Below are 72,089 nucleotides of genomic sequence, written 5' to 3'. Positions count from 1 at the left end.
CCAAAAAAGTCCATGCTTTTAAATTTGTAATTTTATCCTCTTTGAAGGAGATTGGGTGAAATGATGAAGTTCAGGAAGTATGCTAACGAAGAAACAGAGAAGACTTGTAGATGCACTGTAAAAATGAGGAAAGGGGAAGAAACAAGGAAGGGACATTCGGTGATGGCAGACCAAGATATTTAAATTATTTCTCCCACTAAAGACAAGTAGGAAAGCTAGACACAACAGTAAACTATGCCGGGAGTTATTTAAAGGCTAGGGATATATTGATGAATTTCCCAACTAAGATGCAGAAAAAGAAAGAAAGAGTGGAAGAGCTTGGTATTGAAACTACTTGTACCCTGAGGAATTTGCAGATATAAGTATAAGACCTGGTTGAAAAATTACTAGTGCTTTCAACAACCCTTTGGAATGGGGAAGAGTGAGATATGGTGAGAGATGGAGGAAACAATAAAATCTTTTCTCATACAGACTGCCCTCTGGCTTTGAGTAACCCAATAGCTCCTCAAATCCTAGTCATTAAAGTTGGATTAAGACAACCACAGATTGCTAGTGTTATGATACAGGGACTCAAATTATTTCTAAATTTTCTACAATTAAGAAAATCTACCTTGTTAGCCCAATAAGCTCCCTTCCCATAGCTTAGCATGTTCCTTTCCTAGGCAACACTAGGCCCAGTTAGTAAAGGCTGTAAATAGCCTCCATCATCTCCCCAACACCCCACCCCCCTGCCCCAATCATGCTGTTTTACCTTGGGATGGCACTCCTCTGAGGCATATAAGGCAATTTATAAGGCAGCAAGATCCCCTTAGAGTGACCTTCAGGTCTGGGCAGCTGCAAGATCCCTATCTACTACTTGGCAGCAGATCCTAGTCTGCCATGATGAAGCCCCTGAACCACACATCCACACCAGGATCTTTGCCTCCTAAACCTTGTAGGTTACAAAAGATCACCAGACACAATAGCCAGCACTTCTTCTCTCTTGTGAGAAGGGTTCTTGCCAGTCCCTTTACAGGCAGTTATCCTTTTCTTTATTCTTTGTACCTGGATGTTTGTGTGGTTTTTCTGGCAAAGTCTAATTTACCTTGTCTGGCATATAAAAGGAGCTGACATCACCGAAGGATTCAATAGACATTTACCCACAGAAACACTGAAATATTCTTTTTATGTTCCAAAATATCAAAGACGAAAGAGCTAGTATAAAATTGGAAATAATTAGAAAAAGGTAAATTTTTTTTGGGGGGAGGGGAGGCTGTTCCTGGGACTTGAACTCAGGGCCTGAGCCCTGTCCCCAAGCCGCTCTGTGCTCAAGACTGGCACTCTACCACTTGAGCCACTGCACTACTTCCAGCTTTTGCTGAGTAGTTTATTGTAGGTCAGAGTCTCACAGACTTTCCTGCTTGGGCTGGCTTTCGTGATTGTCAGATCTCAGACTTTTGAGTAGATAGGACTATAGGCATGAGCCACTGGAATCTGGCCCATTGTAAGATTATTTTAATGAAGAGAATCAAATAGATATTCTAGAACAAGAAAAAAGGAACCTGAAGCTAAGTGGTAGAAGCAAAGTTGGAAACAAGTTCAACTTTCAGAACAAAATCCTGAAAGCCTTCAAAACTGCTTTCAAAGTCCAGCAGCTTTCAAAACTGGAAAAATTGTGACTTTCTTAAGCTCCAAATTTAGCTTATTAGAGTTGAGCCATTTTAAACTACCTTTTAGTCATTCACTGAAAACATTACATCACCTTATAAAAGACAGCATGGCCAAATACATAACTTACGTACAGAATTTTAAGCCATTGAAATAACAGTATCATGATAGTTCAATGGAAATTTGTCAACCCCCTGAGAAATGTTGGCCTAATAAAATTTGAATGAAATTGCAGGAGAATATTAGCTTCAATGACACATGATTTTCATATTTCTAATTATTTTTACTACATGATTTGTAGAATTAATTTATTGATTTAATATTGTCTGGCACAATTAAGGTAATCTCTTTTGACTACTCCTTATAAAGATCATCAGTCCTTCTTGACTTTAATAATTATGATGTTTTGCTTTTTCTTTGCTTTAATGTTAACATTTAGCCAAAATACGTGACTAGGGTTCTCATTTTTTTTCAGTTTGTGTATTTTTCTGGACTTCCCAGTTGTCACTCATAAACAAAAATAATGTAAATTCCTCAAATAGGAAACATTTTAATGCAGAACTATTTGAAGGTCATATTTTAAGATTTTACATGAGTATGATTTCATGGGAATATATGCAATTGGCTAAGTGGAATACCACTGTACTTGAGACCAGACTTAGAGTGGATTATTTTCCCGAAGTTATTTACATGGCAGACACTTATGCAGTCCTTTGCGGTGCAGGATTGCTTTGCTCTGATTTTGATGATATTGTCCATGGGTCAGCCATTTCATGAATTGCTTCAACCAAGTCATTGTCTTTCTTTGTAGCTACCTGTAGTGAGAGATAGATGTGTGACGATAAAGGCCTGACCATTTGGGGCCAATGGAAGACAACTTTAAGGGACAGGTTAAGCTCTGGAGCTCTACATGTGCTAAGATGAATCTTGTGTTGGGTTTACTTTATTATTTGAGTTCTGCCCCTACCCTCAGCAGTTTCCACCATTCATTTCTACAAGTAATGATCTAAAGTTGCTATTCATAATCATCTTCCACACTAATAATAACAATCTTCATTTTTTTCCTGGAATAGGGAATGGAAACATTATGTCCATCTGTCCATCCATCCATCCATATCTTTATATTATTATTTTTTATTAAACCATCTGGCTGGAACTGGCACTGTGGCTCAAGTAGAGTGCTAGCCTTGAGCTGAAGAGCTGAGGGACAGCGCCCAGGCCCAGAGTTCAAGCCCCATGACTGACCAAAAACAAAAACAAAATAAACATCCTGGCAATTCAGAATATTCGTTATTGTTCTTTTCAATAATTTTTTAAAATGTTGTAACATCTACACTACCCTTAGGCACTCACTTTTTATGTTTGAATAACTTCCTTTTTTGGTTTATATTGAGTTAATTTTTTCTATTTTTTACTTAAAAATTATCTTTAAGTGTTTATACAAAGGAGTTGCCATTTAGCAAAGCAATTTATGAATAGAATCTTGATCTATGTGACCCCCAACCCACTCTTTCTCTCACTCTCCTTAATTTTGTAGGATATTCATTGTAACGTGCAATAATTAGACATGCTAGACTACTATGTGATCAATATCCTAAAGAGCAGCTGTTAATTAACTTAATTATGAAAACATTAGCATTTGTTTTCATCAAATTATCTGCAGGGGGCAGCAAAGAGCAATCTTATTGTAAACATGATCAGAGACAGCACAGTGTTCAAGTAACAGAACAATTGTGAAATTGTAAGGGAGTGCAGTGGAAGGAAAAGTGAGTGAACATGAAATGATTACTCATAGATTAGCTATTGAACACAAGAGAATGACGTAGCAGGCAGGAATGGAAAATATTAATAGGTAAGAGATTTTGGAGTGAGATTTCTTGGGCTTGAATCTTGTTTTTATCACTTATTGTAAGGTTCTTTGGAAAATTTACTTTTACTTTGTGGGTGACAAAGGTAAAATATAAAATGAAGATAAAAATGATACATATTGCAGGGAGCTTGTAGCTCATGCCTGTAATCCTAGCTACTCAGGAGGCCGAGAATTGAGGACATTGATTGAAGCTGACCTGGGCAGGAAAGTCCCTGAGACTCTTATCTCCAACTACACCAAAATGCCTAAAGTGGAGCTGTGGCTTAAGTGATAGCGTGCTAACTTGCCTTAAGCAAAAGTTTCAGGGACAGTTTGTAGGCCCTGAATTCCAAGCCCAGGACTGGTGTCTGTGCATGCATGCATGGGCATGCACATACTTGATATGTGCATGGGCACACACACACACACACACACACACACACACACACACACACACACACACTGATATTTACTGTGTAAGATTGTTGAGGATTAAATGAAGCAATATTTATACAGTGCTTAGAGCAGGATTCAGGACTTCATATATTACTTTGTTACTATTGAGAGCTAGAAATGATACTTAGCAACCAATCAAATATTGATAATTCCTCTGATTGTACTTGCTTATTTGATATTGTACACATTTTATTTTCAAATACATTGTAATCCTAAATATTTTTCTTGTACCACCTGTGACGTTTTAATGAAAAATAATCATTAACTCTCATGTAGTAAGCATTTTCTCTAGCTCTCTAGGATGATTTTTATGTAAATGACTAGATCAAATGTATGTTGGAAAAGAGAAATTTAAGGCAAGTATCAATGTAACAATAAGATGAAAATAAAAAAAAACATGCATTTTGTTTGGCTCTTTTAAGTATATTTTCAGTACATGCAGTATTTTAAATGATTGGATATGGAAAAAGGTCCAGAATTTCAAGCGAATCTTGTGAACTTAGATCAATGATGATGGTAGGGAGGCAAATTGGAAAATTAGAAATTGCCAGGAAAGTAGTCATTTTACTTATTTTTTATAGTACTTCTGCAGTTATTTGTTATTTGTTAGACTTGAATCTCTAAGCATTGTGCAGGGGGCAGGTAAAAAAAGAAAACCAGAGTAGAGTACTAGTTTTGCCTGTATTCCCAGTACATGGAAGGTGAAGATAAGATTGCAATTTTTATTTATTTATTTATTATCTTTAAGGTGTTGTTCAAAGAAGTTCCTATTCTACAAAACAGTATATGAGTACAAAGTGTCTGACAACATTGTCACCCATCTCTCTTAACCCATCCCTTCCCTCACTTTTTTCCTTTAATTGAGATTAGGTGATTACATAAATTTCACATATTACACAGTATTGTGGACTAGTGATACTTCGTTAGAGTCACAAACACATTTTTCCTTTCACAAGGCTAATTGTCATTATCGTGGTCTATGCAGTGTGTGAATTCTATGAGCTTTGACATTACAAGTTATTTTTTCCACATCAGGTGATGTTTACATTTCTTTCCTTTGGCTTAGTGTGGGCTGTTCCCACTTATTCTGTTCCTCCTCCTGGCTTCCCTCTGTTGTGTGCATATATCTACCATATATATGGTCTAGAACATGGAGTCATTTAGCAATGATATGACAAAATGGTGGCTGTCCTTTGTTTCTTGAGTCCTGTGACTTTGCAATATCTTCTTATATTTTGGCTTTAGCATCCACATATCAGGGAGACCATGTGCCATTTGTCTCCTTGTTCTTGGCTTACCTCACTCAAAATAATCGGCTCTAGTTTCATCCATTTCCCTTTCTAATGGCTGCATAATATTCCATTGTAAATAGGTATCACAATTTTTGGATCCACTCGTCTGTAGTGGGGCATCTGGGTTGTTTCCAAATCTTAGCTATTGTGAACAGTGCTGCAATAAACATGGAGGTGCATGTGTCTTTGAATACTGTTTCCTGTTGTTCAGGGTAGATGCCTACGAGTGGTATGGCTGGGTCCTAGGGGAGGTCTATATTTAGCTTTCTGACATATCTCCAGACTGCTTTCCAAAGTAGTTGTATTAGTATACATCCCCATCAGTAATGCAGTAGGGTTCCTTTCTCCACATCCCTCCAGCATTTGTCATTGGCTGACTTTAGGATGTGGGCCATTCTGACTGGGATAAGGTGGTATCTCAGTGTTGTTTTTATTTGCATTTCGTTTACAGTAAGGGATGATCAATACTTCCTCATGTGTTTCTTTGCCATTTTTATCTCTTCTTCTGAGAAGTCTCTCTTTAGCTCCCTTGCCCATTTCAAGAATGGTTAAACTGTTAGATTTGTAAGGAGTTAGTTTCTTGAGTTCCCTGTATATAATGGATGTTAGACCCTTGTCTGATACTTTGCTGGTAAATATCTTTCTCAATTATTTGGCTTTCTTTCTAGTTTGGTAGCTATATCATTGTCTGTGCAGAAACTTTTTATTTTAAGGTAGTCCCATTTGTCTAGTCTTTCTCCAATTTGTTGTGACCCTGGGACTGTGTTCAGGAAGTTCCTGCCTGTGCCTATAAGTTCAATTGTCTCTCTTACTCTGTCCTCTAGTAGTTTCAGAGTATCAGGTTTGATGTTAAGGTCTTTAATCCATTTTGAGTTGATGTTAGTGCATGGTGATAGGCTAGGGTACACTTTCATTTTCTGTATGTGGCCACCCAGTTTTCCCACCACCAGTAGTAGAAGAGGTTATGATTCTTCTACTGTATGTCTTTGTCTCCTTTGTCAAATATCAACTGACTGTACATATGTGGCTTTATTTCTGGGTCCTCTAGTCTGTTCCATTGATCTTCGGGTCTCTTTTTGTACCAGTACCAAGTTGTCTTTGTTATTATGGCCTTATAGAAGAGCTTGAAATTTGGTATTGTGATCCCTCCTGCTTGTTTCTTTTGCCTAGAGTTGTTTTGGCTATTCTAGGTCTTTTGTTGTTCCATATGAATTTTTGGACTGTTTTCTCTATTTCAGTAAAGTAGGTCAATGGAATTTTAATGGGAATTGCCTTGAATGTGTGTATCAATTTTAGCAGTATGGCCATTTTCACTATATTAATTCTGCCTATCCAGTTACATGGAAGGCCTTTCTGTTTCTTGATATCCTCTATGATTCCTTTTTTTAGGCTTTTATAGTTTTCATGAAATAGACCCTTTACATCTTTGTTTGGTTAATTCCTAGATATTTTTTTTGAGGTTATTGTGCTTGGAGTGGTTTCTTTGATTTACCTTTCTGCTTGTACATTGTTGGTATACAGAAAGGCGATTGATTTTTGTGGGTTAATTTTGTTTTCTGCTACTTTGTTGAACTGGTTTATAAGCTCTAAGAGTTTGGAGATGGAGCCTTTGGGATCTTTAAGGTATAAAATCATGTCATCTGCAAAAAGAGATAGTTTAACTTCTTCCCTGTGGGGATCCCTTTAATGTCTTTTTCCTGCCTTTTTGCTCTGGCTAAGGATTCCAGAACTATATTGAAGAGGAGTGGGGAGAGTGGGCATCCTTGCCTTGTTCCCGTTTTTAGTTTTTCCCCTATAAGTATGGTATTGGCTGTTGGTCTGTCATATAAGGCTTTTAGTGTTTTTTGGAATGTTCCTTCTATTCCTATTTTTTCCAGAGCTTTTAACATGAATGAGTGTTGTATTTTATCAAAAGCCTTTTCTGCATCAGTGGAGATAATCATATGGTTCTTGATCTTGGATCTGTTGATGTGAGGTATTACATTTATTGACTTATGTATGTTAAACCATCCCTGCATCTCTGGAATGAAGCCTACTTGGTCATAAGGTATGATTTTTTTGGACATGTTTCTGGATTCTGTTGGCTAGAATTTTATTGAGGAGCTTTGCATCTATGTTCATCAAAGAGATTGGTTAGTTCTCTTTTTTTGTTGGGCTTTGCCTGGTTTGGGGATGAGTATGATATTGGCTTCATAGAATGAGTTTGGTATTACTCCCTCTGTTTCTGTTTCTCTAAAGAGCTTGAGGATATGGGTACTAGTTCCTCTTTAAAGGTCTTATAGAATTCCGTAGTGAATCCATCTGGTCCTGGGCTTTTCCTTGTTGAAAGGTTTCTGATTGCTTCCTCTATCTCATTGTAGGTTATTGGCATATTTAATCGTTTTATTTTTTTCTTGGTTCAGTTTTGGCAATTTGTATTTCTCTAGGAATTCATCCATTTCTGCTAGGTTTTCCTTCCTGTGTGAGTATAGAGTCTGGAAATATTTCTTTATGATTGTTTGGTTGTCTTGGATGTTTGTTGTAATTTTTCCTGTGGCATCTTTGATCTTATTGATGGGTCTCTTCTCTTCTTTTTTTTAGTTAATCTTGCCGGTGGTCCAATGATTTTGATGATTTTTTTCAAAAAAACAGCTTTTTATTTTATTAATTTTATGTATAGTTTTCTTAGTCTCTGTTTCATTAATTTCAGCTCTTATTTTGGTTATCTCACTCCACCTAGGTTCAACTTTTTCTTTAATTCAGACACTTCTTTGCCAGTTCTTTGGTTGGTGGACCTGTCCTTTGGTGAGAGTGGAGTATTAATGTCTCCTAGTATTATTGTATTTGGATCCATCATTTCCTGTAACTCTAAGAGTATTTGCTTAATATATTTGAGTGCACTGATGTTTGGGGCGTATAGATTGACAATGGTGATGTCCTCTTCTTAGATTGTTCCCTATATTATTATATAGTGACCTTTGTCTTTTCATAGTGGATTTTAGTGTAAAGTTTATTTTATCAGATATCATAATGGCAACTCCTGCCTTCTTGCTGCACAGTAGATCTTCCTTCATCCTTTCAGTTGGAGTTTGCTTTTATCTTTGACTGTGAGGTGAGTCTCTCGAAGACAGAAAATTGGTAGATCTTGTTTGCTGATCCAATCAGCAGTTCTTTTTCTTTTGATTGGTGAATTGAGTTCATTAATATTTATGATTACTATAGAGAAGTATATTGTGTTTTCTGTCATTTTCTACTTTCCTAAGTTTTTCTTCTTTCCTTTCCTCCTGTGTTTACTAAGTTAGTCTCCTAACGATAGCTATCTGGTCTGGATCCCATTCTTGAATGCTTTCTTCGGTTTGTATTCCCACTCAATATTCTTTGTAATGCTGGTTCATTGTTTATGAATTCATTTATTTTTTCTTTTCTATTTAAAATTTTAGTTTCTCCCTTGAATGTGAATGCTAGCCTTGCTTGATATACCAATCTGGGCTGGCAGTTGTTGGTTCTCAGGGCTCAGCTCGGATTGTACTTTCCCAGGCTTTCCTTGCATTCAGTGTCTGTGTGGAGAGATCTGCAGTGATCCTATTTTTTTTTTCCCATTGTAGTATATGCTTTTGCTGCATGCAAGATTGTTTCTTTATTGCTGAAGTCTAGCATTTTTACCATAATATGCCTTGCAGTGTTCCTCCTGGGATCTTGCTTGTTAGGTGTTCTGTAGGCCTCTGTTATGTAGGTAAGATTTTCTCTTTTAAGACTGGGGAAGTTTTCAGTGATGATCTTACTGAATATGTGTTGCATTGCATTCTTTTATTCTGGTATTCCTCACCTTCATCCACCCCAATTAGACAAAGGTTAAATTCCTCACCTTCATCCACCCCAATTAGACAAAGGTTAAATTTCTTGGCACTGTCTGCTTGTTCTTGGGCTTCCCTTTGGCATGTTTTGAGTGTTTTTCAATATCTGTAACTTTTTTTCCCAGTGCCTGCATTTTGTTTTCAGTATCTGATATTCGATTTTCCATTTCATTTATTCTATTAACTGTGGCTTCCCTTGTGGTTTGCATGGAGGAAACAATTTTGCATGGAGGAGATTGAGCCACTTATATTTTCTATGTCATTCCATAGAATACTAATCTCATCTTTTAGCGAGGTGTGTATATATTTTTGTGTATATTTCTTGTTTGAAGGCCTGGATCTCTTTTGATAGCTCATTCGTTTGTTCTTTAAATTTCTGATCTATTTCTCATTTTAAAGTCATTGCCTCTATCATCTCTTGGATGTAGCGTTTGTCTTCCATTTCTTTTTCACTTCCACTGGCATTCTCCCCTGTGTAGTTGCTGGCCTTTGAATCTGGTTTACTCTCTTGGCTGTTGAGGAATTTTGTAATTTTTCGCTGTGATTTTCACATGTGGATTCAGGGATTGTTGGAGACCAATTCCAGGCCCTGATTGTTTTGGTCACTAGGTGGCTACCTTTGACTGGTTCTGGATTTGTTCCTGGATTAATTGATGTAGCTTGCTCTCAGTTTCTGGGCTGGTTGAGAGTATTTTACCTGGTCCAAGGTGCTGTTGTGGGAGGGGCCGCTTTCCAGCTGCTGGTCTGACTCATGTAGAGCTTACTCCTGTTAAGTTTGTGGTGGGCAGAACACTCCACCCTCTGCTGGAGTGTGTACTCAGATCCTGACCAGTCAGGGACAGGCATTTGAGATGGTTTATCCTGGTACTGGTTGGGAGCTGTCCAGCGGTGCTGTGGCAGATGGCTGTTTTTGTGCACTGTAGGTTGCTGTTCAACACCATATTCCATGATCATTGAGATGATTGTGGGCTATGCTGGGTGGTGGTGCAGGCTGGGTCTGGGTTTCACAGTCTTTACCACTGTTTATGCTGTCCTGTTTGGTGTTGTTGGTCTGGGGTTCCTCACAGCTGCCACCCTGCTCTGGGCTGAACTGCTTCCATGGGCCACCCCAGGCTGGGTTGGGCTGCTCATGCAGGCCAGTGCTGGGAGGCACTGTGCCCCGCAGCGAGTCTGGGGTCGCCCTGGACTGGGCCCCGGCACTTACGAGGGCCGGTGCAGAAAGGCTATGCACTGCATTGCAAGTCTGGGGTCATTTGCTACTACCACTGCAGCCACTGCAGCCCCGAATTGGGTTGGGCTGCTTCTGAGGGCCGGGGAGAGAGATGCAGGGCTGGGAGTCTAGGGTTGCTTGCTGCTGCTGCTGCTGCCACTTCCCCACCTCGGCTGCCACTGCCATCCCAGGCTGGGCTGGGGTGCTTATGCAGGCCAGTGCAGGAAGGCGCTGTGCCCTGCAGGGAGACTGGGGTCACCCCGGGCTGGACCCGACGCTTACTAGGGCTGGTACAGAAAGTTGCTGCACCGCGCTGCAAGTCTGGTACCACCGCAATTACCACGGCCGCAGACAGGTGCTGTGTCGTGCTGAGAGCCTGGGCTGGGCTGTTCTCCCAGGCCGATGTGGAGAGGCCCATGTGCTGCGCATCTGGGGTGGTTCATCACCACCACCACCACTGTTGCCACTGCCGCTGCCGCCCAGAGCTGGGCTGGGCTGTCCCGGCCGAGGTGCTGGGCCGTGGAGGGTCTTCCTGCGGGTTCTGCGTTCCAAGTTTTCTGTTTGTATTCTCCCGGTGGGCACTGGCTCTTGGGAGTCTTCCGGGAGCCTCGGGACGCTTGCGGCTCTGTGGTCCCTGGTGGGTCCTGGGCCGGGCAGCTGGAGGCTCAGCGCGGAGCCCCACGCTGGAGCGGCCTGGCTGCAGCCCCGCCCGCAGCAAGGATGGGGGAAGCGTGGTGTAGGTTCTGGAGTTTTTCCTTTTTCTTTCTTTTCACTTCCTGTTTCTCTCTGAGTAATCGCCCTTTTATCCTTTTATCGTTGTCGGTCTTTTGAAGAAACAGAGTGTTCAAACCAGAACTCTATTTGGTTGGAGAGCCGCGGTGTTTCCCTACTGTTCCGTGGCCATGTTAGGATTGCAATTTTGAGGCTAGCATGAGCTGTGTAGAGACCCTGTGCCACACCACCAAGCGTGGGGGATGTAGCTCAGTTGCTCAAAGCTTGCTTAGCATGTGCAAGGCCCTGAGTTCTGTTATCAGCGGTATACAACACACATACACATAGAAACAAACACATACAGACCATACTGTTACACATTGTTCTCTCACTTTTTTTTTTTTTTGGTTGGTTGGTTGTGGGGCCTGAACTCTGGGCCTGGGTGCTGTCCCTCAGCTCTTCAGCTCAAGGCTAGCGCTCTACCATTTGAGCCACAGCACCACTTCCAGCTTTTTCTGCTTATGTGGTGCTGAGGAATTGAACCCAGGGCCTCATGCATGCAAGGCAAGCGCTCTACCACTGAGCCACCTTCCCAGCCCCTGTCTCTCGCTTTTAGGAAACTAGTATATTGTTCTTGAATGATAGGATAAATTGAAGGGATCGGGACTATTGAGCTGCTACTTTATTTCCATGATTATTTGTTTGTGTGTGTTTGTGTGTGTGAGGAGGATATGTGTGCTTGGTGCATACACACCTGCACATGCATGCATGTGTATGCACTTGTATAAATGAAAGGTTAAATCAGGCTAGATATCTAATCTAGAGAACTAAACAAAAGTAAAGATACCAAGGCAAGCAGGTATTTAGCCTCCCCCCCCCCTTTTTGTAAGAATACATACTTAGAGAATTCATCTGTGGCAGGAGGAACAGGTAGGTACTGGATCCCTAGGCAGTGAAGGCGGAAATCTAGCACTGGTGCTAGGAACAAGGGACCCAGGGAACATGGAGTGAGCAATACAAGGTCATAGTGTCATTGTTTTAAGAATCCATGTTAGCATGAAATGAGGAAGGATCTCAAGGGGAGAGTGCAATGTCTTCATCTTAAATGGTTTCAGTTTATGGATAAGTGTAAATCTGACATAGGAAATCTGGACAAAAAAGTCTATTTTAATAACATTTGTAGGAAGATAGTCCATTTTGAGCAAACCAATAGTGCCAATTTGGGGGCATTATGCCATAAAGGGTCTCTAATTAATAAGCTTACTTTTTGTTTTGGTCAATCTCAACATTAACCTGCATCATATTTTTTTTCCTGGTTTGGTTTGCTGTAGCTGTTGTTTATTAAAAAATAAAAAAGACTTGGAAGAATGGTGGAATAAAAGATTTGAGTTTCTGCTTCAGCAATATTTTTTTTCTTGATTCTTTCCCACTCTTCTGTGTTATTGCTTAGGTTACTGTGCTTAAAGAAAACCCACAAGCAGAATTTGGGATCTTTAGATGTACAGAGGTGCCATCTACCCAGCCATGTTAATTTGTCTCCTACTATACTGCTATGACTATTCTAACAAATTCTTGATCCCTTTATTATTTTAAATTTTTGTTCTCTGTCTGAAGTAAAAGGAGTTGGGAGACTGGGGGAGTAAGATTTGAGAGTGGTAGAGCTAAGAGATAAAGAGAAAAATCTTGGGGGAATCTGTTGTTAACTCTATGTTTTTTTTTGACACCACTCACTTGATTCTTACACTGCTGGCTACAGAGAGTGGTCTGATCTCATGTGTTGAAGTGTGTGGCTACGAATGTTGTTGCCTGAAATTTCCAACAGAGGAGTTGAGTTGTAAGAGCACAAGGTTACCATACATAGAACAATTGTTCTTGCTTTGAGATTCTGGCATTGCCTTTCTCAGATTTAGATTTTGATATGTCATCGAGGTTTTAAAATAAGTGATCATCAAGAGATAAACCTCATGTCAATATAAGAAGTGGAGAAAAGTTATCTTGACACTGATCAAGATGAAATGTACTCATAAACTGATACATTGAACTAAAACACCTCTGTACAACTACTTAAAGATAATGAAAAAAAAAACAAACAAGAGGAAAGTAGTTATTAACTGAAGAAAAGTAATCAACATCACTGGACTACTTGAGTAGTATATTAGATCTGCCTGTTATCAAATCCATAGTATTAATGATTTTGTGTGGTAGAAAACCTGAGTGCTATGATTTAAGTGACATTTCTTCACTGATTTTTCTGAGGCTGGCTTACTTTGGACAGAAGAGATTACTCTAGTACCCTCATTTATGTAGCTCATATCCTCAAGCCTTCCATGCCTTTTAGGGTCTGTAAGGGTCTAATTTTACTGTCTGAATCAAACTGATTATACTGAAGGAAAGACTGAGAAGAGGAAGAGGAAATATGTATAGTTTAATTTTTGGCAAGAGGGAAGATGGAACTGCTAACTTAGGGGAAAAAAGTGCATGTTGTTTAATCTTTTTTTTTCCTGTTTGAAATGTTTTCTTCCCTTTCTTGGAGAGTTTTGTCTTGGGGTAGAAAATTCTTAACACATATTTTTTCTCTTTTTCCTCTCAAATGTCTTCTAAGTGCACTTTAAGTAGTAATAACTGGCAGTTACTGACATGCACACACACACACACACAAATGGATTTTGCAAATGTAATTAAAGGTCTTTAGTAGAGACCTTATCCTGGATTATCCAAGACCAAAATGATCACAAAGGTTTCTTGGATTTAGGCATTTAGGAATGTCCCAATCACAGCAGTGATTCAGCAATGGAGTAAAGGCTGGCCTGATGGAGCAGTAAGCCAAGAAATGCAGACATCATGTAGTAGTTCAAAAAGAAGAGGAAAGATTCTTTCCATGAATTTCCAGCCCTGTCTACACCTTTATTGTAATTCTGTGATACCAATTTCAAACTTTCAACTTCTACAACAGAAAGACACTGTGTTGTGATAAGCCACTGTTTGCTTTTTTTAGAAGTGGCAATGGAAAATTCATACATGAATGATGATTATTGAGTTGCGTGCAGACTCCATTCTAGACAGCAGTCTCATCAAAGGATTATCAAGGGGAGATGCTCTCTCGCAGACTTCACTACTGAGACTGTAGACCTCTTCAACCTGGAGGAAGCCTCTAAGAGTTACTGGGAAATTTACAGGCAGGGACTAGCGAGTACTTTTTCATGAAGGTTTAGACAAATCCGTTTATCTTGGGCCTGCTTCAGTGCCTTACTGGAGCTTATCTGTGAGCTGCAGAAGTGAGAGGAGAGCCAATGAGCTGAAAGCTCTCTCAGACAATCTGCTTCCTCTGTCTTTGCTTCAGTGCTTCATACAGGAAATCTAGTGCTGTGTCAAGTTCCAGAGAAGAGTCTCTTCTCTCCCAAGTTACTCATCAGGTGCAAATATCTCATGAGGATAAGAAAGTGCTGAGGGAAAGGAGTGGTCTGCTGTGGCTGGGCTAAGAGGATCCAGAGCCACAAAGGCAACCAACCAGAGGGAGCTTCGCCATGCTACATGCTGCTTTTCTGTCTATGAGGAGGAAAAGTACAGAGTGAAGGGCAGAAACCAAGAAAACAGCAATGCTCAGTCGTCAGCGAATTTTGGACCTAGTGCTACTCCTGGTGTTAACCCTTTCAGTGGCTGGTGAGTCTGAATTCCCTTTGAGAGAAAGCTAGGTCAGAGACCTGATGGAAGATCTTGAAGCTTGGGACAATGCAAGCCAGTTGCAATCCTAGAGATAGAGGGACTACCTCCAGATTTGTATTACTGAATCACCCTTGCTTTCTGTCTTTTCCTATTTATTTTATGGTGATTATATGCATTTCTACAGTTCTTATCCTCTCTCTTCCCATCCCCCCCTTTTTTGGAGGAGGAAAGAAAAATAAGGCATATACTAGTAGCAATCAAAGCCACTTAGGTTTTCATTGTGTCTTCCTTCTTGCTTAAAAAAAATTATCCTATATTACCTGGATCTACATTGTTAATAGTATACATTGTTAATGTTTATTTCAACTACTTTCTATGACAAAGATTAAAAAATACAATATGCATACAGTTGTACTGGAATGTCTGTATTTATCTTAAAGATATATGGGCTATAGGAGACACTTTCTGAATTACAGGATTAATTAATTACTGGGCTCCGCAAGGAGTGGGAGAGAATTTGGGGCTACTGTGGGGGTGTCCTTGTTTCACTATCAAGGGTTGGTAGGAGCTGGTGTGGGAGGGAGTTTTCAGGTTTCACTTTTAGTAGATGGAGCAGCTGTAAGGGGACAGTATAGGTGGTTTTAAAATTTACAAATGATGATTAAAAGGAAAAAAGGGTGCTTTCTCTTCATCTGAATAACTTTAAAACCTTTGTTGTCTGTTTTCCAGCAAAAAAAGGTCACATGCTGTTCTTACTAGGGAGCAGGCCTTAAATAACCATTCTCTACTAATGTACCTTTCTGTCAAGAATTATCAAAAACATTTCTTCTTTGATCTTTGCAGCAACCAAGTACAGTAGGCATGGAAGATATTTCTCCATATCACAAATATAGAAACTAAGACTTAGAGAGGTGAAATGATTTGACCAAGATTAGATACAAGTTAGTGGATAGGAGAATATGCTTAGTGATAGTATATATCAGCAATCATCATGAACCATTTGAGGGGGCAGTTTTACTCAATATTTTAAAAAATTAAATTATCTTAAAGTGATTGTAGAAAGAATTTTAAACTCAGCATGTCAATTTCTGAGTACAATGCATGTTGGCCAATTGGTATTCCTCAATTTTTAACCCTTATGTTTTTCACTAAGGAGCATGCATCCCATAACACTACTGAAAAAAGCTGAGCTAATATTTAGTTATGAAAAGTTAGATGTAAAATTTAGTTACACTTAATGGACTATTACTTAAACAGAACACGTGATCTGAATCTTTCCATAATTGTGATTTTGTTGTAGTAAAGTCTTCTAGAAATCTGTGAAGAACCCAGTTAGGCAAAGGAAGCTAGGTAGGCAAGGAGCTGTCAATGACAACTTGAACTATTACTTTTACAAAAGGGAAAAAAATAAGATGAAAGAAGTAGATCATTTCAATCTTAAAGAAAAGATAGGTCTAGCCACTGGTGGTTCACGCCTATAATCCTAGTTACTCAGGATGCTGAGATCTGAGGATTGAGTTTCAAAGCCAGCCCTGGCAGGAAAGTCTGAAAGACTCTTATTTCCAATTAACCACCAGAAAACAGAAAGTGGTGCTGTGGCCCAAGTGGTAGAGCGCTCAGTCTTGGACTAAAGAGCTCAGGAACAGCACACCCAGGCCCTGGTTTAAGCCTCATGACTGACCAAAAAAAAAAAAAACCCCAAAAAACCAACATCTATTTCTTGATGTAAGGAGGAGGAGAGCCTATGTTCATCACATTGTTGATGCCTATGCTTGTGTCATTTTAAAGTTATCCAAGTGTTTTGAATCAAGATATGAAAAAGCCATTTGCTTTATGTAAAGTGATTTGGTGATGAAGTTACCAAATGGTTTTGAATAAGTCATGAGAAACTACATGGAGCAATGACCTCTCCACTTTATTATTACTGCATTGTTAACTGTACTACCAAAGGAAATAACTTACTATATGCAAGATACATTTACAAAGGAACAGGAGAGCTGACCTGGAGGAAGAGATAAAAAGAAAGGAGTCAACCTCATTACTTTCAGGCTTGTCTTTGTTTCTTGGTTTATGATAGCTGTGAATTGACCTATTATCAATGAAAAACATAAGCTGTTTTTTGGTTTGCTTTCTTTACTTTCTATTTGTTCATAACTTCAAGCAGTGTAGTAGCTGCTGAACAAGATATACTAAGAAAATACCTGGGGGGGGGCAAAATAATGTAAATAATCTAAATAATCTACTTCTGAGCCAGGTTTGCAACCTTGTACCTGGGTTCTTTTTTCTTCCATTCTTTATGCTCTGTGCTTACCATTTCTTTCTTCTTTCAGCCTTAACATCTTCTAGATTTGTTTTATTGTGTTAAATTTTATTTTTCTGTTCCAATTAAAATAATGCCAAGTTATTGATCTTGATAATAGGAGTGGTTAAAAGAAAACCTTGAATATATATATACATATATATATGTGTGTGTGTGTGTATGTGTATATATATATATATATATATATATATATATTCTCTTTTGAGGGCTAATTTTTATTCATTTCTCACTATCTTCCACTAGAGGGCAGGCAGTAACTAGAGGAGATAAAATCTAGACTAGTCTTTTGGTAGGTTCAGCAGATTGAAGATGGACGAGATGAAAAGCAATTGTGGAACAGAAAAGATTAATTCTCACTCATTTCAGTCCTTTCTTTGTTTCCTGGTGTGTGATAGTTGTGAAGTTGTTACTATAATTTATAGCTATGTTTTACTCTACTTATTCTTAAGCAATTAATACAAATCATAAGTCCTTATTAAAAGCATTATATATAGAGGTGTTTGTGTAGAGAATAGTGCCTAAAAGTTATAACAAGCTAAATTAGGAAGCCAGGGCTAAGATAAAGCCCTTGGGAAACATTTAAAATTGGTAAATCTAATAATGGCCTAGCAACCGAGTTTAGATTTGAAGAATGTCAAAAGTATGGTGTGTTTTTCTCTCTGGGAGAGATGTGTTTTGAGTTGGGCCTGAACAATAGATTTGGATAGATATGGGAATTCAGAAAAAGAAATTGGGAGAAAATGAGCAACAAGTGCAAAGGCATGATGTTCTTGGAGAGAATGACTTTTATGTTGATAGAGCAGAGCTTGTATATCATATAGTAGGAAGTAAGGCTAGATTTCAAATTCTTGATCGCTAAACAGGAATCTGTGTATTCTGAAGTAGATGATGATAGGCCATCTGTTGGTTCTGAAAAGGAAAATAAGTCAATATTTTTGGAGACTAAAGTGTCAGCAATATCCTATGTAATAGTAGCAGCATTTAGTACACAGTTTATTGTGAAGGAGAAATCAAGAATTTCTATGCTGCAAGTCCTACTTTTGAAAGTTTAGTAATGTCACATTGATTGCTGGGAAGGAAGTTTGTGGAGACAGAACTTAAACCCATTTTAGAGGATGGTTACAGAGAAGGGGAAATGTGGCAAATTCCAGGGTTTGTGAACCATTTATGGAGTGAATGAGCCCACAATGAGAGTAGTGATAGAAATAATAATAGAATAAGCATTAAAATTGGGTTCTAAGAACCATAATTACCTCTTTCATCTCTATAAGAGAGGAAAATCCAAGATTGGAGAGGAGACAATATAATCCATCAATTGAGTACTTAACCTTAAACAGGAGGAAGGAAGTAAAATTGATGCAATTCGATAGTAAGTAAACTCAGAACCACTACAATTTCTGAAACTGAGGCATGAGTTGGGAAATTAAGTACAGGGAGGCTAGTAGGTTGATAGTAGGGAGATGAGAAAGAACAAAGGTGGTTACTTTAGATACATTTTCTGAAGTTTGATCTGAACAGGTAAAGAAGACACGATCTCATTTCTTTTACTCTTTGGGAGGCAGAATGCTTGAAAGACTAAGTCTACATCTGTGGATGCAGTTGCCTCTGCTCTCAGCCTTTTCTAGTCTGGTTTCCACTCTATCACTTTACCAAAACGTTTTTCTTACAGGTCTTAAAGGTCATGGTGACATTGTTGCTATTGATCATAAAGCTTCTTCATTATTACTTTCAGATTGTTTCTCCAGGTGATTTGATCTTGATTGTTTTCTATTGTGAAACTTTATCTTTCCCTAGTTTTATGGCAATGCATTTTCTTTCTAATTTTTGTCATTGTTTTTGCTAATGAAAACTGCCTCCAACAGATTTCTATTTATGTGTTTTCTTTTCTTTTTTTTGGGGGGGGGGTGTCTGGTCGTGAGGCCTGAACTCTGGGCCTGGGCGCTGTCCCTCAGCTCTTCAGCTCAAGGCTAGCGCTCTACCACTTGAGCCACAGCACCACTTCCAGCTTTTTCTGCTTATGTGGTGCTGAGGAATCGAACCCAGGGCCTCAAGCATGCAAGGCAAGCGCTCTACCACTGAGCCACCTTCCCAGCCCTACTTATGTGTTTTCAAGACTTGTGTTTTGACATCTTCTCTAATTTCTACCCTAGCGACAGCAATTTGGCTGGCTTCTGGACTAGATCTGGCTTGTAGATCTTTTAGTTAGTTCATATAATATTTTAAAAAGAATTTTAATTAGCTAATTAGCTGCCAACTGATAATAAATTTGAGAGATTTTACTTGAAATTTCTGAGTTACTCTCTGGAGTTGCTGTGAAGGTTAGACCAGATAATACATACAAAGTAAATGAGCATTAAAAAAAAAAAAAAAGCAACAGAAGCTCATGCCTATAATTCTAGCTACTGGAGAGGCTGAGGTCTGAGAATTGAGGTTCAGAGTCATCCCAAGCTGGCTATCGCATTACATGTCACATACTTGTGCAATGTTTTTGGTCAATGTTTATTGCCCCTATTCTATTAAAAGCCCTTGGATAAATGGTCTTTGAGTACCTAGATATTATAACTCATTAGATGAATATTCTCAAAGTTTCTATGCTTTATCACACTAAAAGCTTTAGGGTACTGATGGGTGGTAACTCAGGTGCCATCTAATGGCAAAATTTGTTCAAGAAACTCACCATTATCATAGATTATTTTAGTAATTTATCTTCACAGTCTCATTTCCTTAGTAATCTTCTTATACATTTTTCACAAAATCAGTAGTTACTCTGCACAGAGCTTTAGTTGAGGAAAAGATTCCATAGGTTTGTAATTCCAAGCATTCCTGTTTAGTGCTTAGAAATAGCATTTAGGGGACAATTGTTTTTGCTTTAAATTAATTATCTTCAGGATGATACTGCTTTTTAATGATGGGTCAGAAATAAAATTCTAATTTTAGGACTTCCTCCCCCAACAGTTAAAAGTTTTCTGTACTTTCTGGTCACCTATCATGGATTTCAGCCAATGCCTATATAGTTCAATAAAAATGACTGCATTAGGGGCAGAAATATACATGTGGGTGACAATCTTATTTTTAGAACCTCACAAAAAAGAGGCAATTTAAGTTTTACTTAAATCCATTCATAACTCTAAAATGTTCTAAAATAGCACTTTTGTCTCTAATCTACAATATGTAGTTTACATATGTAGAAAACATTCAATGAGTAAAATGTTGAAGTTGTTGTTTTAAGTTTATTATCCCCTTGATCCAGAGGATTCATCTTTAAAAGTTTCGGTACTGCTGTGTGCTGGTGGCTCACACTGTAATCCTAGCTACTCAGGAAACTGAGATCTGAAGATCCTGGCTCAAACCCAGTACAAGCAGAAAAGATCCTGAAAGACTCTTATCTCCAATAAACTACTCAAAAAAGCTGGAACTGGTGCTATGGCTCAAGTGGTAGAGCACTAGCCTTGAACACAAAGAGCTCAGCGACAGAGCCCAGCCTCTGAGTTCAAACCCCAGGACTGCAAAAAAAGAAAAGAAAGAAAAAAAAGAAAAAAAAAAGTTGCTGAACTGCATTGATTTTACTGGTGACTAGAAACTGTCATGGACTTAGTAAAGTTAAATAGATGGATTAGAAGAAGTAAATAAAAGTTCCTGTCATTACTGTTTAAATTTCTGAGAAATTGTGTGATTAAGATTTCTCAGTCACAGCAGGTACACTAGCTACTCAGAAGGCTGAGGATCACTGTTCAGTGCCAGTCCTGGCAACAAAGTCTTCTTGATACGCTTATTTCCGATTAACCACCAGAAAACTGGAAGTGGAGTTGTGGCTCAAAGGGACAGATTGCTACTCTTGAGCAAAAAAGCTCAGGGATGATGCCCAGGCCTCAAGTTCAAGCCCCATGTCAAGAATGAAAAAAGATGTCAGTCACAAAGCTGCATTTATTTTAAATGAAACTTGAATTTTTAGGATAAATGTACTGGTTGATTATAAAGTAATTAGCACCTCAGCTTGTAGTGTTCTTTCATGTTTTGTTCCTTACTTGTTAAATAAGAAAAAAAAAACAACCCAATAATCCATGTTATACAAAGGGAAAAATGACATTTAAATTAATTTAATTAGGATAGAGACATAGTTTAAGTGGTAAAGTACTGGCCTAAAAAACCATGAGGCCTTGATGCAAACCCCAGTAGCACGAAAAAACCAAACAAATCAAAATGAATTCATTTAATTTTTGACAAAAATTCAGGGACAAAATAGGAAGCTAAAGAGGAAGTAAAACTTACAACCCCCATCATTTTCTAGCTATTAGAAATGACTTAATGCTTAAACTATAAGGTTCACTTCAAAATTTGTTAAAGTAATTTTGAAAAGTTATTGATGTTTGAGGCAGTGTTGAAGTTCGAAAGCTAGAACAACCAAATGAAGAGAGAAATTATTTCACTTGGCTTTGCCAATACAAAATGAGAGACTACTTTCACAGATTTCAATATATATTTACTTTGTGGTCATTCTTAAGGGGTAGTAAATTCATTAAATGTTAAATAACAATAAAGATGACTCGTTATAAAGATCATAATAAGCCATAAGGATGAGTGATACAGTGCTGACCTGTAAAGAAATGTTCATAAAAATAATTAAAAAAAAACTCATTATGCTCTATTCTGTTTTTCAGCCATAGGGGCATCTTACAAAATCATAGCTTTATTATTTTTTTTAAGTCTAGAGTTTTCTACTAATTCAAGGGTCTTAGGTGAAGTTCATTCATCAGACCATAAATCACATTGTTTGGGAAGGGTTCTTATCCCTACCTTAGAAATAACAAATGAATACTAAAAGCAAAATTATCTAAATAAGTGAAGCAGGAAACATGCTCTATTCTGGTTAATAACAGTTAACCAAGCATCATTCCCAATGCTATGATTTTAGAAATGAATGGTTTGGGACCTTTTGTTTTTGAAATCAGAACTCACACTGCAATAATTTACAATAGATTGCAAACTGCTCAACACCACGAGAAGAAAGTCATGTGCTGTTTGGGAGGGTGAAAGCTCTCTGGAGCTCCGGTTTTGCATTGTCATGGCCGCACCCATTGTGCTCTGTGGGGGTGGCTGTGCTTGCTCAGGCAGATGACAGTGACGATCTGGAAAAGGAAACTCACAACTGGTGCTGGAAGTTAAGAGGTTTCACTAGTAGTGAAATCATGAAACAATAAAACACATTGCTACTGATGACCCTGATCGGTGTTTGTTGTCAAACATCTAAGGGCCAAGGATGTTTGTTGGGAATTTGTGTTTATTTTTGTGGTTGTATGTTCTAACGTTATATGTGTTAAAAGTTGGAATTTCTGTTATGACTTCTATTTAATTTAACTTTATTATTATTATTTTTGTCCAAGACCAGGACTTGAATTTGGTATCTGATGTTTTTAATTCATTGGCTGGCCTCTACTACCTGAGCCATACCTCTGCTCTGTGTTATTACTTCTAATTGCGACCTTTTCAATTCCGTGGAGTAATATTTACACATCATTTAAGTAAAATGTATGATTTGACCAGTTTTGAGAGTTGTGTACTTTGTGAGTTAGCACCCTAAATAAGATATAAAATGTTTCCCTCATTTTCAGTGTCTCATAGGGATCTCTATAGACTGTCTCTCATTTGGAGCAACCAGTGGTCACCTTAGCAGACTTACCATTTTTGTATTTACAGTATGTAGGATGTAGCATGTATTTATCTCTTTTTCATTTAACAGAATGATCTTGAGGTTCAAGGTTATATGTTTTTCTGTTTGTTGTTGAATAGAACTATAATATGGATCATTTATTTATTTACCCATTAATGACACCAGCTGTCACTAGTTTTTGGCTAGTGAGAATATATATTTGTGATAAGGCCACTGAAAATTCATGCACATAATATGTTTTCGTTTTTGTTAGGTAAATACTTCACTTCTGGGGTGATCAAATTATACAGTGGGTACATGTTTAATTTTGAAAAAAGTTACTGGAAGTTTCCTAATGTATGTATTCCAGTGTTTCCATTTTCCTGCCAGTCATTTTTAGAAACACTTAAGTATCTTACTGACATAAAATTATTGAATGCTTAATAATTCTTTATATACTGTATGTAGCAGTCATATATAACAAGTATTTTCTTATTCTGTCATTTGTCTTGTCATTTCTTTCAAAGTATGAAATCTTGTAATTTTGATAATGCCCAGTTGATCAAATTTTCGTTCATTTTTAATTTTTTTCTTAGCCTAAGAAAGTGCCAAAGCCCTATAGACTCTCCCAATGTTTTCTTCCAGGGGTTTCACAGTTTTTAGCTTTTACATTAAAAAGTAACAATTCATTGGAGAGTAATTTTTATGTGTGTAAATGGGAAGGGTTGAAATTCATTTTTTTTTTCTGCATGTGGCAAACAAGCGTTCTATCATCAGTTGTTGTAAAGAGTTTTACCTACTTTAAATTGTCATCCTTTATTTTCATTTATTTTTAAATACATAAATAATGGAAGTATAAATCTATGTATAGACTGTATGTTCAGTTCCATTGATCAAAATCTATCCTTTAAGCAATACAAAAGTGTCTTGGTTTATAGCTTCAAAGCGAAGCTTGAACTTGGGTTGTTTCTTTATGGTTTTTTATTTGGAGGGGAGGAAGAGGACAAGGGGGGGATTAAATTGCATTGGTAAGTCTAGGCTTGCATTCACATAGAAATTCAGGGACATCTTCTCAATTTTTATAGCAACAATTACCTCATTTTGATTGATATTATGTTGAATTTAAACAACAATTTGAGGAAAACAAACAAACAATACTGAGTCTATCTCACAACAGCTTACTTTATGTATGTAAGGTTTTTTTCTAAAATGTATCCCTGCAAAATACTTTGTTTAGAGCTTCTAGTATACAAGTCTTGCCTGTTTTTTGGTTAAGGTTCTTACTATTTTGTCTATACTATTGCAAATGGAATTGTTTTTTAAATTATATTACCTAATTGTGCAAGTGTGGAAATATAATTATTTTAAAGTATCAAGAATATTTTTATATTATGATTTTGCTGAACTCAGTTGGTTCTAGTTGCTCTGTGGACTCCTATCATGTTCTCTAGGGAGGGACAGTTTTGTGTCTTTGTTTCTGATCTATATCTTTTCTTTTCTCACTGCTTTATTGCAATGACTAAACACTTCTCCAACAAATTCAAAAGAAGTGCCAAGAATAGGTACTTTTACTCTGGGCCTGGTTTTGCATACTATACACACTTCTATCTGTTTCGTTTTATATCTTGAAAAGAAAAAAAATAATACAATGGCACGTGATAATTTATACAGGTGTCTAGATGTTTACACAGTAAGACCAAAGCAGGATATTCTTAGGATCAAAAAGGCTCAATAGCTATGTGCATGTATATGATCATAAAAATATCAGTTACTGAAATGAATTCCAAGAAATGGAAGCAAGAGGGTTTTCTATCTTTTTTTTCTTTGTTACTGTTTTTGTTTTCTTTTCCTTTTGTCTTGTTAGGGACAAAGGGTGAAATGTAGCAGTGATACCAGACACAATGTGGGAAATGAACAATACAACTTATGGGTGAGGACAAGAGGGAAAAACTGTGAGAGATCAAGGGAAGGGGTGGCATTGTATAAAAAGGCATGTATTCATGGAACTATATCCATGAGTACATTTGAACGTGCCTCAAAGTGGCAGAGTGCTAGCCTTGAGCAAAAGAACTCAGGGACAGTGCCCAGGCCCTGAGTTTAAAACAACATCAACAACAAAACAGAAACAAACAAACAAACAAAAAAAGAACTAATTACCGGACATATGTAATTGTAATCCCTCTGTATATCACCTGTATTTTCACAATAATAATAACAACATATGTATATACAAAAAAATCACCTCCAATATATCTTGGTCATTCCATAGTAGTTTATGTAAACATTTCTTATTCTTTTTAGTTTTGTTGTACTTTAATTCTGTACTTCAATTTTGTTTATATTTTTCATTTTCTGTTTTCAATTTTATTGATTATTTTCTATAATTACTATCTTCTGTTGTTCTTTTCTTTTCTTTTCTTTTTGTGGGCCTAGGTGCTATTGCTGAGCACTTTAGCTTAAGGTGAGCTTTCTACCACCACCGCCACAGTGCCACTTCCAGTGGATTATTGAAGATAAGAGTCTCAGGAGCCTTCCTGCCTGGGCTGGCTTTGAATTTCGACCCTCAGATCTCAGCCTACTGAGTAGCTAGGATTACAGGCATGAGCCACTGGTGCCCAGCATTTCTGCTGTTTCTTTGAATTTGATTTGCTGTCCAATTAACAACAGTATCCTAAAGTTGATGTTAGATGACTTTAGTTAGATTTTTCTTAATTTCTAATATTTACATTCAATGCTATTAAATTCTGAGCACCACCGTAATTACTTTCTAAAAATTTTGGTAGCTAATGATTTTATTTTTATTTATCTCAGAATATTTAAATATTTTCCATTGAGATTTCCTCTTTTATCCATGTATTATTTTCCAGTGTTTGGTATTATCTCAAAGAATTTGTGGTCTGAGAGTAGATATCAAATTTTATTTTTTTTAATTTGTTAAAATGTGTTCCATAGCTCAGATGTGGTTTTTTTGGTACAAATATAGAGCTTGTTAAAAATGCATATTTTGTTGTTTTAGGAAGAAGATTTTACCTTACCTCAGTTAGAATGACCATCATCAAGAAAACAAATTCATTTGTAACTACTTGTATATTACAATATAAATTGTATATATACAATCTATAAGTAAACTTATAAGTACTTATAGATTTATAGGCACATTCTAGTTAACATAAATGATGTCAAATTATATACTCCTTGTGTTGATGTTGTTTTTGTTTAACTCTGTCCCTATTGATTACATACCTGCTGGATCTGTCCATTTTGAATATGGAGGCGTGAATTAACTGTAGTATTGGATCACCTATTTCTTCTTGAATCCATTTTTGCCTCACGTATTTTGATGCTCTATTGTTAGACACAAATGTGTTAAGGATTGTTAAATATTCTTTGAGAATTGATCTATTTATCCTTATGTGATTGCTCTCTTTTGCTATTATAACATTCCTGCCTCTGAACTCTTCTCTGTCACAAAATTCACTTACTATTTAATTTCTTTTGATGTGTGTTAACACAGTATAACTTTCGCCATCCCTTTATATTTATAATGTGTGTGTATGTGCATTTAAAGTAATTTTTTTGAAGAAAACATTTAATTGGATCTTACTCTTTGATTCTCTGTGAAGAATCTCTCTGGTTGCTGCATTTAGATCATTGATATTGAAATTGATTACTGTATAATTGGACTAATATATATCATAATGGTTACTATTTTCTACTTACTGTCCTTGTTATCTATTCCTATATCCGTCATACACTATTTTCTGTCTTTTACAGTGTTAGTTGAAGACATTTTTATGTTTCCAATTGTCTTTTTTTTTTAATCTTTAAATAGTTGTACAAAGGCGGGGCCATATAGCAAAGCAGTCTATGAATACAATGCATCTTGATCTGTGCCACTCCTTTAACATTCTCACCTGCTTTTGGCCCACCCCTTCCTTACTTTTCTTTGTGATCTATACAATGAATTCTTGACTGCATTCTCCCTCCCTTTCCCCCTTCATTCATCTTCTCCTCTCTCTTGGCTGCCCCCTTGGTTGTACCCATTTCCTGGTGATTTTGTTAGACTTCAACCTAGTCTTTCTAAAAGATTATACTATTTCAGCTCTCCACTTGCAAACCACCCAGTATGTTTCCTTGTAGATATATAGGTATATTCTAGCTATCACAATTAAGGAAACCATGTAACCTTTGTTTCCCTGGATCTAGCTTACTACATTTGATATATCTTTTTCAAGTCTTTCCACATCCTTAGGAATGGTACAATAACATTCTTTCTAATAAATGAGTAAAATTCCACTGTGTGTATATTCAATACCACGTTTTCTTGATCCATTTGTCCACTGAGGGGCATCTGGGTTGATTCCATATCTTCCCTATGATAAATAGTGCTACAGTGAACATGCTGTGCTGATGGCTTTATTATTATCTTGTTTGAGTTCTATTGTATCCAATGCCCATGAGTGGGATTGCTGTATCATAGGGTAGTTCTATGTTTAATTTTTTTGAGGAATCTCCATAGTGCTTTACAGTGTTTGAACAAGGTTACATTCCCACCAACAGTGTAATAGATTTTCCTTTTGGCCATATTATCTCCATTTGTTATTGCTTGTTTTCTTAATAATGACCATTCTAACTGGTGAGGTGGAATATGAGTATTATTTTGATTTATATTTCCTTTATGGCCAGCGATGTTGAGCATTTCTTCACGTGTTTATTGGCCATTTTTACTTCTTCTGAAAAGTCTCTCTTTAAGTCATTAGACTATTTATTAATTTGATTATTGTTTCTTTGAGGGTTTAGTTTTTGAGAATTTAATTTTTTGAGCTCTAAGTATATTCTGGATTTTAGGCTTTTATCATCAGATATAGCTGGTATAAATATGCTCTCTTTCTGTAGGCTTTCTGTTTAGCTTGATGTTCTTTGCAATGCAGAAACCTAGAAAATCAGATATACATTATTTTTTAGTGTTGACCAACAGTTTCAACATATGTTTGCAATTAGGCCAAGTCAGCTTTCAAATAATATAATGGCTTCATGGGTTCTGTTGGTATTGTGTAGTAACAAAAATAACCTTTTTTTTCAACTTAGATATTTTCTGTTCTATTCCATTTGTTTTTTAAAACTTATTATTATTATTATCCTTAAGTAGTTGTACAAAGAAGTTCCCATTCAACAAAAGAGTATATGAATACAAGGTGTCTGACAACATTTTCACCCATCCCTCCTAACCCTTCCCTTCTCCCACTTTTTTTTTAAATTGAGATATTTCACAGTATTGTGGAATAGTGATACTTAAAGTCACAAACACATTTTAACCTTCACAAGGCAAATTATCATTATCATGGTCTATAAGGTTCATGAATTCTTTGAGCTTTGACAATACAAATTATTTTTCCCACCTCAGGTGATGTTTACATATCTTTCCTTTTGCTTAGTATAGGCAATTCCCTCTTTCCCTCTCATTCCTCCCTTCCCATCGCTGTCTTTGAGTTGCTTAGTTCTTTTTCTTCTCTTTCCAGTGCAGCTGATGGGCCCCTTTGTTGTATGTTGTTCCATTTCCCGATTATTCTGTTCCTCCTCCTGGCTTCCCTCCATTACGTGCATATATCTACCATCTATATGGTCAAGAACATGGAGTCATTTAGTTATGATATGACAAAATGAGTGGCTGTCCTTTGTTCCTTGAGTCCTGTTTACTTTGTCATATCTGCTTGCATTTTGGCTTTGACATCCACATATCAGGGAGACCATGTGCCATTTGTCTCTTTGTTCTTGGCTTACCTCACTTGGCTTAGTTTCATCCATTTCCCTGCAAATACCGTTATTTTGTCTTTTCTAATGGCTGCATAATATTCCATTGTAAATAGGTACCACAATTTTTGGATCCACTCATCTGTAGTGGGCATCTGGGTTGTTTTCAAATCTTGGCTATTGTGAACAGTGCTGCAATAAACATGGAGGTGCATGTGTCTTTGAATACTGTTTCCTGTTGTTCAGGGTAGATGCCTACGAGTGGTATGGCTGGGTCATAGGGAGGCTATATTTAGCTTTCTGAGCTATCTCCAGACTGCTTTCCAAAGTAGTTGTATTAGTATACATCCCCACCAGCAATGCAGTAGGGTTCCTCTTCTCCACATCCCTTCCAGCATTTGTCATTGGCTGACTTTACGATGTGGGCCATTCTGACTGGGGTAAGGTGGTATCTCAGTGTTGTTTTTATTTGCATTTCGTTTACAGTAAGGGATGATCAATACTTCCTCATGTGTTTCTTTGCCATTTTTATCTCTTCTTCTGAGAAGTCTCTCTTTAGCTCCCTTGCCCATTTCAAGAATGGTTTGTTAGATTTGTGAGGAGTTAGTTTCTTGAGTTCCCTGTATATAATGGATATTAGACCCCTGTCTGATATTTTGCTGGTAAATATCTTTCTCAATTATTTGGCTTTATTTCTAGTTTGGTAGCTATTTCTTTGTCTGTGCAGAAACTTTTTATTTTAAGGTAGTCCCATTTGTCTAGTCTTTCTCCAATTTGTTGTGACCCTGGGACTGTGTTCAGGAAGTTCCTGCCTGTGCCTATAAGTTCAATTGTCTTTTTTACTCTGTCCTGCAGTAGTTTCAGAGTATCAGGTTTGATGTTAAGGTCTTTAATCCATTTTGAGTTGATGTTAGTGCATGGTGATAGGCTAGGTCCACTTTTAGTTTTCTGCATGTGGGCCACCCAGTTTTCCAAACACCAGTAGTAGAAGAGGTTATGATTCTTCCACTGTATGTCTTTGTCTCCTTTGTCAAATATCAACTGACTGTACGTATGCGGCTTTATTTCTGGGTCCTCTAGTCTGTTCCATTGGTCTTTAGGTCTCTTGTTGTGCTAGTACCATGCTGTCTTTGTTATTATGGCTCTATAGTAGAGCTTGAAGTTCGATATCATGATCCCTCCTACATTCTTTCTTTTGCCTAGAATTGTTTTGGCTAGTCTAGGTCTTCAGTTGTTCCATATGAATTTTTGAACTGTTTTCTGTATTTCAGTAAAGTAGGTCAATGGAATTTTAATGGGAATTGCATTGAATGTGTATATAAATTTTAGCAGTATGGCCATTTTCACTATATTAATTCTGCCTATCCAGGAACATGGAAGGTCTTTCCATTTCCTGATATCCTCTATGATTCCTTTTTTTTTTAGACTTTCATAGTTTTCATGAAATAGACCCTTTACATCTTTGTTTGGTTAATTCCTAGATATTTTTTTTGAGGTTATTGTGCTTGGAGTGGTTTCCTTGATTTCCCTTTCTGCTTGTACATTGTTGGTATACAGAAAGGTGATTGATTTTTAGGGGTTAATTTTGTATCCTGCTACTTTGCCAAAGTGGTTTATAAGCTCTAAGAGTTTGAGGATGGAGCCTTTGTGATCTTTAAGTATAAAATCATGTCATCTGCAAAAAGAGATAGTTTAACTTCTTCCTTCCCTATGCGGACCCCTTTAATGTCTTTTTCCTGCCTTATTGTTCTGGCTAAGGATTCCAGAACTACATTGCAGAGGAGTGGGGAGAGTTGCCTTGTTCCTATTTTTAAGAATAGATTGTAGTTTTTCCCCTGTAAGTACGATATTGCTGTTGGTCTGTCATATAAGGCTTTTAGTGTTTTTTGGAATGTTCCTTCTATTCCTATTTTTTCCAGAGCTTTTAACATGAATGAGTGTTGTATTTTATCAAAAGCCTTTTTTTGTGTCAATGGAGATAATCATGTGGTTCTTGATCTTGGATCTGTTGATGTGAGGGATTGCATTTATTGACTTAGGTATGTTAAACCACCCCTGCATCTCTGGGATGAAGCCTACTTGGTCATAAGGTATGATTTTTTTTGACATGTTTCTGGATTCTGTTGGCTAGAATTTTATTGAGGAGCTTTGCATCTGTGTTCATCAAAGAGATTGGTTTGTAGTTGTCTTTTTTGTTGGGCTTTACCTGGTTTGGGGATGAGTGTGATATTGGCTTCATAGAATGAGTTTGGTATTACTCTCTCTATTTCTACTTCTCTGAAGAGCTTGAAGAGTATGGATATTAGTTCCTCTTTAAAGGTCTTATAGAATTCCGTAGTGAATCCATCTGGTCCTGGTCTTTTCCTTGTTGGAAGGTTTCTGATTGCTTCTCTATCTCATTGTAGGTTATTGGCGTATTTAATTGATTTATGTATTCTTTGTTCAGTTTGAGTAATTTGTATTTCTCTAGAAATTCATTCATTTCTGCTAGGTTTTCCTTCCTGTGTGAGTATAGAGTCTGGAAATTTTCTTTATGATTGTTGGATGTCTTGGATGTTTGTTGTAATTTTTCCTGTGGCATCTTTGATCTTATTGATGAGTCTCCTCTCTTCTTTTTTTAGTTAATCTTGGTAATGGTCCATCAATTTTATTGATTTTTTTCAAAAAATTAGCTTTTTGTTTTATTAATTTTATTTTCATTTTTCTTAGTCTCTATTTTGTTCATTTTAGCTTATTTTGGTTATCTTGCTCTGTCTAGCAACTTTAGGTTCAACTTTTTCTTGTGTCTCTAGCAGTTTTAGTTGCATCATGAGATTGTTTATTTGGTCTGTCTCTGTTTTCTTGATGTGAGCACTGAGAGCAATAAATTTGCCCCTCAGGACTGCTTTCGCTGTGTCCCACAGGTTTCTTTGTGATGTGTCTTCATTTTCATTGAATTGTAGGAACTTTTTAATTTCTTCTTTAATTTCTTCTGTAACCCATGTGTTGTTCAGCAGAGTGCTGTTTAATTTCTATGTGTTTTGAGTTTTTTCTACTGTATGCCTTGTTATTGAGAACTAGTTTGATTTCATGGTCAGATAGAATACAGGGTATTATGTTGATCTTGTATTTGCTTAAATTCCTTGTATGAACTAAGATATGATTTATTTTAGAAAAAGTTCCATGGACTGCTGAGAAGAATATGTACTGGGTTTTTGTTGGGTAGAAAACTCGGTATATGTAGGTTAAGTCTGCTTGAGATATGACATCATTTAATTCAGAGACGTGTTTGCCAGTTCTTTGGTTGGTGGACCTGTCTTTTGGTGAGAGTGGAGTATTAAAGTCTCCTAGTATTATTGTATTTGAATCCATCATTTCCTGTAACTCTAAGAGTATTTATTTGCTTAACATATTTGGGTGCACTGATGTTTGGGGCATATAGATTGATAATTGTGATGTCCTCTTCTTGGATTATTCCCTGTATTAATATGTAGTGACCTTCTTTGTCTTTTCTTAATGATTTTAGTGTAAAGTTTATTTTATCAGATATCAGAATTACAACTCCTGCCTCTTTCTGGGGGCATTTGCATGGTAGATCTTCATCCATCCTTTTACTTGGAGTTTGTTTTTATCTTTGGCCGTTAGGTGGGTCTCCTGAAGACAGCAAATTGATAGATCTTGTTTGCTGATCCAATCTGCAGTTCTTTTTCTTTTGATTGGTGAATTGAGTCCATTCATATTTATGGTTATTATAGAGAGTTATATTGTGTTTCCTGTCATTTTCCTACTTTCCTATGGTTTTCTTCCTTCCTTTTCATCCTGTGTTTACTAAGTTGGATTCCTTACAATTTCTATCTGTTATGTGTCCCTGTTCTCGATTGCTTTCTTCAGATTGTAATCTCTCTATTAACATTCTTTGTAATGCTGGCTTATTGTTTATGAATTCATTTAGTTTTTCTTTACTATTTAAAATTTTAGCTTCTCTACCAAATGTAAATTCTAGCTTCGCTGGATATACCAGTCTGTGCTGGCAGTTATTGGTTTCTTTTATTCAGTGTCTGTGTAGAGACATCTGCAGTGATTCTAATTTTTTCCCGTTGTAGTATAGCTCCTTCTTTGCTTTTGCTGCATGTAAGATTGCTTCTTTATTGCTGAAGTCTAGCATTTTTTACCATAATGTGCCTTGCAGTGTTCCTCCTGGGATGTTGCTTGTTAGGTGTTCTGTAGGCCTCTGTTATGTAGGTAAGATTTTCTCTTTTAAGACTGGGGAAGTTTTCAGAGATGATATTAATGAATAAGTGTTGTATTCCTTTATTCTGGTATTCCTCCCCTTCGTCCATCCCAATTATACGAAGGTTAAATTTCTTGGCACAGTGTGCTTGTGCTTGGACTTCCCTTTGTCATTTTTGGGGTGTTTTTCCCAGATCTGTAACTTTTTTTTTTCCAGTGCCTGCATAGTGTCTTCAGTATATGATATTCTAATTTCCCTTTCATTCACTCTATTAACTGTGGCTTTCATTTTGGGTTGCATGGAGGCAATTGAACCATTTATAGTTTCTATGTCGTTTCTTAAGAGTATTAATCTCATCTTTTAGTGCGGTGTGTACTATATCTATTTTTGAGTGCATTTCTTGTTTGAAGGCCTGGATCTCTTTTGATAGCTCATTGGTTTGTTCTTTAAATTTCTGGTCTATTTCTCATTTTAATCCTTGAGTCATTGCTTCTATCATCTCTTGGATATAGTATTTGTCTTCCATTTCTTTCTTGCTTTCACTGGCATTCTCCCCTGTGTGGTTGCTGGCCTTTGAGTCTGGTTTACTATCTTGGCCATTGATGAATCTTGTAATTTTTTGCTGTGATTTTCGCATGTGGATTCAGGGATTGTTGGAGACCAATTCCAGGCTCTGATTGTTTTGGTCACTAGGTGGCTACCTTTGCTTGGTTCTGGATTTTTTTTCCTGAGCAATTGATGTAGCTTGCTCTCAGTGCTAGGATGGTTGAGAGTACTTTACCTGATGTGAGGTTCTGTATTGGATGGGGCTGCTTTCCAGCTGCTGGTCTGGCCCACGAAGGGCTTACTCTTGTCAGATTGTGGTGGGCAGACACACTCCACCCTCTGCTGGGGTGTGCACTCAGGTCCTGACCAGTCAGGAGCAGGCAGTTAAGATAGCTAGGGTTCTTGCCTGGGACACAGGTAGGGTTCCTTTAAGTGGTGGCAGTTCCCACCTTTAGTCAAGGACCAGCAGCCTAGACTTCTTCCATTCCCTCCTAAGAGTGCTCTTGGCCAAACCTGGCAGGCTGGGTGTGCCAGGTGTGCTTGCTGGTTGGTTGCTGGTGCATTTGCACAGCTCCAAGGTTCCTTAGGACCTGTAGCCCAGGTGGTAATGGTGGGCCAAGTTCTGGGGGTGGGTTACCACTAGTGCTGTTCTCCTGTGGCAGTGGGGGTAATGTAGGGGAACATCTCCTTTGGTGTACTTAGTTATCCTGGCAGTGGTTGGGAGCTGTCCAGCGGTACTGTGGCAGGTGGCTGGCTTTGTGCACTGTAGGTTGCTGGTCACCACCGTGTTCCACGTTTGTTGAGATGATGTGGGCTATGCTGGGTGGTGATGCAGGCTGGGTCTGTGTTTCACAGCCTTTGCCACTGTGTATGCTGTCGGGGTCCGCGCCGCGCATCTGGGTTCCTCACAGCTCCCGCCCGCTCCAGGCTGGACTGATTCCATGGGCTGGTGCAGGGTCGTGCCGTGAGTCTGGGGTGCTTCGCTACTGCTGCTGCTGCTGCTGCAGCTGCCACTGCCATCCCAGGCTGGGCTGGGTTGCTTACACAGGCTGATGGGAAGATGGCCACACCATCCAATGAGTCTGGGGTTGTTTACTGCCATCACCGTGGCTGCCACGGCCCAGGGCTGGGCTGGTCTGCGTCTGCGGGTCCCGAGTCTAGGGTCGTTCCCCACGGCTGGGTTGGGCTGCTTATTATGCTGGCCAGGCAGAGGCGTCCTGCTGGGGAGTGTGTGTGTGTGTGTGGGGGGGGGGGTCTTCGTGTGGGTTCTGTGTTCTCAGTTTTCTGTTTGTATTCTCTGGGTCGGCACTGGCTCTTGGGAATCTTCTGGGAGCCTTAGGATGCTTGTGGTTCTGTGGTCCTTGATAGGTCCAGAGCCGGGACGCTTGAGCGGCTCTGCTCCGGCCCGCTGCTTCAACTGCTTGGCATGGAGCCCTGCCACCAGCAAGGGGTGGGGGAAGGCTCTTCCCGCTTTACCCTCTTGGTGTAGGTTCTGAAGTTTTCCCCTTTTCTTTTGTTCACTTCTTGCATCTCTCTGAGTAATCGCCTTTTTGTTGTTGTTGGTCTCTTGGAGCAACGGAGTGTTGAAACGGGAACGCTCTATTTGGTTGGAGAGAGCTGTAGTGTTTCCCTACTGTTCCCACAAAAATAATCTTGATTCCTTTCTTTTTCTCTCCTCTATTGATCTAAAAAATCCTTTATTTTAGAATTTCTTCAAAGCCAAGTTTGAAGTTAAGCTCATATGTAGGGTTCAGGAACTTTTGACCTAGAAAGTTAAAGTAGATGAAGATTTTTTTCCCTCTGTTTCTGCTTTATGTCCCATCGTTTCTCCCTGTTTACAAGGTAAGCAATGAGGAAGGAAGGGGCATGGATGAACCCTTCTTTGTTCTGATTTTAGGATTCACATGAAAATGCTTCGTCTTGACATAGGAGTGATGGGTTCATCAGAGGACCAAGAAAAGAGTTTGCATAGGCCAGCTCATGTGCAGTGCTCATACTGAAACTGTTAGCATATCTGGCCCTCAGCTGCATCAGTAGAATGTTGCCTAACTGTAACTGTTACAATCAGAAAACCCTATCCTTGCTACCAGCTATCTTTAGTGTTCAGCTGCCCACATGCAGAGGCCTTCCCATACTTCCCACCCCTAGCCCCCTGACTATATATTTGACCCTAAACAAAGGACAGACACCTTTCCACTCTCTCCTGTGAGAGAGGTGGCCTTGTCAGCCGCTGCTGACAATAAACTCCTTTGCCGTACATCACTGTCTCCATGGGGTCTTCTGGGATGGTGGCTTTCAAAACCAATCTGTCTGGCTGGGAAAGGGGTTAGTGAAAGTAATTTGGAGAAACTTTGTGCAAAATAGTTGAAAAAAAAAGTGCTTTATGAATCTTCAACCATTAATGCAGTATGAATGTAAGCTTCAAATTATTAGCATACTTCATTTAAAGGCTACTGGTTTCCTGATATATTGAATGAAACTGTTGGGGTACAGTGACTTCTATTCTATTTGAATAGACAACAGTGATTTTATTTTCTCTTTTCTAAATATTTTCTAGATTCAACTAGCCTATGTCCACATGAAAGGAAGATGACACAGAACAATTCATTGCCTCTTGCAGCAGGTAATATGTTTTCTTATCTAGCATGCAGCACTGTGTGATGTGATGGAGTTGACCTTGGTAAAAAGCAGTAGCTCATGATTTGATTCAGGCCACCCTTGTAACTTAGTTGAAGAGTCAGGTGGCCTGAATATTGTAGTATGGGGATTTCGAATGACTTACTCTCTGGCTGATTCTCAAACAAGGCTGTTCTTGCTTTTCTCTAAACCTTTGATAACTTGGAATGGTGGAAAGAAAAGAGCATAGATGTTCTCAAGTCTGTGATTAACTCTTACCTTTTTTCATCTAGGTAAGTGATCTTTATTTCACCGTGAGATATGATAAATAACTATAAGAGACAATTGACACTAAAACTGAGAAGGAAAGATATTAAATGTAGAAGTTAGCAAGAACAAAGCTCAATCATATAAAACATTTTCTTTACCGTAGTTAGTTCTGCTCATGCAAAAGTCATGGACATGCATCACAGGTAAATTGAAACAGATGCTGCAGTTGAGTAATCACCTCTCAGAAACCCTTATCAGTAATGGATACCTTCAGTCAGTGTAGCAGAGATGTGAAATTTTGTGGTGGATGCTGCTTGTATGTCAACAGTGTAATTTTTACCTTAGCACATGGACACAAGGGTAACTTTCATACTTAATTCTGATAATTTGATTGAACATACAGAAATAAAATATAGGATCACATTACAGATCAGTTGCATGTGAGTGGATATATGTAAAGGCTATATTTGATAACACTCTTTTGAAATAAAATCCTTTATATATAAAACTTCCAAAGGGAAGAAATTTCCTCCTTCATACATAGGTATATATGTGAAACAGAAGTAAATATTTCTATTTTTCACCAGAAACACATATTTCTAAGACATCTCAAATTCATCTTCCTAGGTTATATTTTTAGCTCTGTGGATTTCACTGACTTTTGTTATTCTATTAAAAAGTACAATTAAGGACTCTTGTCTCCTTAAGCCTGAATATTAGTTACTTTTAATGAATGTTTCATATGCCATGTACTTGTTACATTTATAATTTTTTGAAATATTACCCTTAGTGACAGACATTTAATTATTCTGTGCCTGATTTTTTTTTTTTTTTTGTCGGTCATGGGGCTTGAACTCTGCTGGGCTTGGGTGCTGTCCTTGCACTCTTCAGCTCAAGGCGAGCGCTCTACCGCTTGAGCCACAGTGCCACTTCCCTGATTTTTTTTTTTTTTGCACTCATCAAAACTTAGGAGGTGAATTCTACATGAATGATTTCTCTATTTTCTGAGGATCACAAGTACATGATAAATTTAATAAATCTAGTATTATCCATAATCAAAAGCCTATGTATAGATTGTATAGTTTCATCTGCTTCTAGCTATCAAGTCTTTTCTTAATTTCCATATACTTGAGACTATGTGTTGATTCATTAGTAATATATAATACAGATTAAATTTGATTTATACTTGTATTTAATTTGATCCATTATATGTATTTGATGAGTGTTAATTTCTTATGTGAATCTCATATTTCTAGAATGCAAAGCAGATTTCTAGTACAGTTTCATGTAATCTGCTTTGTATAAACTGGGCACACAAGGTTCCTCATTAAGCTTTTCTCTTCCTGGTTTTGCTTTTCTGTATGTCCAGCTAACACAACAAAGACGGTACTGGTGGGTGAGCAGGCTGTCCTCTGTTGCCCTCTTCAACACTGGGAAGAAGTGATTGTAACAACATGGGAAATAATCCACACAAACAAGGTTCCCTGCAAAATTGCCTACATGAGATCCACAAATAAGACTGTGAACAATAACTGTACGGATGAGCAAATAACCTGGAACTTCAAGCCTGACCAGAGACCGGATCTTCAGATTGATGTGGTGGCTCTCATTCATGAGGGGTATTACAAGTGTGAAATAGCAGAACCTAATGGGAATTACTATCATGGTTATAACCTCCAAGTGCTAGGTAAAGAATGTCATATGCCATGATATTCCAGATCATCAGATTTGTGATGAAAGCAAATTCCTCCTCAGAGTGAGAAGACTAAAGCATTCTCCTTCTTCCATCTCTGCAGTGCCCCCTGAAGTGAGCCTGTTTCTAGACGAGAATAGAACTGCGGTGTGTAAGGCAGTCGCAGGCAAGCCAGCTGCCCAGATCTCCTGGTTCCCAGAGTGGGGTTGTGTCACTGAGACAGAATCGCCCAGCAATGACACAGGAACAGTCAGGAGTACATGTCACTGTTCAAATAGTAATGTAACTGTTGTGACCTGCTTGGTCTCCCATTCGACTGGCAACAGGAGTCTGTCCATAGAGCTGCCTTCTGGTTGGTAATTCTAGTTTTTGGTTTGATTTTTTTTCATTGTATTGGAGAAACTATGTTTAAAAGGACAAAAAGAGTATAGTGGCAGACAATTTTCACTCAGGGACTCTTCAGTTCCTATTTTACCTTTTTCCTTCTCAAAATACAAAGACATGTCTAGGAAAATATTACAGAAATTTGTTAGTAATAGCAATTTCCTTCCTATATTAGCAGTATTCTATTTTTGAAAGAACTCCCTTTCTTCCTTTTTCCTTCCTTCCCTTTTTCCCTTCTTCCCTCCTTCCCTCCTTCCTTCCTTTCCCTCTTTCTTCCCTCTCCATCTCTTTCTTCTCTCATTCTCTCTCTTCCCTACCCTCTCTGCTAGTACTGGGACTTGAACTGAGGGTTTCATGCTCTTAGTTGGCTTTTTCGATTAGGGTTGACTCTATTAATTGAACCACACCTCTGGTTTCAGCTTTTTGCTGGTTAATTAAAAATAAGACTCTGCTTGATTTGTCTGCATAGGCTAGCTTCAATCCTTGATCCTTAGATCTTCACTTCTTAAATAGGATTATAGGAGTGAGTTCCCTGTGTTTGGCTATTACTGATTGTAGTTGTAGAATGAAATTTAGTTAAAATAGATACATATGATTTTGTTAGAAAAACAAAGCCACCTATAATTTACCTTCATGGAGTTTTAGTCTAGTAAAGTTTTCTCCTCTAGATTTTTCCTGGTGAAGTTTCTTAAATGTCTCATAATAATAATATCTATGATTTAAATTCTGCATTCTCTGCTTTAATCTGACCCCAAGAGCTGAGGGACAGCACCCAGGCCCAGAGTTCAGGCCCCACAACTGGACCCAAAAAAATAAAATAAAATTCCAAGTATTAATTTCAATCAACCTAACCAACATAAAGTCAAATTCCATCTCTATCCTTGCCTTTCTAAAACATACCTGCTGTCTTCATTTTACCCTTGAGATACATACTTTCAAATCTTTTAGTAGTTTTTGTAGTTTTTATAGTTTTCTCCCTTCCTTCCTTCCTTCCTTCCTTCCTTCCTTCCTTCCTTCCTTCCTTCCTTCCTTCCTTCCTCCCTCCCTCCCTCCCTCCCTCCCTCTCTCTCTCTCTCTCTCTTTCTTTCTTTCTTTCCTTCATCTCAAGTAAAGAACATTTATTTGAAAATGAAAGAAAAGCCATAAAAGAAAGTAGTAAAAATTCTCCATCTGGAGAGAAGACTAAAGAGTCCTGAATTGCACTTTTCTGAAACACATGTTTGCTGTGTTCTATCTTACTGTATCAAAAAATATATTACATATCTACTTTCTCTTGTGCTCAATGAATATTTAACATTACTTTATTCCTGTCACACTTCCTTCCTATCAGTTATAGCATATTTCATTAAAGAATCACCGTTTACATTAATTTGAATATGAAAACATTAAATACTGAAAAAACCAACCATGCTTTTATTTATTTATTTAGTCATGGGGCCTGAACTCTGGGCTTGGGCTCTGTCCCTCAGCTCTTCAGCTCAAGGCTAGTGCTCTACCACTTGAGCCACAGTGTCACTTCCCTCTTTTACTGCTTATGTGGTGCTGAGGAATCGAACCCAGGGCCTCATGCTCACAAGGCAAGCACTCTACCACTGAGCCACCTTCCCCTCTCCCATGTGTTTATTTTTAATTTTTGGATTTTTTTGAACTTCATAATTGTTTTGCTTTTTTTGGTTACTTAATGTTGAATGTAGTTGTAAATGAATTATCTCCAACTTCACAGACCAAATTTAGAGAACTTATAGTAATACTATTCTCGTTGTCAGACTTATTAGGTAGTCTGCTACCTTGTTAGATTTTTCTTCAGTTCAATTATTTTTTTAAGTCTTTCTATGCTTTTGGACTTATCAGTCTTGGTTGGTCATATGAACTGCTGCATAGATATTAGCTTTGTCCACTTTCCCTCCATCCTCTACTTGATCCATGTCTACTTAATCTGAGTTCAGTCTTCTAGACACTTGCCTGTTTTACTCTCCTTCTTTTATATGTGAGTCTTCTCTTAACTCTGGCAATCCTTGGCTATTGATTTATTTCAAAATGCACAGTGCCAACTGGACACTGGTGGCTCATGCCTGTTATCCTAGCTACTCAGGAGGCTGAGATCTGAGGACCACCATTATAAGCCAGCTGGGGCAGAAAAGTCCATGTGGGACTCTTATCTCCAATTAACCACTCAAAAACTGGAAGGGGAACTGTGGCTCAAAGTGGTAGAGTACTTGCCTAGAGTACTTGCCTTGAGCAAAAGAGCTCGGGGACAGCAGCCCCCGAGTTCAAGCCCCACCACACACACACACACACACACACACACACACACACACACACACAAATCACACTACCAATTAGGTTAGAAACTCTTTTCTCCCCTGGTGAGCCTTACCTACTAGTCAGCTTCAATACAGGGAAATAGACGAAGATAATTTTTAGAGCTTCCATATATATATATATATATATATATATATATATTCTGAATATATTTTTCCTGGGACCATTCAATCTCTTGCCTTGCAGGGTTAAGTATGACTGTTAGTATTGTAGGAACAGAAATTGAAGTGTGTGTGGATCCATTACACTGTTTGGAGCTCTGACTTCTTTAGATATAGCTTAACAGTCTAGCACTTCATCTCTATTCCCAGTGATGCCTGGATCCTGGACTCTGAGTCATCTTTTTGAGATTCTTTTGCTTCTGATTGGGAAAGAGTACAGCACAGAGGAGTTGGCAGCCCATCTGTTCTAATACAAATTTTCAAGGAAGCTCCCAGTGTTTAGCTCTACAGGCCCTTCCCCATACAGCCTGTTTTTCTATTGCTTTTTTCAGTTTATCTCATCTTAAGCTTAGTTTTACTTTTAATAGTCAAATAACAATTATATAAATGGGTATATAGTGATATTTTTAATATATTTATCCATTGTGAAGTGATTATTCAAGACAAATAGCACATTCATCACCTTAATTATTTAACTTTTCTTTCATGGTAGGAATGTTTAAAATTCTTTCTTTCAGCTTTCTTGAAATATTTCATAGCTTCCTACTCTTTCTGAAGTAGTGAGGGCAACCAAGGTTTCTACTTATTCCTCTGTAAATTATTTGTCATTCTTCTATTCATGTTGAAGAAACAGATTGAAAATTTTTATCTCTTCTTGTCTGCATCCTGTTCTCTTTGTCTGTGCACATTTACAATTCAAAAATTTCTTATAAATATTTTGGCAAGTTTTGCGAAATAAGAAGAGAAAAATGATGCGGTTCAACCATCATTTCCCAATATTCACTCCTGCTGTTTTTTTTTTTAAGAGTCCAACAGTATTTCGGATACTTGTAGCTTTGTTATGTATGAAATGTTACCATCTAGTATTACAATAAAATGCTATATTTATCAAATGTCAGAGTTGAAGGGATCATATAGTCCAGACTCATGTGATGCAGAGATCTCTCCTACATATCAAATAAGAGGTAGTTCATTGGCTTGAAAGAGTTTTACAATATTGTTTCTGTTGTTTTAACAGCAAAACTGCCTGTTTCTTGAACTGGTATGTCCTTGCTGAGCTTTGGACTGGGGCCAGCATTTGTTTTAATGTCAGTGACTTGACAGAAAGATGACTTCAGCGTTAGGATTATTTTTTTCCCAACTACCTTCTTATGATAACCCATTTATTTCTACAATTGGCAACAAAAACGAGTGTACTCTCACTGTAACAGTAAAATTGAAATTTCCCCTCTCTCCTCTAGAAATTCACCATTCATGAATGTTTAGCCATCATAGTATTTTGCTAGAAACTCTAGAGACTGAATTGATAGAGCAATTTTGTTATAATAACTCTTTGAGCTATAAATGAGTTGAAAAGTGTTTAAAACAAAAATCATAGAAATCAATTTATCTGCTGAGAGACATTCTTGAGCCAAATATTTCTAATTTTTAAATAATTTTATATTTCAGGCTCACAGCAAAATCAGATACAAAAACAAAAAGTTCTCATATTACCCCTGACCCCACTCAGGACAGCCTTTCTGTAGGCTTGAAAACATCTACAGGGCCATGTATGAACCAAAATGGTATCCTACAGGATAGTCTCACTGCTGTTAAAATATTTCTGTGTTCCAAGTTTTATCCCTCCTTCTTTTGCCTGAAAAATCACTAATTTCTTTTTCTGTTTCCCTGGTTTTGCCTTTCTGAAATATCTTATAGTTAGAATCATGCAGTGCAGAGTCTTTTCAGATTGACTTCTTTCACTTAGTAATATGTAATTCAGGTTCTTCCATGTCTTTTCATGGCTTGATAGCGTCTCTCTCTCTCTCTCTCTCTCTCTCTCTCTCTCTCTCTCTCTCTCTCTCTCTCTCGGTTGGTCGTGGAGCTTGAACTCAGGGGCTCATTTCTTTTTAGCACTGAATAATACCCTATTGTTTGGACTTACCACATTTCAACCATCTGTGTTTTGAATCTATCATTACAGGTGCCCAAACAGGAAAATCATATGCTAAATACATCATTTCCTCTATTATTCTTTTGATCATCATGGGATTCATTTGTTTCTTGAAAAGCAGCAGCTTCAGGTATTGACTGATAAATGTGTTTTCTTCTTCAGTTTCATTGGACCAGAAAAGAGTCAAAAATATGCAGCTGGTGGACTGGGTAAATTAGCGTGTAAGAGTAATTCTCTCATAATTCCACAGAGCATTTTGAAGGTGGTAGATTTTTGAGCATGGGGGGAAGATAGTGCAGGCTAAGTGTGTGTGTGTGTGTGTGTGTGTGTGTGTGTGTGTGTGTGTGTGTGTGTCTTGAATTCAGGGTATGTCCCAAGACTTTTTGTCAAAGCTAGTGCTCTACCATAGCTCTACTTCCAGCTTTTTTGGTGGTTAATTGGAAATAAGAATCGCATGAACTTTCCTGCCCGTGCTGGCTTTGAAATGTGATCCTCAAATCTCAACCTCCTAGATAGCTACAATTATTGATGTGAATCACTGACACCTGATGTTTTCTTTAGGAGAAAATAATTACAATAATTCCATTTATATACCCGAGAGAAGTTGTATATATTCTATTGTACCAACTTCCCATTTCGTAATTGTACTTCTTTTTCCAAAATATTCTTATTTGGGCACATTAATAACAAGTAATAGTCTTCAATTCATTTCTGATTTATTATTTCTATCAAAATGACCTACAATATTCAAAAGTGTGTTTATTTTTCTTTTTTAAATCTTAATAACGATTTTTCCTGCATTATTCAAAATAATTTCTTTTCTTTTCCTTTAGAAAATGTAAATCAGAAAAGCCAGACTCTATTCCTGTTGTAGAGGAGGTAAGATGAAAAAACAACATTTTCAATTTTTTGTTTTGTTTTGTTTTTGCTAGTCCTGGGGCTTGAACTCAGAGCCTGAGCACTGTCCTGAACTCTTTTTGCTCAAGGCTAGCACTGTACCACTTAAGCTACAGCACAAGTTCTGGCCTTTTCTGTTTATGTGGTACTGAAGAATTGAACCAGGGCTTTATGTATGCTAGACGAGCACTCTACCACTAAGCCACATTCCCAGCCCATTTTCAATTTTTAAATCCATATGATCTGAAATCTAGCCACACACTGTAATTTCCCTCAATATTAGTATTTTTGTTTTAAAAAATCCAAAAACCTCTGATTTTTACTATGCTAGTCATCATTTGTGCATGTATATTTGCTTATTTAATGCTATTATACACTACTGAACCTCAGATTTTTAACTCATAAACTTTATCCTAATCACATATTTGTCTCATTTGGACTGTTATCCTTTAAGAAATCAAGTAATTCTTTCTCTGTTAAAACCATACCCAGTTATTTTCTTTTTGTGAGGTACTGGAATTTGAACTCAGAGCCTTGCATTTGCAAGACAAGCACTCTACCACACCTCCAGGACTTTCTGTTTAGTTTTTCTTTTCAAATAAAGTCACTTACTTCTTCTCTGGGGCCATCCTGGAACCACAGTCCTCCCAGTCTCTCCCTCCTGAGTAGCTGGGATTATAGGAATGAGCCACGTGCCCAACAAATTTGTGACTTCTCTTTTTCAGTACCATTGCCATTTCCCTCTTTCTAAACTGAAAATCTAGCCTGCTCTTTAATCTCTTATAACTCGTGGTTTACTAAGCCTTTGATTCTCACATCATTCATCTCTGTACTTTCATACACAGAATGAAAATATTTTGTCTAATTACATTAGAATAAGGCTTTGCTCCTATGTTTACTTAGGGCCAGAGACGAAATATATGTGGTATTGGTAGATACAGTAGGGCACCTGTTAGGAAATCATGTGTCTTTCCAATAATGCTTTCTAGCTTTTGTGAGTTGACTTGGAGTTCTCTCTTAGGATGAAATGCAGCCCTATGCGAGTTACACAGAGAAGAGCAACACACTCTATGACACCGCAAACATCGCAAGAATTCCTCAGTTCTCTGAAAGTGAATTGGAGTGTTTAAAATACTCAAATTGTGCAATAGAGTATAGAATGGAAACTGAGTTTCCTCCGGAGTGACTTCAGACAAAATAACCATTAACAGTTTCCTATGTGTTCTTCCAGAAATTTCTTCTATATATATGACACATCTATATGCCTATAATATATGTATACATTTGTATCTGTTTACATATGTGTTTATATTTGTGTTTACATATATGTGGATATATATGTACACACACAAAAATCTGTCGTCACAAATAGGAACATATTGTAATGCTGTTTTGTACTCTTGAAAAACTAATAATGTGAGTCTTGGAAATGCTTTTGTATCTTGGAAACCTTTTCCAGCACAAGCAAAACTATCTCATTCTCTTTTAATGGCTCCATAAATTTCATTGTACAATTACAGTATAGTTAATCACAGCCTTTGTAATAGACATTTAGATCATTTTAAGTGTTGTTTGTGGTCTAAATAATGCCGTGTAGAATGTTTCTTGTGGGCACAGCTTTCTGTGATGGTGTACATCTTTAGGATAATTTCCTTGAGTGGAATTGTGAGGTCAGTTGGTATGCATTATTGATAGATATGTCAAATTGTATCAATTTACATTCCTCCAACAGTGTTGGAATGTGCCTTTTCATGTATTCTTATTTTTGTATCTACAAGATCTCTTTTTCTTAGTTTCCATTTTTCCTTTTCTCATTAACAAGTTGGCTTAATAAGATATATGATGATTATAATAACTATATTATTTAATAAAACTGGATTTATGATTTTTGTCACATTTTTCATGTTTACAAGAGAGAATGCATGTGTGAAGATGTTATAAATTGGAATTGTGTATTTTTATGGTGCACATACTGTTCTAATGTATTTATCATAGGGTAACTATCTGTGGTCTACATAGATAGCTTAGCATGCACTGTGGAGATGCCAGATTCTGTATCACTTAGCATGTAGCTGTCATAAAGTATCTACATGCTAAGAAAGTGCACATGGAAGGATATAAACTTCTACTCTAAAATATAAATATCAATATTGATAGTTTTTTGATATCAGAACATATTTTATGAAAATGATGAAAAATAAAACTTTCTGTTCCATAGGAGGAAAAATAAAAGGGTTTAATTTGTTTTGGCTTTTGAAACAGAGTCTGGCTAAGTAGCTCAGACTGACCTCAAATTAACTATGTGCCCTAAATTGGCCTCAACATCACAATCTTCCTGCTTCAGTTTCCCAGTACTACCAGGCCTGACATAAGTTCTTTCCTTATGATAAAAATTAACACAAAATCTTTTCATTTTCAGATGTGTCTTTTGAGACACATAAGACAGTTCATTTTAATATATTTTCTCCTCCAAATATTACAGATATTATAGGCTTATTATTCTATTTTAGGTATACAACTAATATGATACTTGGAATATGGTATTTTGACCAAACAATTTTGACTTGGCCAAGAAAAAGCCCAATCCATTAAGTTTCTGCATGTAAATATTGCCAAGCAGTAGAAGGAATAAAAATCATAACCCTGTTCTTGGAATTTTATTGGTTACTTATTCCTCTCTGATTGGTCTGAGGCTCATAAGTTAGCTCCAAGGTGATCTGCCCATATTTGATTGAAAAATAAACGATAACAAAACTGCATCTTGTTTTAACTTGATAATTCCAAAGTAAGCATAGAAAATGCCAAAGAATTCAAGAAAGCTTATAACCTTAACTGTTATTGTATCAGAAATAATTGCATGAGAACTGTTCACTATGTAGAGGAAACACGGCTGAACATTAGAATCACATGGAAGAATAAAACAAGTGATATAGATTCCTCAGAACCACTCTGTCTGCTGAGTCAGAAAAGCTGAAGGTGAGATCAAGTTTTTCCAGTTAGGTCTTCCAGGAGGTAGAGTATGAGATGGAATGAGGAGTGTTGAAACTTAGCAGAGAGAGGTTTATACCTTGAAGAGATTCAAGGGTAAGGAAAGATCAAGGAGGGCAAGCCTTCAGACCGTGGTGCTAAACCCAATGAAACCCGTGAGAGGAGAGGGAGGGAAGGAAGCAGGGCTGAAAGGAAGAACCTTCTTCGAGTCTGGCCAGGGGGGAAGCCCTAGACAAATCTAGTCTTTCATGTGAAGAAATGAGCAAACCCTGATACCGCTTCATGATTAGACATTCTCCGGGTGATGCCTGGGAAGAGTAGGGTGTCAGCTCCAAAGCTGAAATGAGCTAGGAGCCACTGGTACTACCTACTTGGAAGGCAGGGAGAGGGAGGATTGAGGTTACAGCCAGCCTTGACACCCTGCTCCCAAAGTTCGCAAGCTTCTACTCCTCCTCCTCCTCCTCCTCCTCCTCCCCCTCCCTCTCTCCCTCCCCCTCCCCTCCCCCTCCCCCTCCCCCCCTCCCCCCCAGTCGTGGGGCTTGAACTCTGGACCTGGGCACTGTCCCTCAGCTCTTCAGCTCAAGGCTAGCACTCTCCCACTTGAGCCACAGTGGCCACTTCCCAAAGGGGTTACACTTCTATGTCAGGTTATGAGTACAATGATTCCTGGTCAGTGTCATCCCTTCCTTTGTACAAGACCCTTTCTTGTCTAATGGTTTATATGGTGGCAATGGTCTTTCATCCTAGCTTCATGGCAAATATAAGTAGGCAGATCACATTCTAGGCACAAACCTGGTCAGGAAGTGAGACCGTATCTCAAAAACAATTCCGTGCAACAAAGAATTGGAGGTATGACTCAGCAGTAGAATGCCTCGTTCAAACCCCAATATCACTGAAAAAACAAAAACCAAAAACCAAACAAAAATGGATCCTGAGAATGTTAACAACTGGAGAACATCAGTTAACTGAGATTCTTGCAGTAAAGTGGTATGTGTTATACTGATAGAAAATCTCAGCTGTGCACCTGCATGGCTATGGTAAGTCACTCCAATCCTTGTGAATTTTATTTTATGTATATTTTGAACAAATTATTACTTTTTTGATAAGTAGATGGAACTGACTTTCATTTACTGCTTTTAAGTATTTTATCTTACCAAGGGAACTATACATGTGCTGTAATTACTTGCATATTTGGTTATATTGTTACTTCATTTTATGTCTCCTACACTGTGTTCTTCCTTCCCTTTCTTTTTATTTTATTATTTTCCTTCTTGTGGTTTGCTAGTTGGAAAATATTTTTCCCTTTATATTTCCATCTGGACCCTTGGTTTCTGAAATGGTGCCAACATTCAAGGTGTGTTGATCTCTCCTTAGTTAATGCATTCTGGAAATTCTCTTATAGATATACCAGAACTGTGCTTTGTGAGTCTCATAGTATGAATTGTCTCTCCCAAGTGGGGCTAATCATGTTTCTTTTTAAGTTTTTTCTTAATATAAAGGTGATATACAGAGGAGTTACAGTTTTTTTGTTTCATTTTTGCTTTTGCCAGTCTTGGGGCTTGAACTCAGGGCCTGAGCACTGTTCCTGAACTTCTTTTGCTCAAGGCTAGCACTACTACTAGAGCCACAGCACCACTTCCAGCGTTTTTTGTTTATGTGATACTGCAGAATCAAACCAGGGCTTCATACATGCTAGGCAAGTACTTTACCACTAAGCCACATTCCTAGCCCATAAGTTACATGGCTTCTTTTTTGTTGTTTGTGGGTTTGTTATTTGTTTGTTTGCTTTGTTGGTCATGGGGCTTGAACTTAGCCTGGTCACTGTCCCTGAGCTTTTTTTTTTTTTTTTCAAGGGAGTGGTCTATCACTTTGAGCCACAGCTCCACTTCTAGTTTTCTGGTGGTTAATTGGAGATGAGTCTTAGGGACTTTCCTGCCTAGTCTGGCTTCAAACCATGATCCTTAGATCTCAGCCTCCTGAGCTACCAGTGCCCTGTGGGGTTACAGTTCAGACATCTTTGAATTGTCAGTTTTCCTGCAGAGCTTACATGAACAGATTTGAGAAGGAACCCGGATGTTGTCTGTGAGAATGCGAACATTCGTGAGAAGTCTGTTTTGTTGTGGGTTTTTTTCCCCCTCCTTTATCTTTGTGGTTCTGATTTTGATTTATGTGGATTAGGAACAAAACTGATCTCTGTCAACTAAAATGAAGAATACATCTCATTGCAGTCGGAAGTAGAGCTCAACTCTGAAGACTTGAGTTTCAGAGGCTTTGCAGACCTGTTGTTAATCTTAACCTGGTTGTGGGATTGAAGGGAAGTTAGGCCTCTTTGGCTAGGAAAAAGATAGAGCTGAGACCAGCTCCAGGTTGAGACAATGCATATCCACCCCTCCACCAATCAGACCAGACCCTAAAGGGGTGGATGAAGGTAAAGGGCCTTATCTGTCTAGGAGACTCAGCGACATCTCTGGTGCCCCTCCTGAACAAGGAATCCATTTCCTTAATTCTTTTGCTGGTTCTTCTGCTTTCAAGTAAACCTGCTCTGTCTGCAGTTCTTTAATCAGTGGAGAAAATGAATCAGAACTTTAGATAGAATCAGGATCATGAAGGTAAAAGTAGATTTGACAGATTCCCAACCTGCAGTATGTGAACTGGCATTGCCCTCGGATTTCCTCAGACTTTCGGAATAGCAGAGACGTGTCTATTTGGTGCTTTTACTTTCATTTAGCTTTAAGCCACTCCTAAAATACATCAAGCTGTAAGTAATGTCTGTTAAATACTATGGAAGAAGTATGTGAATCATAAGATGTAACCTCCATTCTTACAAAATACCTATTCTATTTAACTAATTTGCTTCTGAGTCATCAAACTGTAATGAACTTTCCCTCCTTATTCTTTTTCTTATTAACAAGGATGGAATTAAAGATGAAGGGTTATTGATCATTTATGTGGTGTTTATGTCCTCTATGTAGAATTTTTTAAAAAAATCTACATCAGGTTGCAGAGATAATCACTATGGAAGAAAATAACAGGAAGGAATAGATTTTCCTTTATAAATGGAAATAATTTATTGTTTACAGTTTCCAAAGACCTTTGTGGCAGAAACAGAATAACAGGAAACATGTTTGTTCAAAACCTCATTTTGAGAGAGAGAGAGAGGCAGAGAGGCAGAGATAAAGACACAGAGAGGTAGAGAGAGAGAGAGAGAGAGAAGAAGAAATGTTTTTTCATTGTAAGTGGAAATTGTTTCTTATTCACAATTGCTTTGTAACTACTATCAAATTACTTCCCTTCCCTTCTCTATATTTTCTTACTTCCTAATAGTTTTAACATGCAGGAAAATAGAAAACTACAATTTTTTTTTCCAATTTGAAGCTTATTTTAACTTAAGTTAAAATGTGACCAAGGGCCAAATGTGATTCCCTTAAAGATCTCAAGATTGTTATCTGTCTTCATGACTACACTAGGGTGTTGTTTGCTTTGGGTACTTAATGTTCTCTTCTGTGTGTTTGGCATTTTCCAGATGCTACATGGCATGTGTTCGTATCATTGCTCTAATGGTTTGTAGAATGAATACTTGTGTATTTTTGAGTTTTTTAAGGTGTATTCTTCAGGATTGTCAATAAACTTTAATGACATAAATAACCTAGAGATTAAAGCTATGTGAGAGTTTTACTAGCCATTTTTATTGATTAAAATATATTATGACCAGTTACAGTTGAATTAATTTTAACTCTGGAAAATATGTTCCATTATAAACAGTTATGAAAATATAATCTAGTATGAAAATATTAATACAATTTCATAATTTTTTTATTTTCTTTTTTCCAAGTTGGCTTTATTTTGTGTGATGTGAAAATATGTCAATTCCAGATGTCAAGATAAAGATTTGTTCTTGATTGTCTAGTCTTTCTCTCTTTCTCTTTCTCTTTCTTTCTTCTTGCATGCTTTTTCTTTTTTTATATTTTACATGTATATATAGAGAGAGGCAGAGAGAGAGAAAGACCCTTGTCCCAAAGGTAGGAACTAAGTAAACTGATTAATCAAAACTATTAGTATTATGGAAACAGCCCAGAGACCCTACAATCAATGAATGGATCAAAAAATGTGGTACCTATGCACAATAGAATTTTACACAGCCATTAGAAATAGTATTATCTAATTTGCAGGGAATGGATGGACCTAGAACAAATCATGTTACATGAAATAAGCCAAGCTCAGAGAGACAAATGGCATGTGTTTTCTCTCATATGTGGAAGCTAGACCTAAAATACACAGGAACATGATAAATTATACAGGACTCTAGGCATTCACACAAGTGAGACCAAAGGAAGATAGTCTTAGGAGAGGAACACAAAGGCTCAGTGCCTCTTTGCATCTCATCATCTAAGACAATATTTATGGAAATATACTCCAGGTAATGGAAACAAGAGGTTTTTTTCTTTGTTGCTCCTGTTTGTCCATTGATCTGTTTTGGCAGAATATGAGGGACAAAGGGTAAATGAATGCAGCAGTGGTACTTACTAGACATTATGTGGATGGAGACAGGAGGGAAAAACTGGGAGAGTGAGGGATGGGTTGACATTATCCAAAAAGAAATGCTGGATGCTGGTGGCTCATGCCTGTAATCCTAACTACTCAGGAAGCTGGGGACTGAGGATTGCGGTTCAAATCCTATTAACCACCACAAACCATAAGCGGCCCTTGGCTCAAAGTGGTAGAGTGCTAGTCTTGAGCAAAAGGGCTCAGGAACAGCTCCCAAGACTCAAGTTCAAGCCCCACGACTGACAAAAAAAAATTCTTTACCTAACTCATGCCAGTGTGATCCATTTGTACATCACCATTATAATAACAACAAAAAATTAAGTTAAAATACCTACTAGGATTAAACTGTGTTTTTCCTCTCTCAAATGTTAGAGCAGATGCAAAAGCTGTAACATTCAAATTACTTTGCCTGTCACTCTGAAAAGGCACAAACAAAAGACAAGTATATTTTTAGCTAAGACACTTCTAGCAACCACAAATGACCACACTGTGAGAACCTGGTACTTGCCCTGTGTGCTATTTGTGCAATTAGTAATATCTGATTGTATTAGTGGCAGAAATATCTATGCTGACATTAACCTCAACAGGAAACTCATGTGGACAACTATTTTTGTGCTAAATGCACATATTAGAGATGCAGGTGGAGAAGAAAGGGTGAGAAGCCTACTCGGAGCGGTGCGGGACGATGATGCAAGCTTGCTGGGAGAATGGAGTTGCTGACACATGTAAGCAGAAGAAGCGGAGTGGCGGATGCTGCAAATCTCTCAAAGTAGCTTTGAAAGAGAACGTATTTCCCATAGAAGAGATAGGTTAGTGCCAATGTGAATAGAAGAGTTCAGCTTTTTGAGGAGGGCAGATGATAAAAGGCAGTACCTGATGGGAATTACCATCTTCAGTATAACCTCCAAGTGCTAGTAAAGAGTGTCATGTACCATGGTATTTCAGATCATCAGTTTTGTGATGGAAGTAAATTTCTCAAGATTCCTCCTCAGTTTGAAAAGATTAAAACATTCTCCCCCTTCCATCTCTACAGTGCCCCCCTGAAGTGAGCCTGTCTCTAGACAAGAATAGAACCGCAGTGTGTAAGGCAGTCACAGGCAAACCTGTTGCCAGGATCTCCTGGATTGCAGAGAGGAGTTGTGTTACTAAGACAGACTCTCCCAGCAATGACACAGGGGCAGTGGGAGGAGTATGTGTCGCTGTTCAGATAGTAAAATGACTGTTGTCACTTGCTTGCTTTTTCCTCTGGCTAGCAGCAGGAGCCTGTCTTCTGGTTAGTAATTCGAGTTTTCTTGTCTGATTTTTTTTCCCATTCTTTTAGATGACCTGTGTTAAGAAGGAAAAGAATGTGAAGACACAGTTCACTGAAGAATACATGAAATTTCTGTCGCCATTTAATCTTTATACCTTGCCCCCAAACACAAATATACCTAGAAGAATATTACATAAAATTGGTTGTAAAAAGTAATAGTTTAGAATTTTACTTTTGTACCATTACTGCTATGGGAACTCATGGCCTTGTGCTCCTTGTATGGTTTTTGTTTTTGACTCAAGGCTGGCACCCTGCTACATGAACCATACTTCCAAATTTTGCTTTTTGTTGGTTAATTGGAGATGAGTCTGTTGGATTTGTGTGCCCAGGCTGCCTTCTAATGGTGATCCTCAGATCTCAGCCTCCCAAGTCGCTAGGATTATAGGCGCAAACCACAGGTACCTGGCTTAGTTCACTCTACTTTTAATACTCACTCCTGTACTACTAAATTGACTTGAGTTGTCACATTTGAATTGGTCACTCTTCTTTTCTCGTGGATTCTCCCATTCTTACTTGGTTCTGTTCTTGTCTTTTAGTCAGTTTTTTTAGTTTTCTTTATTTATTTGTCTTGTAAATGAGAGCATTTCTATGGATAGCATACGTCTCTCTTTTCTTCCTTTGCCTCTAGTCCTTGAGTAAGCTCAGGACCATGCACATGGCTTCAACTATTGCCTAGTTCCTGACTTGTTGGTGTTTTTACCCAGATTTCTCTTCTTGGTTCTCCTTTGGTTGATGATTAAAAACAACTCCATCAAAAGTCAGAGCAGACTTGAGGAGACACTACAAGAAAGTAGTTGTTTGCAATCAACCTTTTATGTGCAAACCTGCTAGGAGCAGCCTGTTATTTGGTACTTGCTAGCAAGTAGCAGAACAATAGAGTCCCATGTTTTCACTCATCACTGCATAAACGGTCAGGAAAACTTTTAGCAGCGCTTATATTTTAGTTTTAAATTCAGCCCAAGTAAAGGAGGGCCAGTGCCATTAGAGACAACACCAAAGGTCCTTTATAGTTTAGAGCTTGTGTGTCTGAATTACCGTTGCTATTTACACTCAAAGTTACAGAAATTGGGATGGATTAATGAGGATAAGAGTAAGCTAGTAGTGAAAGCTTGGCACTGATGGCTAGGTACTCAAGAGGCTGAGATCTGATGTTCAAGGTTTGGAACTAGCCTGAGCAGACAAAGATTGGAGATGCTTATCTCCGATTCACTAGTAACAAAGCTAGAAGTAGAGGTGCAGCTCAAGTGGTAGAGCTCCAGTTGAGAAATCCCCAGGCCCTAAGTAAAGCCCAGTACCAGAAAAAATAAATCAAGACACTAATTTAACCCTACTATCTTCTAAGGCCTCTGTAACATGAGACTTTATTTCCACGTGATACACATGGCAAGCCTAACACATCTTTTTTATAAAGGAGTCATATCTTAAGTAAAATTGCAGGTGGTTTGGGCTTCTTCATTTCTTCCTTTTCTTCTTCCTCCTCTTTCTCTTTCTTCCTGACAGTACTGGAATTTGAACTCAAGGCCTTACACTTGTTAGGCAAGTACTCTATCACTTGAGCCATACCCCCAGATCTTTATTCTTTTTGCTTTTAGTTATTTTGGGGGTTATGGTTTTGCAGTTTTACACAATCTGGCTTGGACCTCCATCTTCCTACCTATACGTCAGGCATAGAAGGGACTGCAAGGATGTACCACCATGACAGGCTTATTGGTTGAGATGTTTTCCAAATTTTCCTGTCTCAGCCAGCCTCAAACCACAATCCTCTCAATCTCCCCCTCCTGAGTGGCTGAGATTACAAGCATAAGCCATGATATCTGATTTCTTCTAGTTTCTTGGTTGTTCACCACCAAATATCTTTATTTCTTGCTCATCCATAGTGTAATGTAGTTTGTAAGCCTAGAGTTATTGAATTTCACTTTTCAAAAAGCCCTTAGATATATCAAGTTTTGAGTCCTGTCTATGATTTTATTGTGGATTTCACAAATCTGATACCATCCGCAACTGGACTTCCCCACCTTGGAAAATTATTACTTTATCTTATGACTCTGCTTTTCTCAGAGTATTCTCTATACTGGTAGTACATGAGGAACAGAGAGGGTTTTATGTGGGAATTTGGTATAGGCCAGACTCGTGGTAGCAAACACTTCAGCTCACAGTCTGTTGGCAAGAACTCAGTGGTATGGCTAGACTAACAACAGAGCTTGAGAAATATTGTCTGGCAGCCTTAGAAGAAGAAGAATCAAGCTTGGTACATATTTAGTAAACTCTGTAACAAAGAACAGGCCAAGTAGTGAGATAAACATATACTCTACTGGCAATTTAATGTAATTTTTGATGTGATCATTTAAGTCATTTCATTATTTAAATGATTGAAATAATTAACTTATGGAATTGAAATTTAACTATTGATTCAAAGTAACAAATAATGTCACTCTATATAAGATATAAGATATGATCTCTTTTACTTCTTTTTAAAAAAATTACAAGTTGGGACTGGGAAGGTGGTTCAGTGGTAGAGTGCTTGCCTTGAACTGAAGAGCTGAGAGACAGTGCCCAGTCCCAGAGTTCAGGCCCCACGACCAGCAAAAAAAAAAATAAATGAATAAAAATTAAAAAAAAATACAATTCGTTTCTGTTTCAGTGGAATATAGGAAAGGAAAAAAAATCTAGTAATATAATTCTCTAGCAAGCCACAAAAGACTGGGGTGGAGAATGTAAGTTGCCTGTCCTCCCCTTTCTCCTTGTGGCCCATGAGTATATTCATGACTAATTCTTCAGTCTTCTTTTTGCACGTGCATTCTTTCAGTGTCTGACTTCAAAATTCTTTCTCAAAAGAAAGCACATGTTTATCCACTGCATATAACTTTTGTTTTTGGCCTATAAGATGAGGCAGAAATGGCAGTGGAGCAGATTTGAGTATGGGTCCCAAGAGGTCTTGCATTTTTCTATTTGCTATTCCAGGAGAGTATGCTTGACCTATCTGGCTGAATGATGAGAGAGAATAGCACACAACTGAGTTATCTCAGGCTAACTTCTCTACCTCTCTATTGAAGCCAGCCTGGAAAATCCAGGCTAGCCCTGTAAGGGAGCTCAAAGATCATTTGATCACCCTCCTGGGCTCCTGTTAGTATTATGCTCACCTTTGGTCCTCAGCTCCACCCAGATCTGAGCCCCCTCCCATTCCTGGAGTTCCCTCCATACAGCTGGCCCTCCATCTCTCTGCCCAGACCCACCTGAGCTCCCATCTACCTCACTTCCTCCCTCTCAGACCCTCCTGCTACCTGGATGGTGACCAAGGCCATGTGCTCCCTCTTGGGGGAAATATGGCTCCTCTAATAAGCCTTATAATAATCTTTCTCCTGTGCCTTCCTGCCTCTGTGTAGTCCCCTGGGATGGATGTGTGGAATTCTCTTACAATACTGACTGAAGATCAAATAAGGAGCCAAGAGCACTGGCTTACACACAGTAGAAACCAAAAGAGAAGTAATGAGCTGCATGGAAGGTGCTGATCTTGGAAGGGCAGGGACTCATTTTCTGAGCTGGATGAAGTTGGCAGAGCTATGATACTGCTCCTTACTCTGGTTTCTGAAGCAGAAAAACAGTTTATGCTCTTTGTATGAAGAGAGTTTTGAAGATAATCTTCATGTCCCTATATGTCCTTGTAAAAGGTTGTTTCCTTTGGAGCCACTTCCTGCTGTCAAGAGGCGAAGTAGTCAGGGGTCTCTGCTTTGTTGCTCTGCCTGGTACCATCCATGAAGCGTCTGCTTGACAGTGGTTGGTAAAGGTCCTCCTTTTTCCATGACAATTAATAAAAGGCAAAATTGCTGTTATGGCAAAATTTGTTGTTAGCAGCCCAAGAGAGGAATATGGCATGGAGGGACTGATTTCCAGAAGGGGCTATCAAAGACCTGAAATTGCCTTTTCTGTCTCAGATTGGAAACATAGCATGGTACCTGACTCCCAGCATCCTGGAGGAGGGAGAGTAAGACTTTTCTACTTCAGGATCAAAGTAACCTAAGGAGGGGGGTAGCATAAATATTTAAAAGCTACTACCTGCTGGACTGGGGGCATCAAGGAATCCCTGGAGCTGGGATCTTTAGGGTCCTGGTTTGCACTGGGCAAGGAAGGGAAGTTTAAGTAATGTCTCTGGTTGCCTGTAGGAATAGTTGCCTTGAGCAATTGTTGCCACAGTGGTTCTGTGGTTATTTTTTGATACTTTTACTGTGAAATTATGTAACTAGTGCATTGCTTAATGAGATAACTGCAATTCTGTTTGTTGTACAGAAGGATGTTACCTTAGTTTTAGAATGAGATACAAGCGTCAAACTTGTGTGGTATTTTCAAGAGAAAAGCAAGGGTCCTCTTTTGCTTTTCCTCCATATCTCTTGGACTGTAGCACTGGTGAGATGACTCAAGATTCAGAACCACAAGCGACATGTAGGAGGGAAGGTACTGGATCCTGAATCTATGACCATGAATTTTCCCCAACAACTCAAAAGATTAAACATCCATCTATTGACTTAGAAAAATAAACTATTTAGTTCACGACAATACCATTCTGGTTGACACACAACTAAACTTAATCCTAATGGATACAAACACCTAATGGATTGATCCAAAGGTTTCCTGTCCATCTTGCAACCATTAGTTATGTTCTACCTTGCATATTGCAGCCTACTTTTTGTCCTTATTATAAAAGAAATGAAATGGAAATCATTTCAGAAGTTAGGAATTGTAAGTAAGAGAGCCATCTCTATGTTCATTATAGAAGATCTACTGGTTATGTGAGCAGAAGGGATGCTGTGGGTTTGTGGATGGGAAAAGGATTGGAAGGGTATGGGATTGTGGAATGATCGCTCAGTAGTCACCCAATCTGGAAATGTGTGAGGACGTGTCCATGAGATTGGGAAGAAGATACTGACGTGGGCTTTAAGAAAGGATGTGAGAAGGTCACATAGAGGAACTGAGAACTGTCCCACCTCGTGCTAATTCTCTTTTTGTCACCAGACAGAAGTGAGGATTAGTGTAGCTTCCCTTTAAATATAGAAATTCTTCACTTAGGGTTCTTAACTTTAATCGCAGAATAAGAATTTCTGGACAAGTCCCAGTGATAAGAAAACTTGGCAGAGCTTTATCAAGTAAACAAGCAAGGAAACAGACAGACAAAAAAGCGGACAAACAGAAGGGCAGGGGCACACTCTAGCAGAGTGTGGGTGCTCTCATAGAGACACAAAGACAGACACAGACAAGAGACACCCGGAGAGACCCACAGCTCCTTGGTCTGTTGGGTATTTATAGGGTAAAGGCAGGGGGTCTGGCTTTAAGTTATGCAAAGCTAGGTGCTTTGTCTTTGCTTTAACTACACCTGGTACTCCAGGTAAGAATGCATCCTGCCATAAAAGAGATCCTTATCCTTGAAACAAGGAGACCCCCTGCTATCTGCATTTTGGGGGCTCCTGTCAGGCACTTGTGAATTCCTGGGTGAGAGATGCATCCCTTAGGAAAGAATGCATTCAGTTGCCTCTCTTTGAAGAAAAGATAGCATTTCTAAGTTTTTAGATACCATATTTCTTAGTTGCCTACACCAGGCCTCAGTTTCCATTAGTTATCCTGCTTCATTTTGACTTACTGGACTCCATCATTTGTGGGAGAGATTTGAGTGGATTCATGTTTCTTGTCTACCTCATTCTCACTGCCTTGGTTTTGTGGATGATGTGATAGTTGAAGAGGTGGGAGGGCAGGGATGGTAGGGAAAAACAAAGGAGGAGGCAACAATGCTTGATAGGAAATGTACTCACTACCTTGCTCATGTAACTATAACCACTCTGTACAGTATTTTCACAATAAAAAAAAAGCATTTTCAAAGGTACAACTCCTGCTTCCCAACCCTTGTCTTTCTATCTCTATACAACGGTGGGAAAAAATCCTTTATTTTTCTTTTCTGAACACACACACACACATGTACAACAAATTTATGGTGGTTTTGAACTGAGGAAAATTTGGAGCACCTTTTAGCAAAACACAACTGTGAGCCACTAGGTGGTGCTTCAGCTTAATGCTTTAAAAATATTTGAAGCAAGCTGATATTAATTTAATCTGAAGCAAAGTAATTCTGTATTAATTTTTCTTCCTAACAGCTATTCTACCACTGCTGGATTCTTTAGCTTTTCTTGGGTGGTTTGTAAATAATTGCACAAAGGAATGGAAGGGTTAACTTTAAAATTAAGGAGAAACAAATATTCTTTTCAGTTCCTAAACTTGTACTATTCTTTCCACTTAATTTTAGTAGAATCATTTTGTTTACCAAATGACATGGGAGTGGATCTTTACACTCTCAAGATAGGGAAAGGGAAGTATGAGAGTGTTTTCATGATTATGCTAAAATGAGTGCTCATCTCTCAAGCTACAGAATTGAAATCTCCCTAGTTGGTGAAAAGCAAAACTGTTATCAGTGTTAATGGCTTCAGATGGTTGCAGCTACAAATAAATTAGCTAACCTTTTGCACTTCCTAGGTACTTCCTCATCATAGCTTAGAGACATATATGGTATTATTATGGTGGAAGGAAGCTACAGATAAATTAGACCAACTTCTTCATTTTACAAAAAAGGAACTCAAAACTCTCAGACCTAAGTGACTATAGGGTGTTACTAAAAAGCTACCTCACTTGCTTTGCTTGCTGTTGAGAAAAATTAAGCCATCTACTGGCACTTCCAATGGAAAAGGATTGACCATCTCTCCCTTAGTCTCTAACTTACTAGTGAGGACCAAGAGCCCCCATGCTCATTCTTGCTCTCTTGTCTGATTGTCAAGGTCATATGACAGTTCTTTATCTTATTACTTTTGGAAGGAAGGGAGACAATATTAGTTGATTAGGACTTTTGTGGGTAGGAGAAGAGTAAGTAAGTGGAGATCTGAACAAAATTAGGGTGTTCTTTTTTTTTTGGGTCCGGTCATGGGGCCTGAACTCTGGGCCTGGGCGCTGTCCCTCAGCTCTTCAGCTCAAGGCTAGCACTCTACCACTTGAGCCACAGCGCCACATCCGGCTTTTTTCTTTTTGCTTATGTGGTGCTGAGGAATCGAACCCAGGGCCTCTGGCATGCAAGGCATGCACTCTACCACTGAGCCACCTTCCCAGCCCTGGAGTGAGGCAGAGCTAAAGAATGAGTATGAAGCATTGATAAAGAAGAAGATGATAGTGGAATTGAGCCCCATAAGATGCTGATGAGTCCCAGGGGTGGTCAGGCTGGGAGGCAAAGCCTTCCAGGAAGGCTGAAGAGATGAAGGCAGAGAGGTGTGCTAGGATTGGTCTTTCTCAGGACTATGAGGAAACACAAATTTTCTCCTCATACAAACCTTACATTTCACGAAGTCATCTGGGGGCAGAAGACAACTTTTTCTATTAAGAATGCTAGAAGCGTTTTGACCATCCAGCAAATCATAATGAATTTATAAGGTTCTCTGAACAGAATGTCCAAATCTTCTGACTGATTCACCCAATGCTGACTTAATATCAAATAAGGAGCCAAGAGCACTGGTTTACACACAGTAGAAAACAAAAGAAAAGTAATGGGCTGCATGGGAGGTGCTGATCTTGGAAGGTCAGGGACTCATTTTCTGAGCTGGATGAAGTTGGCAGAGCTATGATACTGTAGAAAAACAGTTTACACGCTTTGTATGAAGAGAGTTTTGAAGATAATCTTCATGTCCCTATGTATCCTTAAAAAGTGCCACAGAAATACAAAATCTAGTTACTTGAGCTATTTTCTTCTAATTGCCCTTCATGCACATATGAATAGATAGGGGGAAAAATCAGAAGGTGTCAAGACTTAGAAGCCTACACATGGAAACCACAGATACAGGTGGGATTTAGGAGGTGGGGAAGGGTTGGTTCTCTCAGAAACTCCCCCTGGCAGAGAAAGCTCTTAGGAATAGTCACCAGAGTGGGAAGAAATGAGAAGAGCAGAGGGAGGCCCTGGGGTGAATCAAGACAACCTGCAATTCCACCCAGAGGAAAAAAACATTCACAGGCTCATACTCAGAACAAGTAGCTGTAACACAATCCACTAAAATGGGGATGGTGAAGTTCCACTAAACTTTATGACTTTTAGGGAAAGAGATTGAATTACCCGAATCTCTGTTACGATTTGCCTAGGATCCTCTTGGGAAAATAAGGTTGAAGATGACACATGGGTTTATCATTTTTTTTTCCCCTTAACATGATTAAAATGTTGGATTTCATTACACATTTTCAGTCTCTCTTCTGGAAATAGAGCTCAACCGAGCTCTCATGGAGGGTGGTCTGGGAGTCAGGTAAGATTTCTATGATTTTCAAAGGCATGTAGCCTGCCAAGTGAGATCTCACGAGTCTGTGGGAAGCAGAAACCTAGAGAGAAAGTGGCTTTCCTCCTTAGTGGACTGTGTGGCTGTCCATGACATTGAGAAGATGAATCTGCTGTGTTACATCAGTCTTTTTCAATGAACACAAATGCTTCTGTAGCTCTGATAGAAGCAGTGTAGGAGCTTGGAGCCAGACCAAGTTAGGTTTGGTTTTTTTTTTTGTCTCATATAAGAACTTACCATTTATTTTCCAAAAACAATGTCTGCATTCCCTATTTTAAAGCTTTTGGCCTGAGGATCTTAGGAAACATAGTACCTTAAAAAAAAAAAAACAAGACATGGACACAAGAGATTTTTCTTTGTTGTTTTCAATGTACAAGGTGATTTCTTTTTTCTTTTGTCACTGTATTTGATTTTGGTACCCTGGGTATTGTATAGATGTTTATCTGAATTAGGGAAGGGAAGGGGAACAACAGAATGGTGAGACAAAGGACAAAGGGGGAACCCACGCAACAGTGATACAAGACAGTATGTTGGAAATGATCTGTACAACTTGGTGAGGGGATTAGAGGGAGGGAAAGTGGGAGAAAAATGAGGGAGGGGATAACAAGTTTGACAAGAAATGTCCTCACACCTTATTTATGTAACTGTAGCCCCTATGTACATCACCTTGACAATAAAATTAAAATTTTTAAAAAGGAAGAAGAGTTCTCAGATTGTCCCACATTCCATGTGATGGAAAATGGTAGTATCATTTATCAAACATTGACAACCTAGGAGTAGCCCAAGATGTCAGCTCTAAGGAGCTACAGTCAATGTCATGGGACTAGAAAGAAGCATGAAACCACTAGCCTTCCAGTGAGGAACATCTGTTTTTTGTCATTATCCCCAAAGGAAGAGAAAATGTGCAGAGGAAGGCTGCCATGTCATTGGGGGCAAGGAAGGTCATCTATTTGTAACATTTTCCAGTATTCTCTTGCAAGAAAAACTGAAATCTCCTTCCACTGCAGTGCTTATTAGAAAGAATTGGCTGATACAAACACAAGCGGTTTATCGCTACCCACAGTAGTACCCATGACAAGCCCTGTGTCCCAGAGGACGATTAAACGGCACATCCTTGAGATTATCTGTTTATGAAACTTTATCCCTATACCAAACTGACTTAGGGTTTTAAATGTTTTATTTATTTATTTTTAATATTTCTATCCCAAACTCGTTTTTTTTTTTTTTTTGGAAGCCTCACCAGAGCACTGTGAAGTCACAGATAATAAATTTTCCAACTTTTACCTCTGTTGGATGGTGATACAGAATTAAGTCTTCAAACTGTAGCTATTTGAGGGCAAGGGCTCTGACCCAGGCAGGAGTCAGCAGATAATCTGGCAAAACACACGAGCACACAAGACAGACTATATGACCATCTTTAATGTGATCATCCCAGTGTTTTATTTTAGGTTTTTGTCAGCATACAGTGGCTGAACAAGGGGAGTTTATTGCGATATTTCTATGTATTTATATTATGTCCTCTGCTGACTCCATTACTCTTCTCATCTCCCTTCCCTGCTTTTTTTTTTTTTGGTTGGTTGTGGGGCTTGAACTCTGGGCATGGGGCTCTGTCTCTCAGCTCTTCAACTCAGGCAAGCGCTCTACCACTTGAATCACATTGCCACTTTCCAGTTTTCTGGTGGTTTATTAGAGGTAAGAGTCTCAGGGACTTTCTTGCCGGGACCCGTGATCCTTAGATCTCAGCTTCCTGAGTACTAGGATGATAGGCATGAGCAACCAGTGCCCAGCCCTTCCCTGCTCCTTAAAATCATTAGATTTCATTGTTGTCTATACACACATATAACCATATTCACCCTCCTTCACCTTCTCAGTTTCCCTCTTGTGGTATCTTACTCATGCATATATTATACTCTAGTCAGACTAACACCCTTTCTTTCTACATCTTCATTACTTGTTTATTATTCCATTGCTTTTCGTGAGTTTCCTTATACCATGTTCATACATAGACCCAATTTATTTTGGCATTGTTTTTCTTTATGTGCATATGTGCTGATACTGGGGCTTGAACCCAGGGCCTCCAGCTCTCACTTGGCTTTTTCAATCAAGGCAGACATTTTACCACTTGAGCTACACCTCCATTTCTGGCTTTTTGGTGGTTAATTGGAGGGAAAAAAATGTCATGCACCTTTCAATTTAGGCTGGGCTTTTGGTAATTAATTGAACATAAGAATCTGATGGACTTTTCTATATGGGCTGGTTTTGAATCTTGATCCTCAGACTCAGCCTCCTGAGTAGCTAGGATTATAGGTATGAGTCACCAGTATCCAGCATATTTTGATACTGTTGACTCTCCATTGTTCTCATACTCTCTTTCCCCTCCCCATGTGTCTCCTCAATCCTCCAGTCACAACAGTGTATTATATATGCACATATGTATATATTATATATCTCTATATTTATATATCGGTATCTATGCATATATCTATACATATGTATATCTTTTAAGGCTAGATCCTCCATATGAGAGAAAATATGGGGCTTTTAGCCTAAATTATTTTGCTTATAGAGGACATAATTTCATTCTTCTTTATGGCTCAATAATGTTCTAATGTATCAGATATATACTCTGATGTATCCCATTCTGTTTATCCATTGGCCAGGAATAGGGCATCTAGGTTGTTTCCATAGCTTTGATATTGTAATAGTGCTACAATGCACATGGTATGCAGATACCTCTATTGTATCCAGACTTACAGTAGTGCTTATGGGCCAAAGATGAAGATAGTTGTACCCTGCCTTTGTACTCAAACACTCACTGTCCAGATTTATCAAAAACATCTCTCTAGTCCTGTGTTATTCCACTTTCTGACTTGGCTTATACTGTTCTTTCTGAGACCATTTCTACTCTCTCTAAAATGCTATTGCAGCTGTGAAACTTTTCTGGGTGCCTGATTCTCAGTCAGGTATGGACTCACCATAGAACATTTAAAAATAGTGTTTTGTGGAATATTAAGGCATTTGATCTATGTCCTCTACTACTAAACTGTGAGAGTCATGTGAAAGATGTCACATCATTGTTTTTTACAACTCCCCAACCATCTAGCATGCTGTCATATATATACTATATATGTATATATAAATATATATATGCATATATGTATATATAATATACTATGTATATATACTATATATAGTATTTAATAAATGTATATGGAATTTGAATTCTAAAACTTAAAATATATAAAGTCTGAAATATATGAGCATGAGAGGGCATGTGGATACATTTGACTATGTGAATAAATAAAGTTCTCTACGTCAAAGACAGAATGAGAGAAAATATTTATAATACATCTGAGACAAACTCTTATTGCCAAAGAACCAAAAACAGACATGCCTGCAAGGCTTGTCCTTTTACAAAATGGGAAATATCATTATACCATGCAACCTAAGCTGTAGCAAAGTAAGTGTTGATTTTTAAAAAGCCATGATAGGAATCTTGAACTATCAAGGGAGTAATGTTTCTCCTTCTTTTCCATTTTTCCCTACTTTAACCATTTCATACTAAAGTAAATCCTTCCTAAAACTGTAGAGAAGGCCAATATATGTTTCTCACATATCATATTGACCAAATAAACAAGTTGGACAGTATCTTCTACTGAAAGAGGCATAGGAGACAAACAGCTTCTGGTGATAGTTCAACCTGAGTGGCCATTTCAGAGAGCAGTTTATAAGGGTGACCTGGCAATTCATTTCTCAAGTAATTCCTCAAAATCCAATTTCTCATGTGCATAAGGAGGTAAACAGTATAACATGATCTATAATAGCCAAACATGTGAAATGAACCTCTATCTTGTTTTTAGGATGGAGCATTAGGTGCAGCTGAAAACAATGAGCTTGCCTGAGCAAGAAGGTCCATCCTCACTGTGTAAGATACCAGACCTGCCTCTGTGCTTTTGCTCTGAGGTAACTTTCTTCATAGTAACCACACCTTTGGGTTCTTGTGTTACTGATGCTCAGCTCATTTGTCTATTATCTTTCACCAGCTCTCAAATGTAAAACTAAAGAGAATAGAAATGCAGAATGTTTTTCTGGGACCATACACACCAGGGTAAATAAATTGCTAGTGAATGAATGATGTGGACCTATAAATAACACCATGGAAATATTTTCAGAGTATAGAAAATAATACACATAGAAGGATGAAAGTTATGTAAAGAACAAAATGACTTTTTGCTACATTTTAGTAATTCCACTTCATTCTCTTCTATTTCTAACTTGGACATCCTAGGCTCATTATGTCAAGAAAAAGATCCAAGTGGACAGGAAACATCACCTATATGTCTCTTTCTGTTTGTGGTCTTTAAAAGCATAGATATTCTTGAGGAAACAAAGGTAATTCAGTCTGTTTTCTTATGTTTACTACCAAAACCAAACTTGCACTGAGAGGAGTAGGGCATAAGGTGCAGAGCAGGTATTCCTTTAGAAGAAACTGTCTCTGGGCTGGGAAGGTGGCTCAGTGGTAGAGCGGTTGCCTTGCATGCCTGAGGCCCTGGGTTCGATTCCTCAGCACCACATAAGCAAAAAAAAAAAAAAAAAAAAGCCAGAAGTGGCACTGTGGCTCAAGTGGTAGAGCGCTAGCCTTGAGCTGAAGAGCTGAGGGACAGCGCCCAGGCCAGAGATCAGGCCCCACGACCAGACCCAAAACAAAAACAAAACAAAACAAAAAAACTGTGTCTCTCAAGCAAAGACAGAAAGCAAGACTCTAGTAGGAGATTATATAGCAAAGAACTTGGATAATATCAAGAGAATTTTAGAGCACTAGAGGTTGAAGACTGATTTTTTAAATGTATTATTTCAAAGACAGACCATCACTGTCCTTGAACTTCTTTTGCTCAAGGCTAGCACTCTACCACTTGAGTCACAAAACCACTTCCGGCCTTTTCTGTTCATGTGGTACTGAGGAATTGAATCTAGGGCTTCATGCATGCTACCACTAAGCCACATTCCCAGCCTTTAATTTTATTTTTAAGGCTTGGCAAAGGGCTGTATTTAGTGCTCATGGGCTGCTAAGGGCAGATCCAAACAAGGCTAGGGTGTAGCTAAAAAATATGATCTTCAGGAAGCTGTGATTCTGCACTTACTTTTGTTTTTCCTCAAGTAGGTCATTTTTCTGGCCTTCCTACAGATCTGTTTGGCAACCTAAAAATATCAGAATTTATGAGAGCTTGTAATCCAAGAATTAATTAAAGGCATGTGGTCACAAATATGAAACATTAAATCCAAGTTCTGTCATGGATATGTCTTTGAATTATTTGGGAAAACAATACAACAATCTGATAGATATGACTATCTCATATTTTTGTAGCTAGTTTTAATTTCAATCATGCTTTATGAGTGCACAAATTAAGTTTCATATCTTAGTGTTCCTATTCAAACTAAGATGACTTAAAGGTTTATTTTATTTTCCTTTTCTTGATGCTTTCTATTTCTTAAGGTTCATAAAAAGGTTTAAAGTATTGTTAATACATTAATGAACATTTACATATAGAGTTACTGAAAGAGACCTTGAGCTGAAAAAATCTGACTCTAATATTTGAGACTCTAAGTTTTGGTGATAATTCCTAAAGTGTTTTTTGTTTGTTTTTGTTTTTTTTTTTGTCGGTTGTGTGGCCTGAACTCTGGGCCTGGGCACTGTCCCTCAGTACTTCAGCTCAAGGCTAGTGCTCTATCACTTGAACCACAGGGCCACCTCTGGCTTTTTTGCTTATGTGGTACTGAGGAATTGAACCCAGGGCCTCATGCATGCAAGGCAAGCACTCTACCACTTCCCATCCCCTCCTAAAATAGTTTTTCTTAAGAGATTGTGACCTTTAACCTTTATTTTTCTGTACTGTGACTTGTCTTCTCCCGTTCTTTAAATCATGTTGTAGAAGACATACTCATCAACTAGAATGAAAATTTCCTATTGCGATAAAATATTTTGATCTGTTTCTTCACATGCAACTTTCATTTGCACCTACTATTAGGTAATATGTATATGGTAGATATTTATTTAAGCAAAAAAGAATTTTATTAAGAATGATTGGGACCCAGGTGGTGGTTCATGCCTAGAGTCTCAGTTACTTGAAGTCAGAGATAAGAGGATTACCCTTCCAGGCCTTCCTGGGCTAGTGTTAGATCCTGTCTCAGAAACAAGGTGGGCATGATGGTGCATACCTGTGATCCCTGCTACTCAGAAGAATAAGGTAGGAGGATTGTAGTCCAAGCCCTGTTTTGGCAAGAGCACAAGATCGTGTATGACAAGAAACTAAAAGCAAGAGGACTGGGGTTGTGGGGACTGTGGTTCAAGTGGTAGAGTGATTGCTTAGCAAGAAAGAGGCCTGGAGTGGGGGAGTTCAGCCTTTAGTGCCACAGGAAAGAAAAGGAAGGAGGAAAATAAAAGAAAAAGAAGAGCTTAAAGCTTTTGAGTAGCTCATAGAATTCCTGTGTCTAGAAAAACCAGTGTTTGGAAATGGGTAATCTGGTGAAGAAGAACACCAATCAGACACTTTCCAACCTTGATGGTCTTCATATTTGCATTCATTCCTAGCTCTCAACTTAAGATCCTAGATGAGTAAGTTTACTGAATGAGTTATACTGGTAGCATTTGTTCAAACCCAAAGAAACTGGCAAAGTAAGTAAACATTTTGCATTTTTTGGGGTGTAGAATGGGAGAAAATACTCTAGCTCTTACTAGAACCCCAGAGGTAGAGAATTCACAAACTGAGAAGTGGGGTTCAGAGACCAGGGAGTCTTAAAAACCCAATAAAGTCTATCATTGGGATCAAGCTGCAGACTTTTGTACTTACTGACCCTGAGAGACATTTAAACACTAGCTCTCTAAATACTGGGTTTAAATACTTACTTGTTTATATTCATTTCTCTATTACCTTATAGCAAATTCTTTCCAACTCCGCAGTTTAAAACAAATATAAGCATATGCAAATTTACAGAGTTTCTGTGGGCCAATATGAGGCACAGCCTAGCTGCTTAAGTGTGAGTTCTCTCGTGAGGCCAAATCAAGATGTCAGCCGGGGCCATAGGCACCTGATAATTTGGTATGGACTTGAGGATCTGCTTTGAAAATGGCTTACTTATGTGGTGACAATGGGTACCTAGTGTTGATCAATACACTCACTATTCAAATGACTCTGAGACACGTAGACATATATTTGTAATGAGGTTATTGTAATTATTGCTTCAAAGGCCAAAGTCTTGCTGAATCTCTTAGACTAATTGAACAAAATCCAGAAATTCAAAGTGTATCAAGTCAATTCAAGATGTTTTTTTTCAATTGAAGCCAACTTGGAACTTCTTCATTGAAAGATACTTCCTGTGACTCTTCCAAAGTTGTCAGAATAAAATAAAAAATCAGAAAATAAGGAGTTGTGCTCTTCTCATAGCATGATTTAGCTGATTCAAAAGTTTTTAATTTGTTTAAAAGATGTTTGATTCTTTGTGCCTAGAATTATAAACAGTCTTACAGTTTTGGATGCAAACAGTGAAAGAGAAAGCTCTTTTTTTTCATGCTTTCAGACAAGTCTTAGCCTTTTAATGTCTAATTCTCAAGAGTGTGACACATGAGCTCAGTTAAGAAATGAGGAGAGAAGATGGTGGAGGAAAAGCTGGAGGCTAAACAAGCTCTTGCATAGAAAGCAGTTTTAGTGTTCCAGTGAACAATCCTAGGCTAGAGAATCACACCAAGTGTGCCATCACAGTACAGAGACTTTGGCCAGAGAGGGAAAATCCAGGCAGCTTGGTCAAAGAGACAGATCTGAGTACTTGCTGATAGCCATGGTGGCGGTGGAGGTGGCGGCTGCCTTGGCCACCATATCAACAGAGAGAGTCCAGGACAAAGCCACCAGACCCGGTGTGCAAGTGGATTCTACTCACCACCAGCAAGCACTGACAAGGAGTAGAAATCTTCATCCTGCTGATCACAGACCAGGGATGGCCCAGGAACCAAGAGTTTGGCATGAGTAGAACCCTGACACCCTCACTCCTTCTCTTGGAGCAGCAGTGGGAAGCCAGCCCTTCCCCCACCACCTGAGAAGATCTCCATCTTTGATCCTGACAAAGGCCTGGCAGAGCTGCTAGCTCCAACTCAGGCCTTGGAAGAAAACAATAGGAGCCATTCAGCAGATCACAGGAATCTGACCTGACCTGCCAGGCTCAGCTCCACCCAGGGGAAAGTCACCCTACCCAGGAGAACCATAGTCTCATAGGAATCAAGTATTTGTAGAGATTAGACTAGGCTGCCATAAATAGTTGAAAGGTTCATACAACTATTCTATACTACTATTAAAGAGTCCAACGGAAATTGGTGAAGATTCCTCTCTGGGCTTGAGACTGACCAAAGGGGGGATCGTGTTCCTCCTCAGCTTAATTTTATTCTCATTACCTGTTTCAAAACTCGAATTCATCAAACGGGTATTCTTCAATCACGAAGAAGGGGTTTTGAAGAATAAGATTACATGCTCGCAGAGTGCAGCAAGTTGGTTTTGTCTTTGGTACATTTAATGACAGCATGACATATTGAATGCACAACAATTACTTTTCAAATAAATATATTGAACAGACATCTAAAGTCTGCTAAAAATAAAATTGGCTTCAAGTTTTATAGTTCTACCTCTGTGGTCTCATTCTGCACATGTGTTTCAGATCTTAGGCTATTCAAGACATGTGTTCTGATATAATATTCATAACAAACTGAAGTGGAAAATGCAACCAAAAAGCTTCAAGAATTTGCCTGAGGACTACAAATGAGTGCATTCAGGCTGAGAGGTAGACAAATTGGGGACCCAGTAATAATCAGGAATTATTCATTCTGGCAATATGGCTTACAACCCTGAAACAGACTCTCCTTGCTGTGCAACTCATGTTGAAGAGGTCCTGTGAGTATTGGTCCAAACTCTGAAAACTCCCAACATTGAGTTCTGTTTTTATTTTGGCCTAGAATCCAGATGTTGTGGTAAGGATGGCCTCTTATTTCTTTCTTTTTTTTTTTTTTTTTTAAGAAGACCATACTTTATTTTTATTTTTTTATTTTTTTTTTATTTTTGCTTATGTGGTGCTGAGGAATCGAACCCAGGGCCTCTGGCATGCAAGGCAAGTGCTCTACCACTGAGCCAACTTCCCAGCCCCTGGCTTCTTATTTCTGTCTTTCTTGGTGTGGCTGAAACTCTTCTGAAGTTTGTAACACATATAAACCACTCTTGTCCTTTTGTCCGGTCAGAGAAAAGTACTAACAGATGAACACAATGGCTGCTAAAATCTAGTGTTTACATGTTTCCTAGCTCTAAGTGTGGAAAACCAGGATATAAAAGATCCCAACCAAAGGGAAAGCTTACAGTTCCTTTTGTACATAAGGAGGTTTAGTGATAGTTATGACTACTCATTCTGAACATCTATACTCATCCATGCTTACACATGGCAACACCATCTTTATTATAAGCTTTGTGTTGCTGTGACAAAACACCTATGAACACTAACTTAAGAAGACCAATGGAGCTGGGTTCCAGTGTCTCACACCTATAATCCTGACTGCCTAGGAGGCTGAGACTCAGAGAATTGTGGCTCAAAGCTAGTCTGGTCATTTCCAACTTGTTTGTGTAGGTTATTGGAGATAAGAGTCTCATGGACTTTCTTTCCCAGGCTGGCTTTGAACCACAATCCTCAGATCTTAGCCTCCCAAGAAGCTAGGATTACAGGCGTAAGTCACCAGTGCCTGGTAGTATTAGAGATTTTTTTAAAAATTATTTTATCCTATTGTAAGGGTGATGTCAAAGGGGTTACAGTTACATAACAGATAAGGAGCACATATTTTGTCCACCATTGTGGACATATCAGGCCACCATGGTGGCCTTAGCATGTGGCAGAAGAAAATGAATATACCTTGTGAGAGGGCAAGGGAGAGAAGACAAATGAAGAGAAGAAGACATCAATAATCCTTGATGACCTAAGTTCTGTCATTAGGCCTCACTTCTTCAAGATTCCAATCCCTCTCAACAACAGCATAGGTAGGGACCCAGAAGGAGAACAGTAGATTATTGCACCTTAGGATGTTTTTCTTCCTTTTGTCTTTTTTTTTCATAGCATCTGTGTAATATTTAAGACTTTCAAGTTTTGTATGACAAGTCCCAAGTTTTACAATATATTTTTCTTTATTTTACACATAAAAAAAAAGGTCTGCAAATAGTTTGATAATAGTTCTCTGTTCTTCCTCTTGGTATTGATAGGGAAAAATCTACTGGAATTTGTTTAGGAGATTTTTTTTTAAATGAGAAACCTACATAGGTTAATGGAAAGAATACCAATGGAAACCCAAAGACTTGTATTTTTAAAAATAATTTTTTATTGGGATTAAGTGATTTCATTTTTTAAAGCACGAACTTGTCCCATTCCTTAGTTTGCTAATCTACAAAATAGAGGAGTGTAGATAATTCTCATGGATTTTTTTGTAGCACTTGGATATAATTGCAGAATATTGGTTTGGAAATAAAACCTGGACCCAAAGATAATGAGTTTCAATTCTTATTTAGTACATTTTGTGGTCTTCCTTATCTTTAAGAAATGGAGAGTAATATCTATCACTTGATCACAAGAGTGATATGAAATTAGATACTTCCTTGTGAGAACTTATAATGTTGCAATTAATTGCAAAATGCTTGCAATATTATCATTTGGAAGTACAAAGGTATAAATAAATGGAAACTCCTTCCCAAGATATAAAATCACATTGAAACTCCAGTTTAATTAAATAAATGTAGCATCCAGGTGGAAAACTGCAAATAGATTAAAAGAATAAAACCTAGAAAGAACGTATATATGAACACATTTTATTGAAGAAAAATACAAATAAGCAATACAGAGATGTTACAGAGAGATTGTAAATATTAATTTTAATCAAAGGAAACCAAAACATCAGTGAGATTTTGCTCAGTGCAACAAATGGAAATATTTAACAAGTGCTGGTGGAAGTGTTGGGCAGTGCATACATGATACCAGACATGCCTGGCACATAACATCTTGCAAGGTAATTTGACAGAACCTTGTTTCAAAGGTGTATATCCTATGATCAGTGATTGTTTTTAATATCTGCACATATGCATAAGGAGGATGGATAAATGTATGGATTGCAGCCATACCCATAAGAACAACATCTTTGAAATGATCCACTTGTAGGTCAATAGAGAAGTTAATGTTTGGATCTTGACTATTCCCCTACGACCCACATGCTAAAGACTTGCACCCCAGTTGTGTTTCTTCTGGGAGGTGGTGGTGGAACATTTAAGAGATCTGGAAGAAAGATAGGTGAGGGGGTGTTCTTGAAGGGGATATTGGAAACCTGCTCTCTCTCTGACTCTCTCTTTCTCTCTCCCTTTCTCCCCCTCTCTGCTTCCAACCTCCATGAGCTGAATTGTCTTCCTTGGCTTTGGATTCCAGCCACTCT

General features: G+C 38.2%; 1 protein-coding gene across 1 annotated transcript; it reads left to right on the top strand.

Annotated features, from left to right (window-relative positions):
* Positions 1-14,273: 14,273 nt before the first annotated feature.
* Cd200r1 (CD200 receptor 1) lies at positions 14,274-45,296 on the top strand. Its single transcript, XM_042677021.1, has 7 exons — positions 14,274-14,658; positions 35,693-35,758; positions 37,391-37,708; positions 37,818-38,066; positions 42,545-42,644; positions 43,348-43,393; positions 44,433-45,296. The coding sequence occupies exons 1-7, from the start codon at positions 14,595-14,597 to the stop codon at positions 44,595-44,597; spliced, it is 1,008 nt and encodes a 335-aa protein (XP_042532955.1). The 5' UTR covers positions 14,274-14,594; the 3' UTR covers positions 44,598-45,296.
* The last annotated feature ends 26,793 nt before the right edge of the window (positions 45,297-72,089 follow it).

This window comes from Dipodomys spectabilis, unplaced genomic scaffold (assembly GCF_019054845.1).
Source record: "Dipodomys spectabilis isolate Male_0828 unplaced genomic scaffold, ASM1905484v1 ptg000032l, whole genome shotgun sequence".
Taxonomy (NCBI): Eukaryota; Metazoa; Chordata; class Mammalia; order Rodentia; family Heteromyidae; genus Dipodomys; species Dipodomys spectabilis.
The sequence above is the reverse complement of the archived record's forward strand: the minus strand, read 5'-3'. Positions and strand labels throughout refer to the sequence as shown.

What these genes read in the sequence shown, in the direction of transcription:
- Cd200r1 (XM_042677021.1), top strand. Translation starts at nt 14,595, where the DNA reads ATGCTCAGTCGTCAGCGAATTTTGGACCTAGTGCTACTCCTGGTGTTA. An exon ending in TTATAACCTCCAAGTGCTAG is followed by an intron (nt 37,709 to 37,817) that starts GTAAAGAATGTC and finishes CCATCTCTGCAG; the next exon opens with TGCCCCCTGAAGTGAGCCTG. An exon ending in GTCCATAGAGCTGCCTTCTG is followed by an intron (nt 38,067 to 42,544) that starts GTTGGTAATTCT and finishes CTATCATTACAG; the next exon opens with GTGCCCAAACAGGAAAATCA.